Here is a 72089-nt window from a genome sequence, read left to right on the forward strand (position 1 = left end):
TACAGTTGGGAATAGGGTTGGGATTAGGGTTAGGGGTGTGTCAGGCTTAGGGGTGTGGTTAGGGTTACCATTGGGATTAGGGTTAGGGGTGTGTTTGGATTAGGGTTTCAGTTGTAATTGGGGGGTTTCCACTGTTTAGGCACATCAGGGGCTCTCCAAACGCGACATGGCGTCCGATCTCAATTCCAGCCAATTCTGCGTTGAAAAAGTAAAACAGTGCTCCTTCCCTTCCGAGCTCTCCCGTGCGCCCAAACAGGGGTTTACCCCAACATATGGGGTATCAGCGTACTCAGGACACATTGGACAACAACTTTTGGGGTCCAATTTCTCCTATTACCCTTGAGAAAATACAAAACTGGGGGCTAAAAAATAATTTTTGTGGAAAAAAAAGCTTTTTTATTTGCACGGCTCTGCGTTATAAACTGTAGTGAAACACTTGGGGGTTCAAAGCTCTCACAACACATCTAGATGAGTTTCTTAGGGGGTCTAGTTTCCAAAATGGTGTCACTTGTGGGGGGTTTCTACTGTTTAGGTACATTAGGGGCTCTGCAAATGCAATGTGACGCCTGCAGACCATTCCATCTAAGTCTGCATTCCAAATGGCGCTCCTTCCCTTCCGAGCCCTCCCATGCGCCCAAATGGTGGTTCCCCCCACATATGGGGTATCAGCGTACTCAAGACAAATTGGACAACAACTTTTGGGGTCCAATTTCTCTTGTTACCCTTGGGAAAATACAAAACTGTGGGCTAAAAAATAATTTTTTGGGGACATTTTTTATTTTTTATTTTCACGGCTCTGGGTTATAAACTGTAGTGAAACACTTGGGGGTTCAAAATTCTCACAACACAACTAGATAAGTTCCTTTGGGGGTCTAGTTTCCAATATTGGGTCAATTGTGGGGGGTTTCTACTGTTTAGGTACATTAGGGGCTCTGCAAACGCAATGTGACGCCTGCAGACCAATCCATCTAAGTCTGCATTCCAAATGATGCTCCTTCCCTTCCGAGCAATGCCATGCGCTCAAACGGTGGTCCCCCCCCACATATCGGGTATCAGCGTACTCAGCACAAATTGGACAACAATATTTAGGGTCCAATTTCTCCTGTTACCCTAGGAAAAATACAAAACTGGGGGCTAAAAAATAATTTTTGTGGAAAAAAAAAAATTTTTTATTTTCACGTCTCTGCATAATAAACTGTAGTGAAACACTTGGGGGTTCAAAGCTCTCACAACACATCTATATGAGTTCCTTAGGGGGTCTACTATCCAAAATGGTGTCACTTGGGGGTTTCTACTGTTTAGGTACATTAGGGGCTCTGCAAACGCAATGTGACGCCTGCAGACCATTCCATCTAAGTCTGCATTCCAAATAGCGCTCCATCCCTTCCGAGCCCTCCCATGCGCCCAAACGGTGGTTCCCCCCACATATGGGGTATCAGCGTACTAAGAACAAATTGGACAACAACTATTGGGGTGCAATTTTTCCTGTTACCCTCGGGAAAATACAAACCTGGGGGCTAAAAATAATTTTCGTTGGAAAAAATTTTTGTTTTATTTTTACGGCTCTGCATTATAAACTTCTGTGAAGCACTTGTTGGGTCAAAGTGATCACCACACCTTTAGATAAGTTCCTTAGGGGGTCTACTTTCCAAAATGGTGTCACGTGTGGGGGGTTTCAATGTTTAGGCATATCAGTGGCTCTCCAAACGCAACATGGCGTCCCATCTCAATTCCTGTCAATTTTGCATTGAAAAGTCAAACGGCGCTCCTTCCCTTCCGAGCTCTCCCATGCGCCCAAACAGTTGTTTACCCCCACATATGAGGTATCAGCGTACTCAGGACAAATTGTACAACAACTTTTAGGTCCAATTTCTTCTCTTACCCTTGGGAAAATAAAAAATTGGGGGCGAAAAGATAATTTTTGTGAAAAAATATGATTTTTTATTTTTACGGTTCTGCATTATAAACTTAGGTGAAGTACTTGGTGGGTCAAAGTGCTCACCACACCTCTAGATAAGTTCCTTAGGGGGTCTACTTTCCAAAATGGTGTCACTTGGGGGGGTTCAATGTTTAGGCACATCAGGGGCTCTCCAAACGCAACATGGCGTCCCATCTCAATTCCAGTCAATTTTGCATTGAAAAGTCAAATGGCGCTCCTTCGCTTCCGAGGTCTGTCATGCGCCCAAACAGTGCTTTACCCCCACATATTGGGTATCGGCGTACTCAGGACAAATTGTACAACATCTTTTGGGGTCCATTTTCTCCTGTTACCCTTGGTAAAATAAAACAAATTGGAGCTGAAGTAAATTTTTTGTGAAAAAAAGTTAAATGTTCATTTTTATTTAAACATTCCAAAAATTCCTGTGAAACACCTGAAGGGTTAATAAACTCCTTGAATGTGGTTTTGAGCACCTTGAGGGGTTCAGTTTTTAGAATGGTGTCACACTTGGATATTTTCTATCATATAGACCCCTCAAAATGACTTCAAATGAGATGTGGTCCCTAAAAAAAAAATGGTGTTGTAAAAATGAGAAATTGCTGGTCAACTTTTAACCCTTATAACTCCCTAATAAAAAAAAATTTTGGTTCCACAATTGTGCTGATGTAAAGTAGACATGTGGGAAATGTTACTTATTAAGTATTTTGTTTGACATATCTCTGTGATTTAAGGGCATAAAAATTCAAATTTGGAAAATTGCGAAATTTTCAAAATTTTTGCCAAATTTCCATTCTTTTCACAAATAAACGCAGGTAATAGCAAAGAAATTTTACCACTATCATGAAGTACAATATGTCACGAGAAAACAGTGTCAGAATCACCAGGATCCATTGAAGCATTCCAGAGTTATAACCTCATAAAGGGACAGTGGTCAGAATTTTAAAAATTGGCCTGGTCATGAACTTGCAAACCACCCTTGGAGGTGAAGGGGTTAAGTATATAATTCCACATGTGTTAATTCATAGCTTTGATGCCTTCAGTGTGCATGTACAATTTTCATAGTCATAAAAAAACAGAAAAATCTTTAAATGAGAAGGTGTGCCCAAACTTTTGGTCTGTACTGTGCGTCACACAAGTAAATGCAAACAATAAACAAATAATTATGCTACTCTATGTATAGCCTCAATGGCCTTTACTAAGCAGGCCACACGGCTCTTGTGTACTGACTATTGAAGCCTACACTAGGCCCTAACATGTGCACAAAACAGGAACAAACTCACGGTGATGTTGGGGACTCAGATCCAGTCCCGAGGGGCCCTGTTATGACCCCAATGGCAGAGGGTCTCAGAAGTTATTACCAAGTCTGCAAACACAAAAACCAGCTCATAGGGCAGTGGTAACTAGGCTGACCGTATACCTGATCCTAGCACCACAAATAGCAGCAGCCGGGGAACGTACCTACGTTGGTTCTAGACGTCTCGCGCCAGCCGGAGAACTAACTAACCCTAGAAGGGAAAAGATAGACCTTTCTTGCCTCCAGAGAAACTACCCCAAAAGTTGGATACAAGCCCCCAACAAATAATAACGGTGAGGTAAGAAGAAAAGACAAACGTAAGAATGAACTAGGTTTTTAGCAAAGAGAGGCCCACTGACTAATAGCAGAATATAGGAAGATGACTTATACGGTCAGCAAAAACCCTATCAAAATTTCCACGCTGAATATTCAAGAACCCCCGAACCGTCTAACGGCCCGGGGGGAGAATATCAGCCCCCTAGAGCTTCCAGCAAAATCAGGAATCACATTTAGTACAAGCTGGACAAAAATAAGAGCAATGCAAATAACCAAAAAAATAAGGAAGCAGGACTTAGCTTATTTTGCAAGAACCAGGACCAGCAGACAGGAGCAAACAGAAAGGAACTGATTACAACGATGCCAGGCACCAGACTGAAAATCCAGGAAGCTTAAATAGCAACACCCCTGGACTAACGAGCCAGGTGGGTACCAAGCTGAGGAAAGAAACTCAAAGTGTCATGTTGCTAGTGACCACAAGAGGGAGCCAAAAAATCCAATTCACAACAGGGCCCCCAACAGTCTAGTACGGTGGTGTGCACGGCTTTCTGCCAGCTCCATGAAACATGGTCTTCTCCTTGCTTCTGGGTCCTGGGTGTGCTCCTGGAAACTGTAAATCCCTTTCTCGGTATCTTCGTGGCTGCTCAAACTCACACAGGACAGCCACACTTGCTGCACCCGGAAAAGTCTGTCAAATTTCACAAGTCCACTCCGTTACAGGCTGTGGGTCCTCTCTTGCAGAAAACAGCACAAAGTTCTCTCTGCAGCAGCTTCATCTCACACACGCTGTTCAGGCTCCACCCCCACCTTCTGCACAGTCCAGCTCACTCACACAGTCTATTGCAGGGGAGAAGCAGAACATTCCATCACACCAGACAAGGGGGTGCAGTCTCTTAAAGTGACAGCGTGTTTCTTACTGCCAATCACAGCACCACCCTATTACACAAGGCTATCAGACAGAACTATGAAACTTTTGCCTGCAAAACTACGATTTTTCCACCACCAGGCATCAGCCTGACGTAGCAGACTGTATAAATGTTTTTTCGGTTTTTTGCATAATTAAAAAAAATAAATAAATAAGTGGAACAAGGCTAGCAGACAGAACTTTGATACTTACGATTTTTCAAACACAGATACACCAGGCTTCAGCCTGACATAACAGACTGTATACATTTTTTTTGGGGGGGGTTGGAGAATGTTTAAAATAACAAAGAAAGCATGGAACAAGGCTAGCAGACAGAACTATGAAACTTATGCCTGCGAAGCTACGATTTTTCAAACACAGATACACCAGGCTTCAGCCTGACATAAGAGACTGTATAAAATAATTTTTTTTTTGGTGAAGTTTTGATTAAAAAAAAAAAAAAAAGGAGACCAAGGCTCCTTTGATGCAAAAGGATACGTATGTCTGCGAAACTATGATTTTTCCACCACCGATACACCCAGCCACAGATAACAGACTGTCTAATTAATTTTTTTTTCTCTTGCATGTGAAATTTTGCAAAAAATTGAAAAGGAGTACAAAAACGCTAGCAGACAGACCTATGAAACTTATGCCTGCGAAGCTACGTTTTTTCCACCACAAATACAACAGGCCTCAGCCTGACATAACAGAATGTATATATTTTGAGGGGGGTTTTGGAGAATTTAAAAAAAAAAAAAAAAGTGGAACAAGGCTAACAGACAGAACTATGAAACTTATGCTTGCGAAACTACGATTTTTTCCACCACAGATACAACAGGCCTCAGCCTGACATAACAGACTGTATACATTTTTTTAGGGGGGGTTGGAGAATTTTAAAATAAAAAAAAAAAAGGTTGGACAAGGCTAGCAGAAAAAACTATGACACTTATGCCTGCGAAGCTACGATTTTTCCACCACCGATACACCAGGCCTCAGCCTGACATAACAGACTGTATTAAATTTTTTAGTTTTTTTGATAATTTAAAAAAAATAAATAAGTGGAACAAGGCTAGCAGACAGAACTATGGAACTTATGCCTGCGAAGCTATGATTTTTTAAACACAGATACACCAAGGCCTCATCCTGTGATAACAGACTATATAATTTTTTTTGGGGGGGTTGGAGAATTTTTAAAATAAAAAAAAGAGTGGGACAAGGCTAGCAGACAGAACTATGAAACTTATGCCTGCGAAGCTACGATTTTTCCACCACAGATACACAAGGCCTCAGCCTAACATATCAGACTGTATATATTTTTTTTTGTTTTTTTGATAATTTTAAAAAAATAAATAAATAAGTGGAACAAGGCTAGCAGACAGAACTATGAAACTTATGCCTGCGAAGCTACGATTTTTCCACCACCAATACACCAGCTGTCAGCCTCAGATAACGGACTGATGTAAATGTGGCCTTGATTTTTTGGGGCACAACTAAATTGTGTCAACAAGTTGGCTATGACACGAAAAAAATATATATATATATATTTTGGCGCACTCACATCTGGTGTCTGGGACTTAAAAAAATATATACTGTATATTAAATAAGCAGCAGCAGACAGTAATGGAGCTTTTGGAGGTATGCAGTGAGAGCTATGTACTCACATACAGGGCCTGCAGGCCTTGAACTGATGTGGATATGTGCACATAGACTCCCCTGCCTACCTAGCGCTGCAATCTCAGGACCCCTAAATTAGCCCTAAAAAGGACTGTTGGTTTCTCAGTTGTGGACTGAACAGTTGCAGACCTACACTAACTATTAATAGGACGATTCTGATCCTATCTCAGCAGCAGCTCTCCTTACACTCGCTAAGTACGGAGCAGAATGCGGCGCCAGATGGCTGCTGCATTACAGTGCATGGCTGACAATCCTTGCACTGTCATTGGTGCTCTAAAGAGCGCCAGAATTGCAGGGCGGAGACCCGAGCTCCTGCCGAATAATCCTGGAAATACTTGGTGCTCGCCGAGTACACCGAGCATAGTGATACTCGAGCGAGTACTGAGTACTGGCGAGCACGTTCGCTCATCACTATTTATCAGGATTTGTGGATTGAAAACTAGTAGACCCACACTAACTAATAAAAGTAAATCTGACCCTATCTCAGCAGTAGCTCTCCCTACACTAGCTGCGCCAGAATGGCACTGCGCCACTAGAATGCGCCAAGAAGGGCGGCGTCAGATCTCTTATAGACCTGATGCCGCTGTGCATCCAGCCAATCACTGTAATACCACAACAAAGATGGCTGCGGCATTACAGTGCATGACTGACAATCCCTGCACTGTCATTGGCGCTCTAAAGAGCGTCAGAATTGCAGGGTGGAGACCCAAGCTCCTGCCGAATAATCCCGTAAATACTCAGTGCTCGCCGAGTACACCGAGCATAGTGATAATCGACCGAGTACCAAGTAGTGGCGAGCACATTCGCTCATCAGTGATCACTAGGCTGTTATGACCCCAATGGCGAGGGTCTCAGAGATATCAGCAAGTCTGCGAAGTACAAAAATCCAGCTCATAGGGCAGTGGTAACTGGGTTGACCATATATCTACTCCTAACGCCAACCCTAGAAGTAGCCGGGGAACATGCCTACGTTGGTCGCTAGATGTCTCGCGCCAGCCGGAGAGCTAACTACCCCTAGAAGAGGAAAACAAAGACCTCTCTTGCCTCCAGAGAAAAGACCCCAAAAGTAGGATACAAGCCCCCCACAAATAATAACGGTGAGGTAAGAGGAAATGACAAACACAGAGATGAACTAGGTTTAGCAAAGAGAGGCCCACTTACTAATAGCAGAATATAGTAAGATAACTTATATGGTCAACAAAAACCCTATCAAAAAATCCACGCTGGAGATTCAAGAACCCCCGAACCGTCTAACGGCCCGGGGGGAGAACACCAGCCGCCCTAGAGCTTCCAGCAAGGTCAGGATACAGATTATATACAAGCTGGACAAAAATTGCAAACAAAAACAAATTGCAAAAAGCAAAAAAGCAGACTTAGCTTAATGAAGCAGGAACCAGGATCAGTAGACAAGAGCACTACAGATTAGCTCTGATATCAACGTTGCCAGGCATTGAACTGAAGGTCCAGGGAGCTTATATAGCAACACCCCTGACCTAACGACCCAGGTGAGCATAAAAGGAATGACTGACATATCCAGAGTCAAATCACTAGTAGCCACTAGAGGGAGCCAAAAAGTAAATTCACAACAGTACCCCCCCCCCTTAGTGAGGGGTCACCGAACCCTCACCAAGACCACCAGGGCGATCAGGATGAGCGGCGTGAAAGGCACGAACTAAATCTGCCGCATGCACATCAGAGGCGACCACCCAGGAATTATCCTCCTGACCATAGCCCTTCCACTTGACCAGATACTGAAGCCTCCGCCTGGAGAGACGAGAATCCAAGATCTTCTCCACCACGTACTCCAACTCGCCCTCAACCAACACCGGAGCAGGAGGCTCAGCAGAAGGGACCACAGGCACAACGTACCGCCGCAACAAGGACCTATGAAATACGTTGTGAATGGCAAACGACACCGGAAGATCCAGGCGAAAGGATACAGGATTAAGGATCTCCAATATCTTGTAAGGACCAATGAATCGAGGTTTAAATTTGGGAGAGGAGACCTTCATAGGAACAAATCGAGAAGACAGCCATACCAAATCCCCAACGCGAAGTCGGGGACCCACACCGCGGCGGCGGTTGGCAAAACGCTGAGCCTTCTCCTGTGACAACTTCAAGTTGTCCACCACATGATTCCAGATCCGCTGCAACCTATCCACCACAGAATCCACCCCAGGACAGTCAGAAGGCTCGACATGTCCCGAGGAAAAACGAGGGTGGAAACCAGAGTTGCAGAAAAATGGCGAAACCAAGGTGGCAGAACTAGCCCGATTATTAAGGGCAAATTCAGCCAACGGCAAGAAGGTCACCCAATCATCCTGATCAGAAGAGACAAAACACCTCAAATACGCCTCAAGAGTCTGATTAGTTCGTTCCGTTTGTCCGTTAGTCTGTGGATGAAAAGCGGACGAAAACGACAAATCTATGCCCATCCTACCACAAAAGGATCGCCAGAACCTGGAAACAAACTGGGATCCTCTATCCGACACAATATTCTCAGGAATGCCGTGCAAGCGAACCACGTTCTGGAAGAACACAGGAACCAGATCAGAAGAGGAAGGCAGTTTGGGCAAAGGAACCAGATGGACCATCTTGGAGAAACGATCACATATCACCCAGATGACAGACATGCCCTGAGACACCGGAAGATCCGAAATGAAATCCATAGAGATGTGTGTCCAAGGTCTCTTCGGGACAGGCAAGGGCAAGAGCAACCCGCTGGCACGAGAACAGCAAGGCTTAGCTCGAGCACAAGTACCACAGGACTGCACAAATGACCGCACATCTCTTGACAAGGAAGGCCACCAAAAGGACCTGGCCACCAGATCTCTGGTGCCAAAAATTCCCGGGTGCCCTGCCAACACTGAGGAATGAACCTCAGAAATGACTCTGCTGGTCCATTTAGCAGGCACAAACAATCTGTCAGGTGGACAAGAGTCAGGCCTACCAGCCTGAAATCTCTGCAACACACGTCGCAGATCTGGAGAAATAGCTGACAGGATAACTCCTTCCTTAAGAATACCCACAGGTTCAGCGACTCCAGGAGCATCAGGCACAAAGCTCCTAGACAGAGCATCGGCCTTCACATTCTTAGAACCTGGTAAATACGAAACCACAAAGTCAAAACGGGAGAAAAACAATGACCAGCGGGCCTGTCTAGGATTCAGGCGTTTAGCAGACTCGAGGTACATCAGATTTTTGTGATCAGTCAAGACCACCACACGATGCTTAGCACCCTCGAGCCAATGACGCCACTCCTCAAATGCCCACTTCATGGCCAACAACTCCCGATTGCCCACATCATAATTTCGTTCTGCCGGCGAAAACTTCCTAGAGAAAAAGGCACAAGGTCTCATAGTAGAGCAACCAGGGCCTCTCTGCGACAAAACGGCCCCTGCCCCAATCTCCGAAGCATCCACTTCAACCTGAAAGGGAAGTGAGACATCAGGCTGGCACAAAACAGGCGCTGAAGTAAACCGGCGCTTCAACTCCTGGAAAGCCTCCACGGCAGCAGGAGCCCAGTTAGCCACATCAGAGCCTTTCTTGGTCATATCCGTCAACGGTTTAACAACGCTAAAAAAATTAGCGATAAAACGACGGTAGAAGTTAGCAAAACCCAAGAACTTCTGAAGACTCTTAACTGACGAGGGTTGAGTCCAATCATGAATAGCTCGAACCTTGACTGGGTCCATCTCCACAGCAGAAGGGGAAAAAATGAACCCTAAAAAGGGAACCTTCTGTACACCAAAGAGACACTTTGAGCCTTTAACCCCTTCATGACCCAGCCTATTTTGGCCTTAATGACCTTGCCATTTTTTGAAATTCTGACCAGTGTCCCTTTATGAGGTAATAACTCAGGAACGCTTCAACGGATCCTTGCGGTTCTGAGACTGTTTTTTCGTGACATATTGGGCTTCATGTTAGTGGTAAATTTAGGTTGATAATTTCTGAGTTTATTTGTGAAAAAAACGGAAATTTGGCGAAAAATTTGAAAATTTAGCAATGTTCACATTTTGAATTTTTATTCTGTTAAACCAGAGAGTTATGTGACACAAAATAGTTAATAAATAACATTTCCCACATGTCTACTTTACATCAGCACAATTTTGGAAACAAATTTTTTTTTTGCTAGGAAGTTATAAGGGTTAAAATTTGACCAGTGATTTCTCATTTTTACAACAAAATTTACAAAACCATTTTTTTTAGGGACCACCTCACATTTGAAGTCAGTTTGAGGGTTCTATATGGCTGAAAATACCCAAAAGTGACACCATTCTAAAAACTGCACCCCTCAAGGTGCTAAACACCACATTCAAGAAGTTTATTAACCCTTCAGGTGTTTCACAGCAGCAGAAGCAACATGGAGGGGAAAAATTAACATTTAACTTTTTAGTCACAAAAATGATCTTTTCGCAACAATTTTTTTATTTTCCCAAGGGTAAAAGGAGAAACTGGACCACGAATGTTGTTGTCCAATTTGTCCTAAGTACGCTGATACCTCATATGTGGGGGTAAACCACTGTTTGGGCGCACGGCAGGGCTCGGAAGGGAAGGAGCGCCATTTTACTTTTTGAATGAAAAATTGGCTCCAATCTTTAGCGGACACCATGTCGCGTTTGGAGAGCCCCTGTGTGCCTAAACATTGGAGCTCCCCCACAAGTGACCCCATTTTGGAAACTAGACCCCCCAAGGAACTTATGTAGAAGCATAGTGAGCACTTTAAACCCCCAGGTGCTTCACAAATTAATCCGTAAAAATGAAAAAGTACTTTTTTTCACACAAAATTTCTTTTAGCCTCAATTTTTTCATTTTCACATGGGCAACAGGATAAAATGGATCCTAAAATTTGTTGGGCAATTTCTCCTGAGTACGCCGATACCTCATATGTGGGGGTAAACCACTGTTTGGGTGCACGGCAAGGCTCGGAAGGGAAGGCGCGCCATTTGACTTTTTGAATGGAAAATTAGCTCCAATCGTTAGTGGACACCATGTCGCGTTTGGAGAGCCCCTGTGTGCCTAAACATTGGAGCTCCCCTACAAGTGACCCCATTTTGGAAACTAGACCCCCCAAGGAACTAATCTAGATGCATAGTGAGCACTTAAAACCCCCAGGTGCTTCACAGAAGTTTATAACGCAGAGCCATGAAAATAAAAAATTATTTTTCTTTCCTCAAAAATGAATTTTAGCCCAGAGTTTTTTATTTTCCCAAGGATAATAGGAGAAATTGGACCCCAAATGTTGTTGTCCAGTTTGTCCTGAGTACGATGATACCCCATATGTGGGGGTAAACCACTGTTTGGGCGCACGGCAGGGCTCGGAAGGGAAGGCACGCCATTTGGCTTTTTGAATGGAAAATTAGCTTCAATCATTAGCGGACACCGTGTCGCGTTTGGAGAGCCCCTGTGTGCCTAAACATTGGAGCTCCCGCACAAGTGACCCCATTTTGGAAACTAGACCTCCCAAGGAACTAATCTAGATGTGTGGTGAGCACTTTGAACCCCCAAGTGCTTCACAGAAGTTTATAACGCAGAGCCATGAAAATAAAAATTATTTTTCTTTCCTCAAAAATGATTTTTTAACCCACAATTTTTTATTTTCCCAAGGGTAACAGGAGAAATTGGACCCCAAAAGTTGTTGTGCAGTTTCTCCTGAGTACGCTGATACCCCATATGTGGGGGTAAACCACTGTTTTGGCACACGTCGGGGATCGGAAGGGAAGTAGTGACGTTTTGAAATGCAGACTTTAATGGAATGCTCTGCGGGCGTCACGTTGCGTTTGCAGAGCCCCTGATGTGCCTAAACAGTAGAAACACCCCATAAGTGACCCCATTTTGGAAACTAGACCCCCCAAAGAACTTATCTAGATGTGTGGTGAGCACGTTCAACCCCCAAGTGCTTCACAGAAGTTTACAACGCAGAGCCGTGAAAATTAAAAATCATTTTTCTGTCCTCAAAAAAGATGTTTTAGCAAGCAATTTTTTTTTCACAAGGGTAGCAGGAGAAATTGGACCCCAATATTTGTTGCCCAGTTTGTTGTGAGTATGCTGGTACCCCATATGTGGGGGTAAACCACTGTTTGGGCGCACGTCAGGGCTTGGAAGGGAAGTAGTGACATTTGAAATGCAGACTTTGATGGAATGGTCTGCGGGCGTCACGTTGCATTTGCAGAGCCCCTGATGTGCCTAAACAGTAGAAACACCCCACAAGTGACCCCATTTTGGAAACTAGACCCCAAAAGGATCTTATCTAGATGTGTGGTGAGCACTTTCAACCCCCAAGTGCTTCACAGAAGTTTATAACGTAGAGCCGTGAAAATAAAAAATAATTGTTCTTTCCTCAAAAATTATGTTTTAGCAAGTAATTTTTTATTTTTGCAAGGGTAACAGGAGAAATTGGACCCCAATAGTTGTTGCCCAGTTTGTCCTGAGTACGCTGGTATCCCATATGTGGGGGTAAACCACTGTTTGGGCGCATGTCGGGGCTTGGAAGGGAGGGCGCACCATTTGACTTTTTGAACGCAAGATTGGCTGGAATCAATGGTGGCGCCATGTTGCGTTTGGAGACCCCTGATGTGCCTAAACAGTGGAAACCCCTCAATTCTAACTTCAACACTAACCCCAACACACCCCTAACCCTAATCCCAACTGTAGCCATAACCCTAATCACAACCCTAACCCCAACACACCCCTAACCACAACCCTAACCCCAACACACCCGTAACCCTAAATCCAACCCTAATCCTAACCCTAATCCCAACCCTACCCACAACTGTAACCCCAACACAACCCTAACCCTATCCTTAACCCTTAACCCACTTTCCGGCCGGCAGACAGTCAGAGCGGGAAACAGACGGCAAGGGACCTGAAGGACACCGAAATGTGAGTATGTACTGTTTGTTTGTTTTTTACTTTTACGCTGGTAACCACGGTAAACATCGAGTTACTAAGCGCGGCTCTGCGCGTAGTAACCCGATGTTTACCCTGGTTACAAGCGAACGCATCGCTGGATCGCTGTCACAACGATCCAGCGATGACAGCGGGAGATCCAGCGATGAAAGAAAGTTCCAAACGATCTGCTACGACGTACGATTCTCAGCAGGGTCCCTGATCGCTGCTGCGTGTCAGACACAGCGATATCGTATGGATATCGCTGGAACGTCACGGATCGTACCGTCGTAGCGATCAAAGTGCCACTGTGAGACGGTACCCTAACCCTAATTCCAACCCTAACCCTAAGGCTATGTGCCCACTTTGCGGATTCGTGTGAGATTTTTCCGCACCATTTTTGAAAAATCCGCAGGTAAAAGGCACTGCGTTTTACCTACGGATTTACAGCGGATTTCCAGTGTTTTTTTGTGCGGATTTCACCTGCGGATTCCTATTGAGGAACAGGTGTAAAACGCTGCGGAATCCGCACAAAATTGACATGCTGCGGAAAATACAACACAGCGTTTCCGCACGGTATTTTCCGCACCATGGGCACAACGGATTTGGTTTTCCATAGGTGTACATGGTACTGTAAACCTGATGGAAAACTGCTACGAATTCGCAGCGGCCAATCCGCTGCGGATCCGCGGCCAATCCGCTGCGGATCCGCGGCCAATCCGCTGCGGATCCGCGGCAATCCGCTGCGGATTCGCAGCCAAATCCACACTGTGTGCACATGCCCTAACCCTAACCCCACCCCTAATTCTAACCCTAATTCTAACCCTAGTTCTAACCCTAACCCTAGTAGAAAAAAAAAAAAAAAAAAAATATTTTATTTATTTTTATTATTGTCCCTATGGGGGTGATAAAGGGGGGTCATTTTACTATTTCTTTTAGTAACGGAGCACTGGGGAGGAGATCGGTGGGTGTGGGGGGGACAGATTAGGTTTTCCAGCCATGGCCGATGATATTGCAGCATCGGCCATGGCTGGATTGTAATATTTCACCGTTTTTTTGGGTGAAATATTACAAATCGCTCTGATTGGCAGTTTCACTTTCACAGCCAATCAGAGCGATCGTAGCCACGAGGGGGTGAAGCCACCCCCCCTGGGCTGAAGCACCACTCCCCCTGTTCCTGGAGATCGGGTGAAATTGGAGTTAACCCTTTCACCCGATCTGCAGGAGCGCGATCCCTCCATGACGCATACGCTGTGTCACAGGTCGGATTGGCACCGACTTTCATGACGCAGCGTATGCGTCAAAGGTCGGGAAGGGGTTAACAAACAAAGAATTTTCACGCAAAATCTTGAAAACCATCCTGACCTGCTCCACATGCGAGTCCCAATCATCAGAAAAAACCAGAATATCATCCAGATAAACGATCAAAAATTTATCCAGATACTTCCGGAAAATGTCATGCACAAAGGACTGAAAAACTGAAGGTGCATTAGAAAGCCCAAATGGCATCACCAAGTACTCAAAATGACCTTCGGGCGTATTGAATGCGGTTTTCCATTCATCTCCTTGCTTAATGCGCACAAGGTTGTACGCACCACGAAGGTCTATCTTGGTAAACCACTTGGCACCTTTAATCCGGGCAAACAAGTCTGACAACAACGGCAAAGGATACTGAAATTTGACAGTGATCTTATTTAAAAGCCGATAGTCAATACAAGGCCTCAAAGATCCGTCCTTTTTAGCCACAAAAAAGAATCCCGCACCAAGAGGGGAAGAAGAAGGACGGATATGCCCCTTCTCCAGAGAATCCTTAATATATGAGCGCATCGCGGTATGTTCAGGTACCGACAGATTAAACAGTCTTCCCTTAGGAAACTTACTGCCTGGAATCAAATCTATTGCACAGTCACATTCCCTATGAGGAGGCAATGCACTTGACCTAGACTCGCTGAAGACATCCTGATAATCAGACAAATACGCCGGAACTTCCGAAGGCGTAGAAGTAGCAATAGACACGGGCAGGGAATCTCCATGAATTCCATGACAGCCCCAACTTGACACTGACATTGCCTTCCAGTCCAAGACTGGATTATGGGTCAGCAACCATGGCAAACCCAAAACAACCAAATCATGCATCTTATGCAGAACAAGAAAACGTATCACCTCCCGATGTTCAGGAGTCATGCACATGGTAACCTGTGTCCAAAACTGCGGTTTATTTTCTGCCAATGGCGTAGCGTCAATACCCCTAAGAGGGATAGGATTTTCTAATGGCTCAAGAACAAAACCGCAGCGCTTGGCGAACGACAGATCCATAAGACTCAGGGCAGCACCCGAATCCACAAACGCCACGACAGGATACGATGACAGTGAGCAAATCAAAGTTACAGATAGAATGAACTTAGGTTGCAAATTACCAATGGCGACAGGACTAACAACCTTAGTAAGACGCTTAGAGCATGCTGAGATAACATGTGCAGAATCACCACAGTAGTAACACAAGCCATTCTGGCGTCTATGAATTTTCCGCTCATTTCTAGTCAGGATTCTATCACATTGCATTAAATCAGGTGCCTGTTCAGATAACACCATGAGGGAATTTGCGGTTTTGCGCTCCCGCAACCGCCGGTCAATTTGAATTGCCAGGGCCATGGAATCATTCAGACCTGTGGGAATGGGAAAACCCACCATCACATTCTTAATGGCTTCAGAAAGGCCTTTTCTAAAATTTGCAGCCAATGCACACTCGTTCCACTGGGTCAGCACGGACCATTTCCGAAATTTTTGGCAATACACCTCAGCCTCGTCCTGGCCCTGAGACATAGCCAGCAAGGCTTTTTCTGCCTGAATCTCAAGATTGGGTTCCTCATAAAGCAAACCGAGCGCCAGAAAAAACGCATCAATATCAGCCAATGCCGGATCTCCTGGCGCCAGCGAGAAAGCCCAATCCTGAGGGTCGCCCCGTAAAAAAGAAATAACAATTTTCACTTGCTGAGCGGAGTCTCCAGAGGAACAGGGTCTCAGGGACAAAAACAATTTACAATTATTCCTGAAATTTCTAAACTTAAATCGATCTCCGGAAAACAGTTCAGGAATCGGTATCTTAGGTTCTGACATAGGATTTCTGGTAACATAATCTTGTATGCCCTGCACACGAGCAGCAAGCTGGTCCACACTTGTAATCAAGGTCTGGACATTCATGTCTGCAGCAATCACAAGCCACTCAGAGGTAAAGGGGAAAAGAAAAAAAAATGAGAGAGAGAAAAAAAAAACTCAGAACTTTCTTTCTTATAATCCCACTTCTGCAATGCATTTAACATTTAATACTGGCCTGGCAAACTGTTATGACCCCAATGGCGAGGGTCTCAGAGATATCAGCAAGTCTGCGAAGTACAAAAATCCAGCTCATAGGGCAGTGGTAACTGGGTTGACCATATATCTACTCCTAACGCCAACCCTAGAAGTAGCCGGGGAACATGCCTACGTTGGTCGCTAGATGTCTCGCGCCAGCCGGAGAGCTAACTACCCCTAGAAGAGGAAAACAAAGACCTCTCTTGCCTCCAGAGAAAAGACCCCAAAAGTAGGATACAAGCCCCCCACAAATAATAACGGTGAGGTAAGAGGAAATGACAAACACAGAGATGAACTAGGTTTAGCAAAGAGAGGCCCACTTACTAATAGCAGAATATAGTAAGATAACTTATATGGTCAACAAAAACCCTATCAAAAAATCCACGCTGGAGATTCAAGAACCCCCGAACCGTCTAACGGCCCGGGGGGAGAACACCAGCCGTCCTAGAGCTTCCAGCAAGGTCAGGATACAGATTATATACAAGCTGGACAAAAATTGCAAACAAAAACAAATTGCAAAAAGCAAAAAAGCAGACTTCGCTTAATGAAGCAGGAACCAGGATCAGTAGACAAGAGCACTACAGATTAGCTCTGATATCAACGTTGCCAGGCATTGAACTGAAGGTCCAGGGAGCTTATATAGCAACACCCCTGACCTAACGACCCAGGTGAGCATAAAAGGAATGACTGACATATCCAGAGTCAAATCACTAGTAGCCACTAGAGGGAGCCAAAAAGTAAATTCACAACACTAGGCCCAATGTAAAGGAGTGGGTCTCCTAGAATTGAAATGCCCATACACTAAGTGCATGGGCTGACAAACATTTCCCCATGGGGGGGTACATTTTTTAAAAATTATTTACGGGGATCATAGACACCCTTGCCCAAAAATTGAATGGCTGTAGCAGCAAACAACACATTCACCATGGTGTTCTAGTGGTGGAAAATGATGAGATGTGGAGGAAGGCCTTATTAAAAACTAGGCCCAATGTTAAGGAGTGGGTCTCCTAGACTTGTAATGCCCATACACTAAGTGCATGGGCTGACAAACATTTCCCCATGGGGGTACATTTTAAAAAAAAATATTTATGTGGATCATAGACACCCTTGACAAAAATTGAATTGCTGTAACAGCATTCTACACGTTCACCATGGTGTTCTAGTGGTGAAGAATGATGAGATGTGGAGGAAGGCCTTATTAAAAACCAGGCCCAATGTTAAGGAGTGGGTCTCCTACACTTGTAATGCCCATACACTAAGTGCATGGGCTGACAAACATTTCTTCATGGTGGGTATACTTTTTAAAAATATTTTATGGGCATCAAAGACACCCTTGCCAAAAATTGCACTGGCTGTAGTGGCACGGAACACATGAACCCTGTTTATCTAGTGGCAGAGAATGATGACACGTTGAGGAAGGCCTCATTAAAAACTAGGCCCTATGTAAAGGAGCGGGTCTCCTAGCCTTGTAATATCCATACAATAAGTGTATGGGCTGACAAACATTTCCCCCTGGGGGAGTAAAATTTTTTTGGGTTTAAAATTCTTAACAGGCATCAGAAAAACACCCTTGCACAAAAAAATGAGTGACTTTTGTATCACGGAATACGTTCACCCTGGTGCTCGTATGGTTGAGGATGAGGATAAGAAGGAGGTTAACACCAAACAGACCAAATCAGGAAGCATATACCCATGTGTAGTTGTTAAGAGGTGCATTAGAATATACCTCCACAAAAAAGACAATGTATTTGAGGTTATGTTTCGCTGTTTTCACTCTGTGGTGTACAGAAGTCTTGCCCAATCCAGTCCTTGTTCGTTTTTATAAGGGTCAGCCTGTCAGCATTTTCAGTTGACAGGCGGATGAGCTTATCTGTTATAATTCCACCAGCGGCACTAAAAACCCGCTCTGACAGAAAGCTAGCAGCAGGGTAGGCCAGGACCTCCAAGGCGTAGAGAGCCAGTTCATGCCACGTGTCCAGCTTGGATACCCAATAATTAAAAGGCACAGAGGAATCCCGGAAGATGTTTGAACGATCAGCAAGGTCAAGTGTGGCACACTGGACGAGCGGTGGATACCGCGTCCATCCTATCTTCCACTTGTGCCGGATTTGGCCAATTCTCAATTGACTCTCTACTAGGAGTGGGGCTTAGCCCTTTTGTGACCCATAAGCTTAAAATGCTCTAAGAGAGGTACATTGATGAAGGTCTAATTTTGACCGAAACGTCTATTGTATGTACTCTCCTTTACTGATTAAATCTTTATTGCATCTCACTACGTGTGTGCCAAGTTATCTCTAATATTATATGGTTTGGGCACCTACTTGAGCACCACAACCAATAGTTGTGCCTATGGCTGTATTTATAAATTGTCCATCTCAAGGTCCGACTGGGTCCCGGCTTCCACTATGTTAACCCAGTGAGCCGTCAGTGAGATGTACTGTCCCTGCCCACAAGCACTTGTCCACGTCCGTGGTTAGCTGGACTTTCCAAGTAACAGCATTGTTGAGGGCACGGGTAATGTTGTGGGACACATGCTAGTGTAATGCCGGTACGGCACACCGGGAGAAATAGTGGCGACTGGGGACCGAGTACCTTGGGACGGCTGACGCCATCTTTCTACCTGAAAGTTCAGGACCTGGTTCTCCTTAAAGTCCTTCAGGTCCCTTTGAAACTGTAAATGTTTCCTTTCTTTAAAGAGTGCCTTAGGTCCTGAACTTTCAGGTAGAAAGACAGTCAGAGGCCTCCTCCTCCGACATCGACACATCTGATACGGAAAGGACAGAGTCAGCAGCTAATAGTACACAATTTTTTAGAGGTCATCAATCTAGGCAGAGATGGCAAGGTGGAAAGGGGAGATCGGGAAAAAGGGGGAGAGGGGCCCACAGAAGTAGAATGGGCACAATGACCCCTTTTTTGGCATCAAATACAGCTTCCAGTCTAGCATCCGGCACACACCTGCCAACGTCTGCCTCCTCTTCATCTTCCTCTTTTTTGGGGCAGGGTGTGAGAGCGGGCTATGATCTCAGAACCCGCTTCAACTAAGTAGGGGTCAGATTGTGAACCTGTCCTCGCACACGCTTACAAGGGATGAGCTTGGTGTACTCCAGAGAGGCCTCAACTTCGTTCCTACAAACCAATTTAATTGCTTTGAATGGGTTAAGGACCTTAACTTGTTCTGTAGGAAACTCAAATGGAAAAATTTTTTCCAACATAACAACCGTGAGGAATGTTATAGACTAGGTTTACAAGATGAAGATATGACTGGGTATGAGGCTCTTAGGGGACTATTACAAGAGAACAATAGTACCCCGGAGGAGGGAAAAGCTCCATTTACCTCCCTAAAGAACAAGAGTGTAAGGATGCCACCCCAGGGTGACATGAGCAGTGTTGACCTATTCTCCTTACTAGTCGAGAGGGACCTCAAAAAATTGAATAAAACTGATTGGCAATCAGAGGATAATCTGCTTGAAAATGAACGAAAAGCATTGGACGAGTTGAGGAAGAATGACCAGATTATTATAAAACCCTCGGATAAAGGGGGGAATCTGGTCATTCTGAATCATTCTGAATATCGGGCAATGTGTACCTCTATTTTGGAGGACAATACAACTTATGAGACTCTCTCTGGAAACCCATTGGGGACCTTTAAGAATGAATTGAGGGGGATTTTGGAGACTGCTCTAACCCAGGGTTTGGTCTCAAAAAATGAATTTGACTTTATGCTACCAGAATTTTCCATCACTGCAACATTCTATGTACTCCCCAAGGTCCATAAGGGTCTCCACCCCCTGAAGGGAAGACCAATCGTCTCGGGGGTGGATTCCCTTACACAGAATTGTGGACTCTATATAGATCAGATCCTTCGTCCATTCGTTATCTCTATTCCCTCATATCTAAGAGACACGTCAGACTTACTACTTAAACTTGAGGGTGTATGCCTGGGTCAAAATGCGTGGCTGGCTTCGATTGACATAGAAGCATTATATAGTAGTATTCCGCACCAAGCAGGGATACGGGGTGTAAAATACTTCCTACAGCAGAGATCGGTGACCTGCACCAGGCATAATGACTTTGTTTTGTCACTACTCGAGTACGTGTTGACACATAACGCGTTCACCTTTAACGGCAGACACTTCCACCAGCTCAGGGGCACTGCGATGGGGTGTCCCTGTGCCCCATCGTATGCTAATCTGTTCCTGGGCTGGTGGGAGGAGACGGTTGTGTTTGGAGGGGAGGAGGAGTGGTGGCACGAGTATATATCTATGTGGTATAGGTATATCGATGATGTGCTTGTAGTGTGGACGGGGCAAAAAGAGGAGTTCCATGAGTTCTTGCGAGTCCTTAATATCAATGAGGTGGGTCTTAGATTCACATCGGAAATCAATGAGGCTGAACTGGTATTCTTGGATATTAAAATCAAAAAAGAGGTGCATGGAGGTGTGTCTACCAGTATATACCGTAAACCTACAAGCACAAATGGCCTATTGCATTGGCACAGCCACCATCCGACTCCCCTTAAGAGAGGAATCCCTAAGGGACAATTTCTTAGGTTGAGGAGAAACTGCTCCAGATTTGACATGTTCAAAAGTCAGGCGGTGGATATGTCCAATAGGTTCCAAGAGAAGGGGTACCCTAGACATGTTATAGATACAGCATTCAACTGTGCCAGGATGACGGATCGACAGAGTCTGTTACAAAAACGTATTAATGATGATCCTGGGGACATTGTAAGGGTCATTGGGACATTTGATTCACGACATAAGGATATAAGACAGATCTTTACTAAGCATTGGGACGTCCTTAAATTTTACCCTGATTTGAAGGAGATGATTGGTGAACGCCCAAATATTACATTTAGGAAGGGCAGATCAATTAGGGACATGTTAGTACACAGTCAATACCAGAGACCCAGCGTTAGGGGCACATGGCTAGACAGGAGACCTTGTGGGTTCTTTAAATGCGGGGACTGTAGTCTCTGCAAATGGATGAAACCTGGCAAAAGATTCCAGAGCTCCGCCACAGGGAAAACCTTTTATCATAGAGAATTTTCAAATTGTAAGACTACCGGTGTAGTGTATGTGGCCTCCTGCGCTTGCCCAAAAGATTATGTGGGCAAGACAAAGAGGGAGTTCAGGAGGAGAGTAGGGGAGCATATGGGAGATATTAGGAATAACCGGGATACCCCACTGGCCAAACATATGCGTTCTTGTTGAGGAGAGCCATAAGATCAAATACTTAATTAACCTCAACACATAAGGTAATTGAGAGAAGCAACCCATAACATGTATTGTTTAACCTTACAAAAGTTTTCCTCAGACAAAGTGAGACACTAAAGATGGCCGCCATCTCCTGTATCAGAGCCGTGTGCTCTGGTATCCAAGAAGAACAATGAAGACACTAAAGATGGCCGCCATTTCCTGTATCAGCATGCCGTGTGCTCTGGTATCCAAGATGACGCCCACCCTGATGACCTCATGGATCCACCCACAGTGACGCCCACCCTGATGACCTCACGGACCAACCCACCCTGATGACCTCATGGATCCGCCCATGGACTTGCTCATGCCCAACCCACTAACCAATGGAATACATCCGATCACTCCCATTTTAGAGCTAACCGAGCCCCCTTACAGGAGATATATAACATTGTGTTTGACTAATAAAAACCTTCTTGGAGCTGAGCCACACATTGATCAAGGAGAGTTACAGCTGACTGTGTCTGGTGTATTTCTTTAGTGCACATGATCAATATCCATTAGGCCAGGAGTAGGCAACTAGAGAATTGAACATTTTATTAATTGTTCAACCCTAATATTTGGCGCCCAACGTGGGGCCAGCAGAGGAGAGCCCTGAACCCTGAGGACCGGCGACTGAAACGGCTGGATGCACTGAGTATCCCGAACCTGGAGACTGATCACTTCCTTAACAGAACACGGTAAGTCTGCTGATTTTTATAATCTGTAGTCTTTACCTTGTGTCCTTCGGGGTATCCTGTGCAGATTGCCTGACCGTGTCCGGTTTTCTTGGTATCTGTAAGACGGCAGAAAGGGTATCTCGGCTGCTGGTCATTTAATTGCAAGAACCGTCACATGTTTTTAGTTGCCTGCTGCCTGTTACATGTTGTGAAGAGGGGAGATGACTAGTAGTTAAGAGAAGCAAGTTTTTTTTTCTACAGAGGCAAGTGAGAAAACAGGAAGAGCAAGTTTGTTTTTTTTACAGAAGGAGATGACTGGTAGTTAAGAGAAGCATTGTGTTTGGAACAGGAAGAACAGGTTTTTAGGAAAGAAAAGAAGCAAGTGTTTACAGAAGGAAAAGCATGTGGTAGAACGGGATAAACAGGTTTTTAGAGAAGCAAGCAAGTGTAGAAAAAAAAAAAATAATAATAATAATAATAATAATAATTTTTGTCTGTGGTATACGGTTGTCGCCTGTGATAAGATTTTCAGTTCTGTATAAGAGAGACTAGGACCTGGAGTGAATTGACTCGGCCTAGGGGGGCCCGGTAAAGCTTGGAGCGAATTGGCTCAGTTCGGGCATAATAAATTGTGTAGCGGCTCATTGAAACTTGGAGCGAATTGGCTCAGTTCGTGCCAATTAAATTTATAGTTTTTCTTTTTTTTGCCCTGTGACATCGAGTGAGTTGACTCTGCACGGGGATCGGTAAGTTAGGGAGCAATTTGACAAAGTAGGGAATAATTGGTTTGTAAAGTACGGAGCACGGAAGTCAGACAGGGACCACGTGGCAAGAAGCAATAGGAACTGAGTACTGCAGACTCAGTTCCCTTTAGAATCTCAGGTTTGAGTCATCTCCCCCGTCTTATTGTTTGTTAGGTGTTTGTTATCTTGATAGATAGATATATATATATACTGTATATCTATAGAAAGATGGAGAAATTAATGCAGTTCTGCCGTATTGGCACTAAGCCAAATTCAGATGGCAAGTTAGACCCATGCACATTAGTAGCGACTCGTGAAGGGAAGAGTCATATTAAGCAATGTAAAAAGCTTATGAAGTTGTGTGGAATGCCAGAAGGGGGAAGGTTGCAGCCCCTGGACTGGAAGCTTGTCTTGAAAGAAAGAAAAGGTATCCTAGAAGATAATGGATTGTTGTCTACTGCTAGGGAATGGGAAAGAGTCTCTGAAAGTCTGTATAGAGAAAATTGGGTAGAGGAGGAAAGGAATACAAAGGGTGGAGTTTTGACTTATGTGTATTACAAAAATATATCCTGTGAGCGGCCACCACCGTATAATGGTGGCCCAGAGCCATGTGCTAAATGTAATAGCAGCCATTTTGTTGATGGCACATGTGTTAAATGTAATAGCAGCCAAAATGGTGGCCCACAACCATGTGCTAAATCTAAGAGCGGCCATTTTGTGGATGGCAAATGTAATTCTGACGGTGGCCATGTTGTGGATGGCAAATGTAATTCTGACGGCGGCCATGTTGTGGATGGCAAATGTAATTCTGACGGCGGCCATGTTGTGGATGGCAAATGTAATTCTGACGGCGGCCATTTTGTGGATGGCAAATGTAATTCTGACGGCGGCCATTTCGTGGATGGCAAATGTAAATCTAATGGCGGCCATTTTGTGGATGGCAAATGTAATTCTGACGGCGGCCATGATGTGGATGGCAAATGTGCTGCTCCTGGTGGTGAACATCTCAGACTAAGGCTACACACCACATCACCAAATCCTTGTTACCCAGTAATGACCACTAACGGCCAATACTATATTCCTTTGGGAAGTGAACAGGCTTTACCCATGTTTCCTATCTCAGTGGTTTCCAATGGGGCACCAACCCTTTCCCCTATCACTCCTGTTGTGAATCCAGCAGTCCTCCCACCTGGATCGTCCACGGCACCTACCCTTTCTACTGTCACTTCCACTGCCAATTTAGCCGCACACCCACATGAGATGCTCCAAGCAGTGGCCTCTCCTCCCAATGCTTCCACAACAGCACTCTCACGCAGCCTACATAAACTATGGACACTGGTGGGAGCGGATTTGGGTTTACATACTCCATATCACCCTCAGAGCAGTGGGAAAGTAGAAAGATTGAATGGCACCTTGAAAAATAAAATACTGAAAGCCAGTCAGGAGGTCAGACTTCCTTGGACAGACATTTTGCCCATTGCCTTATACTCAGTCAGAAACACTCCAAGGGGTCCCACTAAACTCACACCATACGAGATTCTTTTTGGGGGGCCTCCAAGGTTGGGTCAATATTTTCCACAACAGCTAGCCTTAGGAAGTGATACTCTGGTAAAATATGTCATTGCCCTTACTAAAGAACTGTCAGTAACACATGCACGAGTTTTATCATCCATTCCAGATCCAGATTCCAGTGAAGGTACCCATACTTTCCAACCTGGTGACTACGTGCTGGTTAAGAAGTTCGTCAGAAAGACTTCCCTGGAGTTGAGATTTGAGGGTCCCTACCAAGTGCTCCTGACTACTCCTACTTCGGTCAAACTTGAAGGAAGACCGACGTGGATACACGCCTCTCACTGCAAGAAGTTCGTGCCTCCATCAGAACCCTCTACATAATGTTGCATATCCTTTACTTTGTGTGTTGTGCCATTCTATACTCCTTTGTAGGAGCACAACAGGTCGCAATCACCCAAACTGGGGGGGTGATCACATTCTGGTACAATACTACTGCACACGTTGCTTCTTTTAAATTTGATTATTGTGATGTAGTACAGTGCGACACTAAGTGGGTTTCCTCACCTTCCACAATGAGTCAACCGGTACAGCTGAGATCAGGACAACAATATATATGTGTTACAGGTGATGGATGGGGACGAACTTGTAGTTCATGGAGGGCGGTCGGGTGGAACACTGGTGAAGATTGGGGGTATAGACCAAACACAGCCTCAAGAAAACAGGACTCACAGGGCAAATCCCTACTCACTAGGATGACACTCTCCCGTACAAAAGTCCTCAAGCCCTGTGATACCATTGGCCAATGCAACCCTTTAGTCCTCAACCTGGAGAACCCTCAACCTGGCGATAATGGCACCTATCTGCTGGGTACATATGTAAATGGTGTGTGTGCCAGTTGTGCCCATCTAGGTCAATTCATATTAGCAGATATAAAAGAAATGTCCCCAAAAGATAAAAATAAGCATTCAAACCCTCTTAACAAGATGACAGCCATTGCAAACCCCACATTTGAATATATTCTTGCCATTGAAACAGGATACACTGAGACCAACTTATGGTTGAAGTGGATGAAATATACAGCCAATCAATATAATAAATCTAATTGCTTTGTCTGTGCGGGAGCGAGACCCCACTTAGGATCTGTCCCTCTAGACTTACCCCCAGATGTGGAAAAATGTTTCCTGAGTCTGTTTACTAACAAATCCCTTGATGAAACAAATTGTGAAAATTGGAAAAAGAAGTATCCCATAGTCACAAAAACACCTAATCCAGGTGAAGGCATCACCATATACCCAGGAAAATACACCTGTTACACTAATACTGAAGGGAGCATATTTTGGGTAATTTCACAAAGGGATATTGCAGCAGATACAGTAATGCAAGCAGGGGGGACCTGATTAACCAAACCCAGTCTATTTCTGATGTTTTCTGGATATGTGGAGACATGAAGATCAGAACTCATTTAGAAGGAGAGTGGATAGGAGAATGTACACTAGCCAAAGCCATAATGCCCTTCTACATAGCAGCAGAAGGTGAGGAAGCCCTAACTTCAGAAAATCTCCACAGAACAAAACGGGAAACAAATTTAGAACCAAGAGGCAGTTTTGACCCCCACATTTATATCGATGCTATAGGAGTCCCAAGGGGGGTACCAGATGAATTTAAGGCCAGGGATCAAGTCAAAGCAGGTTTTGAATCATTTATCTTACCCCTAGTGACTATAAATAAAAATGTAGACTGGATCAATTACATCTATTATAATCAACAGAGATTTGTCAATTACACTAGAGAAGCTCTTCAAGGTTTGGCAGACCAACTAGGCCCTACATCAATAATGGCTTTTCAAAACAGAATGGCCCTTGACATGATATTGGCAGAAAAAGGAGGTGTTTGCAAAATGGTGAAATCTGCATGCTGTACCTATATTCCAGATAATACAGGTCCCACAGGAAGGGTTACAGTAGCCATAAAAAAGCTGAATTCCTTACAAAAAGAATTAAAGAAAAATTCAGGTGTAGAAGATCCCTGGGACCAATACTTTTCATGGATGAAGGGGTGGCAGAGATGGCTAGCTCAGATAGGCATAGTTATCCTCGTCGTCCTAATCATTGCAGCTATTATTGTTTGTTGTGTTCTTCCCTGTGTAAGGAAAATTATCGAGAAAGGAGTAAAAACATCAGTGCCCATTTTCCTAGCTCAGGAGGTGAGTTATTCTGCAGACATAGAACAGCTAGGCCCTCTACAGTCTTTTACAGTCCACAACTAGGCAGTCAGAGCAGCAGTATGCAAGTTTGTGCCTACTTCGCTCAGGGTTGCTGAGCGCCTCCTGGATCCATCTCTCACATTGTAAACTTCTTAGACAGGTAGGGACAGAGTAGGATCTGACCTGCTTGTCAAAGTCCAGCTACAAAGGGAGGTTTTCCACAAGGGAAAACTTGTCTCAAACTGGTGAAAACTCCAATTTCCTCCCCCGGGCAAGACGGTCAGATCTAGGATGTGTACAGCAGGGTTAGTCACATGTGTATTTTACTGTAAGTAACCATGGAGATGGGAGATTGGAGAGTAATAGATCCAGCAGGTAGGGAAGTCCCGAGGACACTGGTAACACGCTCCGATATACCTCCGCAGTATACCCATAATTGGTCACACATTCTCTGGTGTCTATAGCATCCATATTGTCATGAAGCTTCTGATGTCATAGTGACACTTAATACTGGTGGGTTAGGGAACCACGGTGGGATCAAGATAAAAGAAAAGGTTAATAAAGTATTTAGGGGGGACTGTTGAGGAGAGCCATAAGATCAAATACTTAATTAACCTCAACACATAAGGTAATTGAGAGAAGCAACCCATAACATGTATTGTTTAACCTTACATAAGTTTTCCTCAGACAAAGTGAGACACTAAAGATGGCCGCCATCTCCTGTATCAGAGCCGTGTGCTCTGGTATCCAAGATGAACAATGAAGACACTAAAGATGGCCGCCATTTCCTGTATCAGCATGCCGTGTGCTCTGGTATCCAAGATGACGCCCACCCTGATGACCTCATGGATCCACCCACAGTGACGCCCACCCTGATGACCTCACGGACCAACCCACCCTGATGACCTCATGGATCCGCCCATGGACTTGCTCATGCCCAACCCACTAACCAATGGAATACATCCGATCACTCCCATTTTAGAGCTAACCGAGCCCCCTTACAGGAGATATATAACATTGTGTTTGACTAATAAAAACCTTCTTGGAGCTGAGCCACACATTGATCAAGGAGAGTTACAGCTGACTGTGTCTGGTGTATTTCTTTAGTGCACATGATCAATATCCATTAGGCCAGGAGTAGGCAACTAGAGAATTGAACATTTTATTAATTGTTCAACCCTAATATTCTCACCATAGTGATGATATAACCGGAGTCAGGTTCACCGTCATGGAAGTTGTAAGAGTAAACCCCAGGGGGGGCAACGTTGATAAGTCAATCCTCCGTCGCAAATGTGAATGGATTTTCAGAATGGAGTCCCGGGAGCCTCTGGGGCTTAACGAGCAGCTGTCATATGCATGTTTCCTATAACCATATGGTAGATGATGGGAGGTCGTCCTTCCTCTCGGTTAGATTGAAAATTTTGATTACAGATTCCCCCACTACTGATCCATGCTTAATGAGTGATAGATTGCTTAGTTTTTAGGAATTATATATATTTATATAATTTATTGTAGATATCGATGTATCCTCTTTTGTGTTCTCCCTCTAATTGGCCGACTGGCATTATGTAAACAGATACACTGAGCGGGGTTTATTAAATAGAGCTTGTAGTGTCTGCTTCTTGATAGCCCTTGAACTGTGGGTGGACGGGATAATATGCTAGGCACGACGTACTATGTATATATATATATATATATATATATATATATATATATATATATATTCCCACCCTTTTAAGGGATACATAATATATAGTTCTTGGCCTAGTTAACTCTATGTTAATCTGCTTTAGTATGTCGTAAATTACCCGGTCCATGCAGGGACATAAGGAAGCAGGTGCCGTCCTTGGTGTGTGTGTTTTGTATCCATGCGGTTGCTAAGTAACCTGACATACACACATCGACGGCGTGCGCGACATGATTACCGAGACAGGAAGCAATCTCCGGCTGAACCGGAAGTATTCGCACGCCCGTGATGAATAGGTATTGAATGGACGGGATATTATGCGTTCCAGCCCACGCACGCGCTCTGGAGGCTGGCGCGCGATATGGCATGTAAGGAAGTGGAGGGGAGGAGCCCGGTTACGGCGCAACAAGCGGGAGACATAAAAGTAGGTGACTATCGGAGGGCACCGAGCCATTTTTTCTTGGGACACAAGTACATCAACATATCGAGCCTCCTGATGAGCCTAGGCAGGCGAAACGCGTTGAGGCGTTAACATATAAGGACAGACGGTGTAGGAAGCTTGGCATTATGCAGATGAGTATCAATGGTCTCTATGGATATGGTGGCTTTTAAATACCAATACTGTGTGTACCAATATCAAGTCTGATTTGAAGGCCTTGCAGCCTTTTTCTCCGGTCCCATAAATTATGATATGTGTGGCATCTGGACTGGGTAGACACAGCTACATGGTATCTATATACTGAGAGTATTGGCCTGCTGACTATAGGCAACCCTGGATTTGAATGGTATTGGTGTATGTTTATCAATTAGCCACCATTAATAGTCTCCAATTTCTGCTGATATATACCCATCAATACACCGGTCTGGTCCTGTTGTGCTCAGATTGTTTTTATATTTCTTTGGGTGCTAGCTCTCCCTAGTACAGCATTTGTTTGTATAGACTTAGTGGCCCCTTAGCCTTTGGGTAGTGGGGCTCACTAGTGGATTTAGGGTTTAGTAGGGCCCCTAGGGTCAGTCATCGTTGGAGCGGGGGCGCCAAAACGCTCCCCCCTAGGGTGTCAACCTCCGCTGGCAGGCAGGCAGTATCTAGGAGCTTGTTTAGGGATGGCTAGCTTATTCCCATAGATTTTAACTGGGTGATATACTTTTTGTTTTGTTTTGGTCACATTGTGTTGGCATAGTTGGCTTTCCTTTTAATAATAAAGATTGTTTTGGGTTAATTTGCATGATTTTTGCGGTTTGATAACCCTGTAATCCATTATAATCGTGAGATTCTGTGCTGGAACAAGGATGATGTAGACAGGCTTTATGATGGTGCTGGTTGACTGTGGGCAATAACAGGTGCAGAGCACGAGGCATCTTCACATGCACGGTGAACTGGGGATTGGCTTTTATGCAAAACAGTGGAAAAAGCAGTGGTGTCACCTGCAAGCAGTGTTCCTGGAGCATAGGGTTCGGCTCACAAAGTCTGGTGCTTTGCTGCCATTTGCCTAGTCATGCTGGTGGTTGGCAGGCTGGTAGTTTTGCTACCCCTGCTGATGCGGGCATGGCAGGTGCTGCAAATAGCCTGTTTGAGGTTATCGGCAGAGTCTTTAAAAAATAACCAGAATCGGGAAGATCTAACAGTTGGCATGGCAACTTTCCTCATGTTGGTGTTATGGGTAACGAATGCACGCCTTCTGTCTGTGGCCACCACACTGCTTCTTCCTGCCTGTTGGGGTGATATGCCTACTTCCTGATGTGTGCTGCTGTCCTCGCTCTGCATGTCCTACTGCCAGGTTGGGTCAGTTACTATGTCATACACCACCTCGTCTTCCACAGCTGCACCCTGCTCCTTCTAATGACTTTCTGGCAATTGTGTCTCATCATTGTCCACCTCTTGTAACACTTTCCCACCATCACCTTCGTGTGACCGTGGCTGCTCAAATCTTTGGGCATCACTACATGCGATCTCATCTGGCCCCACTTCAAGTTGACTGGCTGAGAGTCTGTAATCTTTAATGGGAAAACTGAACAGTTCTTTGGAGTGTCCAAGTGTGGGATTAGTTGTCTCAGGGCACTCGGCATGGTGGGTGGAAGGAGGATCAGGGTGAGTAATATCCGGTCCACACTCATAGCTACTCAGACTTGATTGTGTGGAAGACATGGTGGTGGTCGTGGCTATGTGACTGGAAGTAATATCCGCTATCCAACCATCAACCGTTTCACACTGCTCTGACTTCAATAGTGGTGTGCTGCGGTCCCCTAGAAACTGGGACAGGAAGGTTGAGTGAGAAGATGTGGGTCTTTGTTGTGGCCTGCTTTCAGCTTGGCCACGGCCTCATCCTCGGCATGCACCATCAGCATCACGTCCACTTCCCCGTCACTTGCCCCATGCATTGCCCATTTTAAATGGACTACTGAAATATTTGAAAAGTTCAATACAAATGGATTAGTTTGGAGAAAACCTATATGTTATCAGTTTGCCTGAAAAGAAAGTATTTGGAGATCACAGATACATGGAGTGTCTGACGGAGATAACAGACAGTTAAAATATGTTGTCTTTAAAAAAAAAAAAATTAAACCACTAAATAATGAGTAGATCAAGGCTAGCAGACAAAACAATGCAATATATGCCTGCAAAGCAAGGATTTAGACACCACAGATACACCAGGCGTCTGGCGGAGATAACACACTGTATAAAAAAATATATTTTTTAAAACACTAATTACTGAGTAGACCAAGGCTAGCAGACAAAACAATGCAACGTATGCCTGCAAAGCGAGGATTTTGACACCACAGATACAACAGGCGTCAGACGGGGATAACAGTCTGATCAAAATGTGGCCTTGATTTTTTGGGGCCCACAAAATTGTGTCAATAAGTAGGCTATGGCGTACAAATCACAGTGATAAATATAAGAACAGTAGCTAAATATTTTTGGGCCAGCTACAGAGTTTTGGGAAAATAGAAAAAATTGAAGTCCGGCTCAACAGGACTGGATTTTCCTTTTCTTTTTATTTTTCAAAAGAAATTATAGTACATACAAAAGAAAAATGTGCATGGTCAACATGACCCAGTCAACAGATTTTTGGGGCAGCAAAATGGTGTCCAAAAATGTTGTAAGACACTCCAAAAAATTACATAGTACCAAAAAAAGGTCAGATTTTTCTGCGCACTCACACCTGATGCCTTTAGAAAGAAATTTAAATTGTTAGATTTTCACACTCATGTATTGCAATGACCTGGCTGTAGCCTGCAGCGTGACCAAGCAAATAAATGTAGAAAAAAGGGGGCTATGGATTGCTTTCTAATAAAATGAGCAGGTATAGGTTGCAAGAAAAAAAAAATTGCCACGGATACCTGCAGCTACGTATATATATAAAATACACAGCAGCAGACAGGAATGGAGCTTTTTGAGGTATGCAGTGAGATCTATAAACTCACATACAGTGCCTGCAGACCTTGCACTGATGTGAATATGTGCACATAGACTCCCCTGCATACCAAGCGCTGCAATCTATGTACCCCCGAATTAGTCCTAAAAAGGACTGTTGGTTTATCAGGATTTGTGGATAGAAGACTATCAGACCCACACTAACTATTAAAAGAACAAATCTGACCCTATCTCAGCAGCAGTTGTCCTTACACTAGCTGAGTCCGGAGCAGAATGCGGCAAGCAGGGCGGCGCCAGGTCTCTTATAGACAAGATGACGCTGTGCGGCCAGCCAATTACTGTAATACCACAACAAAGATGGCTGCGGTACTACAGTGCATGGCAGATAATTCCTGCATGCTGATTGACACTCTTAAAAGCTCCAAAACTAAAAGGATGAGACCTGAGCTGAATAATCCCGGAAATACTCGGTGCTCGACGAGTCCACCGAGCATAGTGATACTTGGGCGAATACCGAGTAGTGGCGAGCACGTTTGCTCATCACTATTTAACAGTCCTTTTATCAGTGTCCTGCCAAGACTTTACTTCTCTCTGGGCTGCACCAGTTAACTGGCTAGTAAGGATGCTGACTTTTTCAGTCTCAGACAGGGGGTATGTAACACCCCAGGAAGCCAGTTGTTACAGTGGTATTGCCTTCCTCACGGGGAGGGTGATGCCATGCCTCTAAGGCTACTTTCACACTGATCCGTCGGTACGGGCCCGTAGCAATGCGTCGGGCCGACGTACTCTGCAAGACGTGGGCAGCGGATGCAGTTTTAGGAAGCATCTGCTGCCCATTCTGCAGTTCCGGGAGGAGGGGGCGGAGTTTCGGCAGCGCATGCGCGGTCGAAAATGGCAGACGCGATGCACAAAAAAGTTACACGGAACATTTTTTGTGCCGACGGTCCGCCAAATCACGACGCATCCGTCGCACGACGGATGCGACATGTGGCAATCCGTCGCAATGCGTTGCTAATGCAAGTCTATGGAGAAAAAACACATGTGAAAGTAGCCTAACATGTACATACAACACTGTTCTGACTCCAGGCTAGAAGGGGGAGTGCAAGAAACCGGAGGCCGGAAGTCCGAGGATGTGAGGGACACTGTATGCCCCACAGCAGAAACCGGTGGCCAGGAGATTCCAAGTCTCCTGGCCACAATTACACCCGAAGGCACAGCAGCAGATAGAGCCCAGAGTCACCATGAGAAGAAACACCTGTAAAAAGGCTCGAGTTGCCTGCCATGCGGGTAGTGTCCACCTGAAAGGACAGATTGAGAGAGGACCTTGTGTGAAGCCTCAGGCAGCAAGGGACAGACAACACAGTGCAGTAAGGAAGGTGTAATAATTATAGCGGATAACTCAGGAGACTCTTTGCGTGGAACAAGACAACTACAGGACGCAGTCTTATAAGTGGTAAAGTCTATATTATCACACGGTGATTCAAACAGGTGCAGAGAGAAACTCAAGTCCACAACACTTGGTGTAAATATTAAACGCAGCTTAGCAGTCTATAGGGAACTTCAGAGGAAAATGCAATCACGCAGAAAGTCTATGAAGCACAATGATACTTGAGGATACTTGACACGAATAAGTCCTTGTTTAGTCCAAACACAGATATGCTTATAAGGCAGTTCAAATAATATCTTAGCTCAACCAGGGAGGCCTGGGAAATAGTCTCAGGTTTTTGCAGAGCAGCAAGAACTTACATGTCCAGCAAATGCAGATGGAAGTAAACACGAGAAGCAGATGAAGGAGGATTACTGGAAACTGGTGTATGCAGCAGGAACTCAGAGCAGAGTAGCAGGATAACCACACAGGTTCACAGGAGCAGGTATATAGCCAGAGAGTCACCAGGGTCAAGAGCTGGATGCAAGGCAGAATACTCTAGCACAGACTGAAGGCTGGGGTGGAGTTTTATAGCAGGAAGACACAGTGCACATGAGACCAAAGACGCCATCTTGGAAAAGGGCAGTAATGCACGAAAGGTAATAAAAAATGTTCAGAGTCCTGACATTACGCCCTCCATAGAAGCAGCCTCAGGACGATCCTGGACCTGGTTTCTCAGGGAACCTCTGATGAAAACGAGAAATCTTCTGTTGGGCATTGATGTTTTCCACAGGTTCCCAAGAGTCTTCCTCAGGGGGATACCCCTGCCATCTTATCAGATGTTGAAGCCGATTCCTGCGAATCCTGGAATCAATAATTTCCTCCACCACAAATTGTTCTTGCCCATCAATCACCACAGGCTGCATAGGTGGCACAACACGTCCCTAGAAGGTATTAGGAGATACAGGCGTTAGTAATGATACATGAAAAACTGGATGTACCTTCATAGTCCTAGGCAGCTTCAGCCGGCAGGCCACAGAGCTCACAATACCACTGATCTTGAAAGGGCCAATGAATTTCTGTCCAAGTTTTTGTGAAGGAACGTTTAACTTTAGATTCTTAGTTGCTAACCACATGGAATCTCCTACCTTGAACATGGGTGCAGGTTTACGGAATCTATCAGCCGATCTCTTATAACGTTCTTGAGCTGTGGTCAGGGATTCCATCAGAACCTCCAGATTTTGCCTCATCGCAGTCAGCCTTTCCTCCGCTGCTGGAACCGGAGAATTAATTGGAGACCTAGGTAAGATACACGGATGATAACCAGATTGGCAAAGAAAGGTGTAAATTTAGTGGAGGCGCTCTGAGAATTGTTATATGAAAATTCGGCTAAGGGCAGCAACTCCAACCAATCATCCTGGAGATGGATGACTTAGCATCTTAGATATTGTTCCAGTGTCTGGTTGGTACGCTCAGTCTGACCATTTGTCTGGGGATGGTAAGCGGAAGAGAGACAGACATTAATATTGAGTGCAGAGCAAAACCCCTTCCAGAATCTTGAAGTGAACTGCACTCCACGGTCAGAGATGATCTCATCCGGGACCCCATGCAACTGAAAGACATTCTGTATAACCAAGTTCACTGTATCTTTAGCTGAGGGGAGGCCGGTGCATGGAACAAAATGAGCGGCTTTAGTCAGGCGATCAACTACCACCATGATTGTATTCATGCCCCCCGATGTAGGCAGCTCCACAATAAAGTCCATTGATATAGACCCCCAAGGGCGGGACGGAACAGGTAATGGTTGTAGAAGACCCGTAGGTGCCACATGAAGATTCTTGTAATGAGCACATACCTCGCAAGAGAGAACATACTCCTTGGTATCCTTCAGGCAAGTTGGACACCAGAAGAATCGGCTCAGGAACTCTTGTGTCTTCTGTACCCCGTGACCAGCCAACTTGGAGTCATGTACCAACTTGAGGATCTGCAGACGGACGACCTCAGGGACGTAGATACGTCGATCTCTGAACCACATGCCACCCTTAAAGACAAGATTAATATCCACAGGTGGGTTGGCCAGAAATACATCACCGTCATAAGCCTCCCTGCACTCCTTCCACAAGTCCTGGTCGTGGATAACTCCGATGAAATTGGCATCAGATAGAATGGCCTTGGACGAGGCTCCAGGTACGGAATCCGCAGCATGGATTCGGGATACAGCATCAGCCTTCCCATTACGAGAACCTGGACAGTACGAGACAACAAAGTTAAACTGATTTAAAAACAAGTTCCAACGAGCCTGACGAGGAGAAAGACTTCTAGCGGATATAAGGAACTCTAAATTGCGATGGTCAGTTAGCACTATGATCTGTTGTACAGCTCCTTGCAGATGATGCCTCCATTCTCTGAAAGCCGCAATAATAGCCAGCAATTCCTTGTCTCCCACGTCGTAATTCTTCTCTGCTGAGGTTAGTCTACGGGAAAAGAAAGCACAAGGATGTAGCAGACCCTTCTCTCCAGTTCTTTGGGAGAGAATAGCCCCCAAAGCATTATCAGAAGCGTCAACCTCCACAATGAAAGAAAGTGTTGGATCTGGGTGTATCAACAGCGGTGCTGAGGTGAAACAGATCTTAAGCTGATCAAAAGCTTCTTGAGCCTGTGATGACCAGTTAAAGGGCTTTTCTTTCTTTGTCAAGGAAGTAATGGGACGGACAATATCAGAAAAATTTTGAATAAAGTGTCTGTAGAAGTTTGCAAAGACAAAAAAACTTTGGACCTCCTTAACGTTCTTGGGTACCGGCCAGTCAAGGATAGCCTGAATCTTACCAGATTCCATGTTCAGTCCCTGGGGAGAGATGATATAACCTAAGAACTGTATCTCAGAACGATGGAACTCGCATTTCTCCGGCTTAATATACAGATGGTTCTCTTTCAGACGTCTTAAAACAGTTTTGACATGTTCTTCATGTTCCTGTAGAGAGTCAGAAAAGATTAGTATATCGTCCAAATAGATCACCACAAACTGGTCCAACAAATCTCTGAAAATGTCATTAGCAAGGTGTTGAAACGTTGCAGGGGCGTTACAAAGCCCAAAGGGCATCACAAGATATTCAAAGTGTCCATACCGGCATCTGAATGCTGTCTTCTACGCATCCCCTGGATGAATACGCACCAAATTATAAGCCCCACGAAGATCCAGTTTAGAGAACACCTTAGCATGATGGACTCTTTCCAGTAATTTGGGAATCAGAGGCAAAGGGTAACGGTTTCGTATGGTTACCTTGTTGAGTTCCCGATAGTCAACACAGGGTCTCAGGGTCCCATCCTTCTTTTTTACAAAAAATATAGGTGCCCCTGCTGGTGAGGAAGAAGGACGTATGAAGCCTTTGGCAAGATTTTCATCAATATACTCCTTTAAGGCTTGAAGCTCAGGTGCCGCCAAAGGGTATATGTTACCAAAAGGAATAGCTGCCCCAGGAAGCAGCTCAATGGGACAGTCATAATGCCTGTGTGGAGGAAGCTGATCTGCATTCTTCTTGTCACAGATGTCAGAGAACTCTTTATATGCTGAAGGTAAAGTAAATACCTGTACATGTGGTTCCGTAGCTGTGGACTCAGGGACAGCTTCTGTTAATGCTGAGTTGCTCCTTGTTGGAAAGGTAATCTCCTTGGTCTCCCAGTTGATAATTGGATTCTGAGAATGCAACCAAGGAATGCCTAAAATCACAGGAAAATGAGGAGAAGAAATTAGCAAGAAAGAAAGTTGCTCCTGATGATTAGGCTCCAACAAAATTTCAAGGGGTAAGGTCTCCTGATCCACAGGCCCAGAGATTAAAGGTGACCCATCCACTGTTTCCATGGTAATTGGAGAGGCTCTTTGCTGAATTTAAACACCATGTTCCTTGGCAAATGCGATATCCATGAAATTGCCACCTGCACCAGAGTCAATCATAGCTGCACTGGAAATCCACTGTCCCGAACACAGGATCTTAATAGGGAGAGAACAGTGAGAGTTCTTTTCCTTAAGCTCCTTGGGGGGTGAAGTCATAGAAAGTGAATGGAATACAGCGTTTAAAGGCAGGCTACATTCATAGATGTCAGATTCATCATCACAGTTGTCATACTCCCCTACTGCTGCTAGCACCTTGTTAGGCCACTTGGGACACTTGGGACAGTTGATTAAAAAGTGATCAGACTGACCGCAGTAGAAACATAGACTTTCACGAAGGCGATGCTCCCGGCGCTCATTAATCTGGCGCCTCTGAAGGGAATCAATTTGCATGGGCACCGCCTCCTCCTCCCGAGATGTTTTACCTGCAGGCTCTTTTGAAGGAAGGGAAAAGATAGAGATACGGTTAAAGGCAGGAAACTTCTCCTGCCTACGCTCAGTAAGGCGAATATCTATGCACACACAATGCTGTATAAACGTTTCTAGCTCTTGTGGTGACTCAGAGCGAGCTAATTCATCTTTTACAATACTAGACAGACCCCTTTTAAAAATAGGCAATTGTGCATAACTGTCCCAATTGGTATCTACCGCTAATCTCCTGAATTCAGTAGCATACTCAATAACAGAACATTTAGCCTGGCGTAAAGACAATAAAGCAGATTCAGCGGTTGCACGGCGATTAGGATCATCAAACATTAATGCCATAGCGGCCAAGAAATCATCCAAGTTATTTAACCGTGGATCACGAGACTCAATCATCGAATTCGCCCAGACGAGCGCTCGTGCAGTCAGCAGCATTATTACGCACAAAACTTTGGATCTATCATTAGGAAAACGGTCAGCATGCACATCAAAATATAGCACACATTGATTCACAAAGCCATGAAATTTGTCGCGATCACCATTAAATCTGAATGGGGGCAACTTAGGTGGGCTAGCTGGTGGCGGTTGCCCAGAGGGTAAAGTCGCTTGTGCAGCTATTTGCGTGCTTATGTCCTGAAAAGCCCGACCATACTGGGACTCTATGCCAGCAAGTTTGTTTTCTTGGGCTGCCATGCGGGTGCTTAAGTCCTGCAAAGTTTGTCCAAATACTTGTTGATTGTGTTCAATGATTCCAAACTTCTTTGCAGACCTTCCACATCTTTCTGCAGTGATCTAATTATGGAAAACACCTGCTCTAATCTGCTTTGTGCAGTCATTGTTCCAGCAGTCTCCTCGTTTGAGGCTAGAGTATCCTGTAATAATTATAGAGGATAACTCAGGAGACTCTTTGCGTGGAACAAGACAACTACAGGACACAGTCTTATAAGTGGTAAAGTCTATATTATCACACGGTGATTCAAACAGGTGCAGAGAGAAACTCAAATCCACAACACTTGGTGTAAATATTAAACGCAGCTTAGCAGTCTATAGGGAACTTCAGAGGAAAATGCAATCACGCAGAAAGTCTATGAAGCACAATGATACTTGAGGATACTTGACACGAATAAGTCCTTGTTTAGTCCAAACACAGATAGATATGCTTATAAGGCAGTTCAAATAATATCTTAGCTCAACCAGGGAGGCCTGGGTAATAGTCTCAGGTTTTTGTAGAGCAGCAACACCTTACATGTCCAGCAAATTCAGATGGAAGTAAACACGAGCAGCAGATGAAGGAGGATTACTGGAAACTGGTGTATGCAGCAGGAACTCAGAGCAGAGTAGCAGGATAACCACACAGGTTCACAGGAGCATGTATATAGCCAGGGAGTCACCAGGGTCAGGAGCTGAATGCAAGGCAGAATACTCTAGCACAGACTGAAGGCTGGGGTGGAGTTTTATAGCAGGAAGACACAGTGCACATGAGACCAAAGACGCCATCTTGGAAAAGGGCAGTAATGCACAAAAGGTAATAAAACATGTTCAGAGTCCTGACAGAAGGCTTCCAACCTCACCTGGCTAGGGGGATTCTGAATCACTTCCAGGCTGCTCAGATTCCAAAGATCACCTGTATCCTGTACCAAAACTTCATCAGTAAAAGGTAAAGAGACTGCAACCTTGTGTCCTCCAATTCTTTACGGCACTTCACCATCTATCATCCTTTCCAACTACACCGGGAGCCCTTGGGACTAAGCTCTAGCTGTGGGAAGCTATACCATCTAAGCTGCAATACCATCATCCCCAGTGGACCTCTTTAAGCAGAGTACCACAGGTGGTGTCACAAACATACTACATTAGACATTATTCCATTTCCATTAATCACTTTTTATTGGATGCCCAGGGCCACGGACCGGGTCACTGCCATTGTGACACATCCCTTTAAGAACCAACTCACTGTCCTAGCGGGCGCTCCACTTTGGCATCAAGAACAGGATGGACGACCCATTAAAATGGGTCTTATGCACCTAAGAGACTGTGCTTAGACCATTGAACTGTTAATTTACCGCCTTTACTGCAGCATGTGGTGTGCAGGAAGAGCAGGGCGTGTTGTCATGGGTGGAGCTTGGAGCAATGGCGCAAAAGCTATGACCACCCCTCACCAATACTACTATGTCAGAGAGATCTGTCCATCCGCTAGAGAGATCCGCCTCCTGGTCTGGGATTGCGGGAAGCGAAGAAGAAGGTAACGCCCACCGAAAAGAACGTGGGAACAACAGGAAGGTGCGGCCCAGAACCCTGCCGGCAAGATGGTGAGCGGAGGTCACCTGGAGGATAGGGAGGAAGTAGGAAGCTGCCCCAGCCAATGGGAGAAGAGATATGACCAGCCGTCAGCAATGAACCTGGAGGTTCTTGGAGCCGAGGAGGAGGAGCTATGCTGTCAGCTCCAGCGGTCCTGGTTCAGTGCAGCAGAGAAGGTATGGGAGTAGGAGAGGATCAAGTTTCCGGTATCCCAGCCCACTACAGAGGAGTCTAGCACCAGAAACACAGTGGTGGGAGGTAAAGAGACCGATCCTGCCTGATAGACAAGGATACCCTAATAGGACCCTTTGATGCTCCGACACCCCCACCACCCGGCCGAGTATCAAGACACCTTGATTGTGAGCGATCCTCGGGCATGATAGACACCTAAACAGCCCCGCTACAGCTGGTGAAAAGGGGTGGTATGCTCTGCACATCCACAAATTTACACCAAAAGGGACAGCACCAAGGTCAAGTGATCCAGAACCACAGCCCGCAGCAACACCCAGGTCACCTGCAATCAGTCCAGCTGCATTACCTGGAAAGGTAACCTCTGCACCTGCGACCACAAGGGAGCCAATTACAGTGTGTTCCAGGGCTACGCAGGTCACAGTGGAAATGCGCAGTAGACCCGCATAGTGGGAACAGATCAACTTTTTGTCTTACCTGATTTAACACCCCAGGTAACCGGTTGTTAAAGTGATGTTGCCTTCCTTTCGGGGATGGTGATGTCATGCCTGGAGGCAAGGAGGATTCACTTTAACAGGTAATACACCTACATACAACACATTCTGAATCCAGGCCAGAAGGGGGAGCTCTGAACCCGGATTCAGGGAAGCTTCTGCAGCGCCCCAGAGTCCTGGTCGTTGCAGTAATGTCGCTCTGCCACTAAGGGGAGTGATGTTACGTCTGATTGCACTAAAGGAGTTCACCTGACCAGGTATCACAGACACACACTACACTCCACACTCCGGCCACCGGGGGGGGTGGATCTATCTATTAGGCCACTCCTCACACTCTGGTAAAACTGGGGGTTGGACAGGAAGTTAGGGAGAAAGTAGCTAGGGAGAGCTCGAGAGAGGACCTGTCAGGGGTGGGATCCTGACAGCGGCCTAGGACAGACAGAACGTTACGGAGCCGTGCTTGAGTCCATAGTGGCAGACTCCTAAGAAAGGACACGAAAGCGGAGTATATTGTGGAGAAGTGAGAAGCGAGATCACAGTACAAAGGAGATAGAATCAGAAGGAGTCGTGCCCTTAAGATCGTGGCAACATCCTTCTGAGGCGCGTAGCCGGTGGCCGGAGCACCGAGGAAGTAAGGGACTCTACGTATTACTTCAAACAGCGGCAGGACAGTCAACTATAGGTTGGCTGTCTCATCTAAATCACCTAACGAAGACAAAGGAGGCAACTGTGGGAGAGGGGCGTCTCTAGGGTCCCAGAATAACTCCAGGCCTACCCCGTCATACGGGTGCGTCCTAGCCATATCATCTGGGGGATGGAGAGAGAAAGAACATCAGAAATAGACAGCAGTTGTGAGGACTATCCCGTGGTGCTCAGCAGGGAGGTACTACAACACACACAGGCGCTAGAAGGTAGGCTACTGATTTCCACCTGCAAAGGGAACTCTGGATGTGCCTTCGGACCGGCCGGTCTCAGCCAGCCCTGTTAGCAGTGCTCTGGAGTGTGGACCCTGAAGCCTTCAGTAAAGAAAGGTAAAAGAGACTGCAACCCTGTGTCCTCGTTATTCATCGCGCCTTGCACCACGCACCACCACCACACCTTTCATTGGATGCCCCTTAGCAGGGTCACGGACCGGGTCTAGCCACCGTGACAACCCCAGAACTGAGACAGAGAGGCCCAGTACCGAGTACCCCGCGGCCCTGCGTCTGGGGGCACTCCAACTTGGCGTCACGAACAGGATCTACTTAAGCCTGAAGAATCAGGTCATGTGTGCCTTGGAACTGTGTTGGATCGTGCTTGAACAGTGACTTATTGCAAAGACTGTGTACTGCTGTTTGCCGCCAAAATCCGCCATTGCCGCGCTGAGCGGAGCACGGAGGGAGGAGCCATAGTTTCATGGGCGGAGCCGGCTGAAAAGAGTGCAGAACGAGAAACCGCGGGGAGGTGCCGACTCCGGAAGAGGAACCTCGGCCCCGGCAGGTTAGCAGGGGGAAGGATCGGCCATGTCGGACCCCGGAGAGTCGGAGGCGGCGGTCGCTGCCGCAGATGCGGGGGCACCTCCAGGCCCTGTAGTAGACGCAGCCGCGGGCCTTGTACCACCGCCAGATGCCGCGGGGCTTGCTGCCCCCATCGACCAGCCGGACACTGCCGCAGCTACGACAGCCATAATGCCCTTTTCCATGCCGTACCTACCCGGAGCCGCTTGGCTCCCGTGATACTCTGGAGAGTCCCATACGTTAACTGACTTTAAAGAGGGGATTTGCAGCCTGCTCGAGTTTTATCCCTTGACAGAGCCTCAGAAAGTTCATATGATAACGAACCAACTCTTTGGAGCGGCCTTGAGAGAAGTGAAGTCCTGGCCCGCCGCAGATGAGAAGACCGCGCAACAGATCTTTGCAAAGCTTAAAGCCACCTTTGACACCCGCACCGCTACAGAAATTAAATTGACATTTTATGGATGCAAGCAAATGCCGCAGGATAGCTTACGGGACTATGCCCTTAATCTGCAGGAGGCACTGAGGGCCATTAAGCAGAGTGATCCAAGCGGTATGCAAGATGAAGATAAACTCCTAAAAGAGCGGTTCATTGAGGGGCTCCTGTGCAGTCACCAAAGGGCCCAGCTACACTTCCTAGCCATGCAGAATCCCGACCTGACTTTTCTGCAATTTAAAGATAAAGCCATCCAAGCACTACCAGAGCAACAGCCCAGCCATGCTGTACTCCCCAGGCGTCAAGCCCTCACGTACCACCAGGAGGTGGCGCCGGAAGCACCCGTCTCCGCCGAGGCCGATGCCCAGATCCTAGAAGACGACTCCCCTGCAGGACTACGCCTTCAGATGCAAGAGCTGACTAAGAGCGTTGCTGCCCTGGCCCGGACCGTCCACTCCCTCCAGGAGGCCCCCAAGGAGAAGATCCAGCTGGCTTCTGGGCCGGAAGATGTCCCCTGGCAGCGACAGAGGAGGACTCCGCCGACCAGAGGCAGGGACGACGATCGCTTCCATCGGGATGGACGACCTATCTGCCGCCGCTGCCACCAGGTGGGCCATCTTGCAAGGTACTGTCCTTTAAACGAGCAACCCCTGGGGCAAAGGGCCAACCCCCAGGAGTAGGATGGTCAGGCCCGCAGAATTGGAGAGCCAAGTACATCGGAGGGCGACCGGTCCTCCCCATTGTAATCGATGGTATCCCCATGAACGCTTTGCTGGACACGGGTTCCCAGGTGACGACTATGCCTTACATCCTTTATAGACGTTATTGGGAGGACACCGACATTATCCGTGTCCCTGATGATGATTTCTCCATAATAGCTAGTAATGGTCAGCCACTGCCACAAGTGGGGTATAAAGAGGTCACCATTAAGGTGGGGCGGGTAGAATTGGCGGCCCAGGGAATTGTTATTGTTGATATTGACCGATGTGAATGTAACCCCATGATGACCATTGGTACTAATGTCATAGAAAATTGTCTTGCAGAAGTTATTGTCTTGTTGCAGCAGGTCGCCGAAACAGCGGGTTACAGTGAACAACGTGCCTTGCAGAAAGAAATCAGAGCTCTAATGCAGAGACAGCAAGTGGAGTTGACTGGTGGTGAGATTGGCCGGGCCACAGTGAGTGATTTAAACCCCATTGCGATACCCCCCAGGAGTGAAATGTTGATATGGTGTCGGGCAGCCATAGGCCTTAGGGGCAAGGACTATCAGGCCCTGGTGGAACCCGTGTATTCCGATAATAGGCCTACCCTCCTGACAGCCAGAGGGGTGGTTGATGTCCGTAAGGGGAGGGTGCCAGTACGTGTTCTTAACTGTGGGGAGGAAGAAGTCCATCTAACCAAATACGTCACGCTTGCCAAGCTGTTTACTGTTAATAATAGTGTGAAACAGGCACCTGGGCCCTTGGTTCCGTCCAGCCCGGCAGAGGACAACGGCTCTGCAGGGCAAATGAAAGATTGGTGTCAGGAATTGCATGAGGGCACTGATTCTACCCCATCTCACCAGACCCAGGGGGCTTACAGGGTGGTTCATGAATATGAGTGGGTATTCAGCAAACACCCCATAGATTTCGGGCAGGTAAAAGGGATCCAGCATCATATCCCCACGGGAGATCACCCACCCATCAAAGAGAGGTATCGTCCTGTACCCCCAGCTCATTATCAGTGTGCCAAGGACATGTTACGAGAGATGAAGGAGGCTGGGGTAGTGAGAGACAGTTGTAGCCCCTGGGCAGCTCCATTAGTCCTCGTTAGGAAGAAAGATGGCACCATGAGGATGTGTGTGGACTATAGGCAACTAAATCGCATTACACACAAAGATGCATACCCCCTGCCCAGGATAGAGGAGTCCTTGGCTGCTCTAAAGTCTGCTAACTACTTCTCTACCTTGGATCTCACCAGTGGGTACTGGCAGGTTCCCATGGCAGAGGCGGACAAGGAGAAGACGGCCTTCACGACGCCGATGGGTCTCTGCGAGTTCAGCTACATGCCCTTTGGATTGTGTAACGCCCCGGGGACGTTTCAGAGGATGATGGAGTGCTGTCTGGGACATAAGAACATTGAAACCGTGCTGCTCTATCTGGACGATGTTATTGTCTTCTCTAAGACCTATGAAGACCATTTGAAGCACCTGGCCGAGGTGTTTGAAGCTCTGTCCAACTTTGGCTTAAAGGTGAAACCATCCAAATGCCACCTACTAAAACCCAAAGTGCAGTACCTGGTCCATGTGGTGAGTGCCGAAGGAGTGGATCCAGACCCCGACAAGGTCACGGTGATCAAGGACTGGCCGAAGCCCGGTAACCTCCATGAAGTCCGGCAATTCCTTGGATTGGTGGGCTACTACCGGAGGTTCATCAAGGACTTCACCAAGAAGGCCGCGCCGTTGCAAGACCTGTTGGTGGGCCAATCCAAGAAACCCAAGGGTAAGAATACCCCATTCGATTGGAACGACGGACTGGAAGAATTGTTCACCTGCTTAAAATCGGCGTTGACGGGGGAAGAGGTACTGGCCTACCCTGAATATGACCAACCGTTCGTATTGTATACGGATGCCAGCAACGTGGGGCTGGGAGCTGTGCTGTCCCAGGTCCAGAAAGGCAAGGAAAGGGTAATCGCTTATGCCAGCAGGAAACTTCGCCCCACGTAAAGGAACCCTGACAACTATAGTTCCTTCAAGCTGGAGTTCCTCGCCGTCATTTGGGCCGTGACGGAGAGGTTCAAGCACTACCTGGCCTCAGCAAAATTCACCATCTTCACAGATAATAATCCACTAATGCACTTGGACACAGCAAAACTCGGCGCCTTGGAGCAGCAATGGATGGCCCGATTATCCAATTACGATTTCACCATCAAATACTGGGCGGGGCACAAGAATGCGAATGCCGATGCATTGTCCCGAATGCCTCACTTGCCCGAGATGGAGGACGATGCAGAAGCATTTGAAAAGGTAGAGCTGCCCGCTTTCCATCGCCCCAAGGCCACCCAGTGTTCCCATCAGGTGGAGGGCAGGCGCAGGAAAAAGCAAGGCGCCCCATTGAATCCCCTACCCCACCATGGGTGGGCAGAGAACCAGGATGGCGACCCTGCGGTCCGTCGGGTGAAAGAGCTCCTGACGCATGCGGGTTTGCATCCCGGCCCGGAAGATCCACCGGCGGCATTACAGTTGTGGAAGGAGAGGGGCAGACTGTTTATTCACGATGGCAAGCTGTGCCGGAGGAGCATTGACCCACGCACCCACGAATTGGTATGGCAAATTGTGGTCCCAAGACAAGATGTGCCAATGGTCCTGGGAGTGTACCACGATGGGATAGGACACTTCGGATGGAGGAAGCTGGAGAGGCTGCTCCGAGAGAGGTTCTATTGGGTTGGTATAAAGAAGGCCATCGAGAAGTGGTGCCGAGAGTGTGGCCCATGCAGCCTACGCCGGAAGGATCGTGACAGCCAGCGGGCTCCCTTGCAGCCCATCATCACTAAACGACCGCTTGAGCTGGTCGCGCTGGATCACGTGAAGCTAACACCTAGCCGGTCAGGCTATACCTATGCTCTCACCATCGTGGACCACTACTCCAGATTCCTGGTAGTCGTGCCGGTCAAAGACCTAATGGCTAGAACAGCCGCTAAAACCTTCCAGCAGTACTTCTGCCGACCTCACGGGTACCTGGAGAAGGTACTGACCGATCAGGGGCCAGCATTTGAAGCGGAAGTATTCCAGGAGTTCTGCAATCTGTATGGATGTAAGAAGATCAGAACCACGCCATACCATCCACAAACCAACGGGATGTGTGAGAAGATGAACCAGGTGGTGATCGACTTACTGAAGACCTTACCTGTGGAGGAATGGAACTTGTGGCCCACAAAGTTACCCGACTTGGTGGATATGTACAACCACATCCCTGTGAATTCTACCAACTGCACCCCAGCGTACCTGATGCGGGGGAGGTCTAGCAAGTTACCTGTTGATCTGGATATGGGAGTCCTGACCCCCGAGGGTATCTCACCAGATGCGGACTGGGATACCGAGAGGCAGCAAAGGTACCGCAAAGTACAAGAATGTGTGGAAAGAAGTCTCACCCAAGCCCGACAAAAACAAGAGAGGGATTACAACCAGCATGCTCCTGCGACTCCCTTGTCACCCGGGTAGCAGGTACTCAAGCGAAAGCGGAGACTACACAAGCTTGATGATCAATGGGAAGCGGAACCATATACCATCCTGCCATCTGATTTCGACAATACCAAGGTCTGTCTCATCAGCAAGGATGGAGGGGAAACCTCAATGGCAATATCCAGAGACCACCTTAAGATATGCCCAGATAAGCTGAGAGATGGGGAAACAGACCTCGGGACGCCTCCGCCCATGGAAGAGGAGAAGATGATACACACTGTTCTTGGCGATTTCCCCCAGTCTTGGACTCAAATAAATCAGGCCATTGTGGTACCTGTCCTAACATTTCGTCAACTGACGCCGCCAGGACTAAATGAGGAGCCAGGTCCCCCCGACCCGCAACCGCACGGACCCTACTGGAGGATGCCATGCCAACCATTGAACTGGTCAGTCCTCCCTCTGCTATCGGTGAATCTGCCATGCCCATCGGTCATAGCAGCAGTCCTGAGAGCCCCAGCCTGCCAGTGCTACCCAGACTCACTAGAAGTGTAGCTAGGAGACAGTGCACTACACCAGCGGTAGCCAGCCTAGCGGGCCCTGTTAGGTCAATAGCCATTCCTGCACTGCGGAGGTCTACACATAGCACCAAGAATCAAACTCCACTTCGCTACAAAACTTGGAGATACTAACAATAGCTACTATTTGGTCGAAAATGTTTATGTAAGTTTCTTGTTACAGGTTTAAAAATGGACAATGGAGGGTCCCTGCTGTTTAAGGTTGCACCTACTGAACTGGGAGTCATGAACTGTGCATGACCAAACTTTTGCGACGTTCAAGCGTCCTCACCTCCCATAACGGGACGCACTGTTATATATTCACTTGTTCATAGCATTTACTTGTTTATAGTGCTTCAATGTGTGTTTTCTAATAACCTGTAATGTTGTTTTTCTTTTCCCAGTCCGGGAGTACTGGATTTAACCGGGGGGAGTACAGCACCCCAGAGTCCTGGTTGTTGCAGTAATGTCGCTCTGCCACTAAGGGGAGTGATGTTATGTCTGATTGCACTAAAGGAGTTCACCTGACCAGGTATCACAGACACACACTACACTCCACACTCTGGCCACCAGGGGGGGTGGTTCTATCTATTAGGCCACTCCTCACACTCTGGTAAAACTGGGGGTTGGACAGGAAGTTAGGGAGAAAGTAGCTAGGGAGAGCTCGAGAGAGGACCTGTCAGGGGTGGGATCCTGACAGCAGCCTAGGACAGACAGAACGTTACGGAGCCGTGCTTGAGTCCGTAGCGGCAGACTCCTAAGAAAGGACACGAAAGTGGAGTATATTGCGGAGAAGTGAGAAGCGAGATCACAGTACAAAGGAGATAGAATCAGAAGGAGTCGTGCCCTTAAGACCGTGGCAACATCCTTCTGAGGCGCATAGCCGGTGGCCGGAGCACCGAGGAAGTAAGGGACTCTACGTATTACTTCAAACAGTGGCAGGACAGTCAACTATAGGTTGGCTGTCTCACCTAAATCACCTAACGAAGACAAAGGAGCTATTTAAAGGCAATGGGCATGGCCCAGCTTCCAATCCCAGGATCAGGTAAATTAACCCCGGAACAGCTAGATAAAATCTAGCCGACGCCAATGAGCAAATAGTGGTCAAAAGCGGAATTACCGCTGTCTGTTGAATGACCCGGTCTCAACAGCGTCCGACATGACAGTACCCCGCCTTCTACGAGGGACCCCAGGGCCCTCACAGCTTATAGGACCCGGCTTGTCTGGATGGCGACGATGAAAAAACCTAACCAGCCGATCCGCATGAATGTCCGAGGCTGGTACCCAGGACCTCTCCTCAGGCCCATAACCACGCCAGTGTACCAAGTACTGTAAAGTGTGGCGCACTACACGAGAGTCAACCACCTTGGAGACTTCAAACTCCAAATTACCATCCACCAAGACTGGAGGTGGCATAGGCGCCGCATCCACAGAACCCACCACCTTCTTTAGAAGAGACCTGTGGAACACGTTGTGTATCTTATACACCATAGGGAGCTCCAATCTGTACGCTACTGGGTTAATGACGGCAGTGACCCTAAATGGACCAATAAACCGTGGACCCAATTTAAGGGATGGTATTTTGAGTCTTATGTTTTTTGTGGATAACCACACCCAGTCATCCACACTCAGGTCCGGACCTGGCACACGCCTACTGTCAGCCACATGTTTGTACCTAGCACCCACACTCAACAGGCGCTGTTTAACTCTCCTCCAGACTGATGACAATTGTGCTCCTAACTGGTCCTCCTCCGGAACGCCGGAAGAGCCCCTCTGACTCAAAGTACAAAATTGAGGATGTAGCCCGTAAACACAAAAAAACGGAGACTCCCCAGACGACTCCTGGCGGTGATTATTGATGGCAAACTCAGCCAACGGAAGAAAGGTAGACCATTCCTCCTGGTTATCAGAGACAAAGCAGCGTAAGTACTGTTCCAAATTTTGGTTCATACGCTCCGTCTGACCATTTGACTGAGGATGAAATGCCGAAGAATGAGACAACTTGATCCCCAGCCGTGAGCAAAATGCTTTCCAAAATTTTGCCACAAACTGAGGTCCCCTATCAGACACAATGTCAGACGGAACCCCATGAAGTCTGACCACCTCCTGCACAAATACCTGAGCCAGAGTCTTAGCGTTAGGCAACGAAGGCAAAGACACAAAGTGCGACATTTTAGAAAACCAATCGACAATCACCAAGATGACTGTATTCCCAGCTGATGAGGGCAAATCAGTGATGAAATCCATGGAGATCTCCATCCATGGCTTACTACGTACCTCAAGAGGAAGTAGTGTGCCAACAGGAAGGGAGCGGGGCGTCTTAGCCCTAGCGCACGTGGTACAAGCTGACACGTATGAGACCACGTCCTGTCGGATCTTGGGCCACCAAAACCGACGTGACACCAACTCCAAGGTACCTCTAACCCCTGGGTGGCCAGCCAGGACAGCATCATGATGCTCCGCCAAAACCTTTAAGCGGAGATGAAGCGGTACAAAAGATTTGTTGATGGGAAGCTCAGATGGTACCTCCTCCTGAGCCTCGGCAATCTCAGCCTCAACCTCGGTAGTGAGAGCCGAAACCACAACACCCTTTTGGAGGATGGGTACTGGATCCTCCCGAGGTTCTCCCCCCGGAAAACACCTGGACAGAGCATCCGCCTTAATGTTTTTAGACCCCGGTCTATAAGTGACAACTGCCTGGGGGACAGACGCTTGGCTGACTCCAAATACAGCAGATTCTTATGATCGGTAATAACAGTTACCTGATGTACCGACCCCTCCAAAAAGTGTCGCCATTCCTCAAAGGCCAACTTAATTGCCAACAACTCCCTGTTGCCGATATCGTAGTTACGTTCGGCAGACGACAGTTTCTTGGAGAAATAGGCGCACGGACGCAAACCACTCAAAGATGAGCCTTGAGATAGTACCGCCCCCACACCAACCTCAGACGCATCGACCTCCACAACAAAGGGTTTTGATACGTCTGGCTGCACAAGAATGGGGGCTGAAACAAAACTGTTCTTAAGAAATTCAAATGTGCGCACAGCAGCCTCAGGCCAAACGGAGAAATTGGTACCCTTTTTAGTCATGTAAGTTAGCAGTTTAGCAATGATGGAAAAATCATTGATAAATTTCCTATAGTAGTTAGAAAACCCAAGGAACCGCTGAAGTGCTTTCAGGTTATCAGGACGTTCCCAATGCAGCACCGCTTGCACCTTAGCGGCATCCATTTTAAAACCAGAAGCGGACACAATATAACCCAAGAAAGGCAACTCTTGAACAGAAAATACACATTTCTCAAGTTTAGCATACAGCTTATTCTCTCTGAGAAGCTGTAACACCTGCCTGACATGATCTAAATGAGCATCACGGTCGCAAGAATATATGAGAATGTCATCTAGGTACACGATAACGAATTTCCCCAAAACATGCGAGAGCACATCATTGATGAAATGTTGGAACACTGCAGGTGCGTTAGTCAACCCAAATGGCATCACCAAATTTTCAAAATGACCCTCAGGGGTAATAAAAGCCGTCTTCCAATCATCACCTTGACGGACTCTTATGAGGCTGTACGCCCCCCTGAGGTCAAGCTTGGTAAACCACTTAGCACCTGCCACCTGGTTGAACAAATCTGGTATCAGTGGCATAGGGTATGGATCACGAACCGTAATCTGGTTCAACTCCCTGAAATCCAAACACGGGCGTAATCCGCCATCTTTCTTCTTCACGAAGAAGAACCCTGCTGCCACCGGCGAGGATGACGGCCTGATGTGCCCTTTGCTCAAGCTTTCAGCAATGTAATCTTTTAACGCTTGTCTCTCCGGACCGGAGATGTTAAACATCCTTGCTTTAGGCAATTTGGCCCCTGGTTTAAACCTGATAGAACAGTCATAGGGACGATGTGGCGGCAACTCTGAACAACCCTTCTCAGAGAACACATCCACAAAATCCAGAAGTGACTCAGAAACGCTTGAAGTCACCGCAACCACACATGTGGCCAGGCAATTCTCCTGGCAGAACTCGCTCCACTGAATTATGTCCCGAGTTTTCCAGTCAATTACCGGGTTGTGCATAGACAACCAAGGAAAACCCAAAACCACCTGAGCAGGAAGATTCCTGAGCACCTTACATGTAACCCGCTCGGAATGTAGAACTCCAATGTGGAGTTTCACCTCAGCCACAAATTCAGTAATCTCCCCCTGAGAGAGAGGAGCAGCATTGATGGTGACCACGCGGATAGGATGAGACAGTTTTTCAATCCTAAAACCTGCTGTGCGTGCAAACTCCTCATCAATGAGATTTGTGGCTGAACCACTATCCACAAAAACAGTAATTGGCAGCTCACTGCCAGCGATAAAAACCTTAGCAGGGAGCATGCATTGATAAACCACCATGGAGGATATACATAAGCTCAGATTGGTCTCCTCCACACCCTCTGAGCTTAGAAGTTTTCCGCCGTTGCGTTTTTCTTAGACAGCAGGGGACAGATGTTAACAAAATGACCAGTTTTACCACAGTAAAAACAGGCTCCCTGCTTCCTGAGCTCAGGGACTCGGTGCTTAACATGTGACACCCCTGCGATTTGCATAGGCTCCGTGGGCTCACCTGCAGCAACCACACGTGAACCTAAACCCTCTCCCATAGGCGGTGTCTCATGCTCCCCCTGACGCAAATGGCGATCAATGCGGACAACCAGACTCATAGCGGAATCTAGAGAAGTAGGAGTCTTGTACATCAGAAGGGCTTTTTTAACCCTTCCAGAAATCCCATGTATAAACTGACTCCGCAATGCTGGATCATTCCATTGTGTATCGATCGCCCAGCGACGAAATTCAGAACAGTAATCCTCTGCAACTCGCTCCCCCTGGCGAATAGTGCGTATCTTAGATTCTGCTAGAGCCATTCTGTCAGGTTCATCGTAGATTTCCCCAAGAGAGGAAAAAAAACTCTCCACAGAGTCAAATGCAGCAGAATCAGATGGCAAAGAAAGCGCCCATGCTTGGAGATCCCCGCTTAACAATGACAACACCAGACCCACACGCTGAGCCTCGTTACCCGAGGAGATCGGGCGCATACGGAAATATAGTTTGCAAGCTTCACGAAAAGAAACAAATTTACTGCGTTCCCCAGCAAATTTTTCAGGCAAAGGAAATTTAGGCTCAGCAACTCTTCCTGTTGCTCCAGCTTGCACATTAGATACTGCTAGTCCCTGTTGCTGTACTGCCCCCCTCAACTCAGAGACCTGTAGGGACAGCGCCTCCAACTGGCAGGTTATGGAAGTCATGGGATCCATGACAAACACAAAAAAAAGAAACCCGTTTTTTTTTGTTGTTGTTGGGCCCATTATAATGTCACGGGGAGACTAGGTGAGCGAGAGCTAATAACCCGGGCCCCTGCAATTTCCCTCAGACTAGGGAAATCCTGACTGACCCTCTACCTGGAGTTTACACTGATGGTGTGCATATCCAGGCCTCGACCCTCGCCCTGTCTCCTGTTTCAAACCTAGGCTGAAAACCTCTGCCCACCAACCAGTGAAGATGTAATTCACCAATACCCACAGTTAGCACAGACAAAGATAAAGGAAAATATACACCACGCCGCAGACACTCAGGAATACACTATAAATGTGCAGGGCAAAATAAATACAAATATAGGAAGGAGTAAATAAGACAAAGGAAAATGCACCACCAGCAACGACTCTCCAGCAACCAGCTCTCCACTCCAGACCGAGATAACAACGCACAAGACAGAAGCTATAATCGGCGACGCCCAATGATCAGGAGAGCTATTTAAAGGCAATGGGCATGGCCCAGCTTCCAATCCGAGGATCAGGTAAATTAACCCCGGAACAGCTAGATAAAATCTAGCCGACGCCAATGAGCAAATAGTGGTCAAAAGCGGAATTACCGCTGTCTGTCGAACGACCTGGCCTGAACACCGTCCGACATGACAACTATCCCGTGGTGCTCAGCAGGGAGGTACTACAACACACACAGGCGCTAGAAGGTAGGCTACTGATTTCCACCTGCAAAGGGAACTCTGGATGTGCCTTCGGACCGGCCGGTCTCAGCCAGCCCTGTTAGCAGTGCTCTGGAGTGTGGACCCCGAACCCTTCAGTAAAGAAAGGTAAGAGACTGCAACCCCGTGTCCTCATTATTCATCGCGCCTTGCACCATGCACCACCACCACACCTTTCATTGGATGCCCCTTAGCAGGGTCACGGACCGGGTCTAGCCACCGTGACAACCCCAGAACTGAGACAGAGAGGCCCGGTACCGAGTACCCCGCGGCCCTGCGTCTGGGGGCGCTCCACTTCCCCAGATATAAATATTCTGGTCTGGAGGAGGAGTTAGGCAGTTAGTCTGAGGAGTTGAAGGAAAAAGGAGTGTGAGGAGAGAGTTGGGCTGTGCAGCCACGTGTGGTGCTGCAGCTTCAGGACAGAAAAGAAGCGGAAATGTTGCATTGATGTCAATTCTCGGAGTGGAGAAGCAAAGGAGAAGTCAGGAGCTGGAGGGGAACTGTGACCGGGCACCCTCCAAGCTAAAGCACAGGAACCGGGCACCAGGGAGCCCGAGGCTGTGTCGTACCTCATGTCCCACAGCAGAACTGGAGGACAGAAGACTTTAAGTGGTCTGTCTGCACCCACACACGAAGGTGCAGCAGTACATAGAGCCTGGGTCGTGATAGAGACCCTGTAAAAAGGCTAGCATTGCCCACCATACGGGGTATTGTCCTAGGACAGGAGAGAGAGGACCTAATAAGGGAGCCACAGGCAGCAAGAACCTCGCCTAAGAGCACGAGAAGGAAGGCTTACAAACCTCACCTGGGAGAGGGATTCATTATTGCCTCCAGGCCGACCGGACCACATCAACACCTGTTGCTGGTACCCTGGACTGTGGCTGTCTACAATCAGTAAACCAGGTAAAGAGACTGCAACCCTGTGTCCTCCGTTTATTTCCGGCACCACACCATCCTTGCCAAACACACCAGGAGCCATGGGGACCCAGATTCCCCTGTGGGAAGCAATAACATCTTTGCTGCAGTACAATCACCCCCAAAGGACCCCTTTTTAGAGACTTCAACTCCACAAACTGAGATTCTTTATTCACGTAAACATTTCGAAGGACATACACAGTCAGCGATGTGGGTCATGTGAATTTGTATTGTTGACTGTGGTGTATGTCCTCTGAATTGCTTATGTGAATAAAGAATCACAGTTCGTGGAGCTGAAGTCTCTTCATTTTGCATATACAAGGATGGTGGAGCATACACTGTACATGGGATGGGGAAGCATATACCATAAGGAAGGAGAGCATATACCACAAGGATGGGGGACATATACCAGGATGTGGGGAATATACAATAATGAGGGACATATAGCAGGATGGAGGGAGCATATTCTTTTATATCTGCAGTCTGATACCCCTGCTGCTGTCTGTGGCGGCTCTCCCCTGCCCTCACTTGCTCTCTGAATGAGTTGTTTTTTCTAAATTAAAACCTCAGCATTGAGGGTTATTGCTCTGTTGGCACTCTGCCATAAATAAGTGGGTTTTGGGTTGCAGTTTACATGCTTTAAATCTCTTCAGCCCCATCCCCAGTGCAAGAGGTTTGGCATTTCACAAATAATGAATCAGTCAAAAACATATGGACTTTCTAAACAAAAAAAACAAGTATGTGGACAAATGTACTCTAGTCCCCTCCTGCTGTGATTTTATGTCTGAAATCTTTGCGTTTTCAATACGACTAAAAAAATAAATAAGGAACATACATACAAATATAACAGGGATCAATCATTAAAGGGAATAAACAGGACTTAAATACCGATGACCATCCTACCCACATACAGCACACTGTAAGACAAATAGGTTCACTCTACTGTGATTGTGAGCAGGTAGCTGCATGCAGTGAGTTAACAGGTTTATTAACACGGGGATTACTCCACGCAGGGAGGTGATGGTTAAACAGGAATATGGCAGGGGGAATAGGCCCAGTATATGGGCTGGATAAAGTAATAATGGCAATAGATAAAGCAACTGTTCATGAGAGATTAAAACTTATCAGTCCGATGGCTTCTTAGCTGCAGAGTCCTAAAGCTCTATGATGGCGCCTTTGCAACCGGTGCGTGATGATCCCGGGGTAGTCCTGAAGAAGTTGCAGACCCGGCTCCTAACGGAGGGCGACAAGTCCTCGCTGTCTCGAACAGCATCCTGGGTCTGGATTTGCCGTGAGGAGTGAAGGATAGTCTCTGATGCTGCCTGAGCGTGGTTCAGTTTGGCAGAAAGCTACGGGTGAGGTAGGACACATTTCTATGCAAGTCACCCTGTAGGTCTTGCAGTCAATATACTTGACAGTCGGGGGTCTATAGCGTGGGCCTGCGCTGTCAGGTTGCTCAAAGGATCGTGCACCAACCTTTACCTGCTGTGCACGCTGCCTTCCCGCCAAGTCTCCTGCTCTCTTCCCGCGCACAGCCCCTTTTATCTCAGACACGCTCCCTGTTGAACAGTGCAAAGGTTGGTCCGGGTCAGAAAGCTTTCCCCCGGACAACAATGGTGACAGCCCCGACAGTTCAGGAATCGGCGCAAGAAAGGTATCTCCGATCCGGTCCATCTTCTTCCATGATGTCGAATAGGTGCTCAGAAGTAAGACATAGTCTTCAAATAAGTAGAAAAAAAACTTTGGTACCCTGGTTGGAAGTGAAGAAAGTAGCGTTATTCAGTTAAACCGATCCATATGAACCCACACTAAGCCAAAAAGGGTCTTTCTCAAGGTATATCTGTGCAGGAAGTGGTTGGAGGGTCCCAAGCTGTGCAGATTTTTTTTTGTTAGTACTAATACTAACAAAAAAATGGTATCTTGAAATAAGGCTTGGGCAGCCCTTTCAGAATGTTACTTTTATTTTAGCGCCTCTGGTTTTCTTGCTGTAAGCACTGGATAATTCACAACTGTGCCCCTGCTGGTCAAGCAAATGGAAATCAAAAATTAATATGCACTGCTGCACACACCCATAGCCCTGCCCACCCCTATGTGCATTCATTTTGGACTTACTATGCACTGCTGCCCATGCCCATAAGCCTGTCCACCTCACTTGTCTCTGGCGGTTGTCGCCTCATCTGACATCTGACAGCCTGACCCCGCAGTGCTCTGATGGCAGTAACGATTACTGGTGGTAATGTTACCACAAATCAGAACTGCCTTACCGGTATTTCCCACGCTGTCACACAGATGACAGTGTGGGAAACACCATAGGAAGTCCATAAAAACTCAGCAAATCTGCAAACATTTTTATACCTGTGAGTTTGCTGCAGGTTTGACTGACTCAATAGGTGAAAAATGCTAAAAATCCACACAAAGAATTGACATAGTGCAGAAAAAAAATGCACTGCAAATACTCAAAGGAAAATTGCTGATCATGTGCACAGCACTTCAGGTTTTTCATTGAATTAGGTGGCGTAAGGGTTCAATAGCATTTTTGGTCCACTTCCCCATGGGAAAATGCATCGCCCCCTATATAACTCAGGGTATGTGCAGACAATCAGTAAGTGGCAGCGCTCTGGGTGCAGCGCATGTTTTCCGTGTCCAAAGAGCTGCCATCTATTGAACGCAGGTGAATCCTCATGTGTTCACTGAAGTGTACGCATTCATCAAATCCAATACATAGCGTCTCCACAAGAGAAATTGACATGCTGTGGTCTGGAGAGACGAGCCACATGTCCGTCTTCACGAGTGAGCCGCAGACGTCTGTGGATGCATAGTGAGCATGGGATTTCTAGAACTCCCATCGACTAAGCTGTAGCATCTGGACACTGTGGGTTGGACACTGCAGAAGTATGGAGCGTCCAACTTGCAGTGTTTACTGATCGTCTGCACATACCCTCAATCATGTTATCTGCATTTCAGTATTGACAGACTCTCAAATCAACTCAGGACTAGAGATGAGCGAATATTTCAATGTTCGGTTTGGATGACAATCGCCAAATTTTCAATATTTGCCGGTTAATGCGTCGAATATTCACCGAACACAGCTGAATGCGAATTCAAGTCAATGGGAGGCAAAAACACATGCACAACACCTTCAAACTGCCCAAAAAGCTGCCAAAACACATCAAGTGAGGGACAGACACAAGGAAAATGGCCTCAATTCACCCAGAGTACAAATTGTAGCATGGCACGGCAGCAATCAACCATGAATGAGGTATCAGGGTCTGGGCCAGCATTTACAGCTTTGAATTGACTGTCAAAGTAAGAAGAGGTGGGTGAGGGATTGGTGTAGGCCTGTTATGCTGGGAGCCCTGATACTACATGCAACAGCTCAACTTGCTTTCATGCTCAGCCACACTCAAGTGGCACAAATGTCAGTTTCATAGACTACCATTGTCAGAGAAATCTAAGTATAGTAGTAACACAGATAGTTGACTCCAAGGAAGTAGAGTCTTGGCGGTCTCGGAGGCCTATTGCTACAGGCAACCCACATGAAGGATACCCAACCAGGACTCTCCACATTTCCAAAAATTATTGGCAGAAACCACCTCTTAATAAGCACGACAGTCACTAAACTACATAACTGCCGCATCATTGTTTCCCAAGGAGTTGTCTCGTGCTCAAATGTCCGAGTCATGATGACATCTTATAGTATGATGGCAGTAGTAACAAGCCTTGTGTGGGAGAAGTTATAGCCCATCCTCTGCAGTCTGCACTGTCCACAGGTGAACTGTGCAGAGTTCTCATGGCCTCACAAAACCCATTCATACAATGAAGACATGAAACACTTTTAATGTGGATAAAAAATGGCCGTGTAGTTTATTTAGGGTTACATAAGTTAAATAAATACCAATAAATAACTCATCAATTAAAACCAAACTTCCATACTTGTCCAGTAAACCAATCAACCCATACATGGGTGATTTTCCCACCAGGCCAAGGCTCAACGAGACATGCCCCCCCCCCCCCACAACCACACAGCCATTTTTCTATAATCGACTGTAAGTCGAGGTTAAAAATGTCCAAACCAATATCTGATAAATGGACTAGATCAGACCTATAAAGGCCTGGTAAAAAGCCTTCCAATTCAGAATGCCTAAAAGAGAACCCCGAAATCAAAGGGAAAAACTTCTCCATAGATCTGTTCACTCTTTTCCGAATTTTCTCAAGGAAAGAAAAACGATTATTATGCCATAAGAGTCTGGGGATAATCTCGGAAAAAAACAAAGAAGAGTAAGGCAACATCTGCCTAATACCAATAATATCCGATCTCATAGCTGATAAAAGATCAAGGGTCCTGATTTTTCCGAGATCGTTGCCAGAGATATGAAAAATTATTAAATTGGGAGAAGGGTATTTAAATAGCCATTTCTTAACCTGAGCAACCAAACAAAACCATTTCAAACCTCGAACTCCAAGCCACCAAACCTGAATATTGGAAGGATTAAAAGATAAGTTTTCTGTGTAAATTCGCTGGCTAGCCCTCTTCTGGGCCCAAAAGACAAAAGAATGTCCGACTATCCAGATAACTAGCGGACCTAAAAGAAAATCAATAATTAATAATCATAAAGATAATGTCTAATATACAATTTGAACCTCTTGGAGTTCCATCTACCCAATTCTTTTATTCCAGACTCAGAGAGCCCGGCCCTAGAGGCCTCTGTAGCCGCTCCAATTCGAAACGAATGGGAAGTAATTTTCAGATGTTTCAAATCTAAAAAGCTCAAACATTTCTTCAGGATAAAGTTAAATTGGAATACTGTGACCGGTGATAAGTCCCTGTGAATGAATAATGGGCCTATTTTACAGGTCTAGTTTTAATCCAAATTAACAGCTTATTCACAGGGCAAATGGTTGGATCAGAGATTGCGTTAATCTTCAAACTTGAACCCCTACCTAGCTGATCCGTCTTTGATTTCCTAATGAAAAGGATTAAAAAGGCTTCGTGAATTTACACATCAGATATCATAAGTCCTGAAGGTTTAGATTTTTTAAGAGACACCACTTCGCCAATGCGAAGTGCACCGAAAAATGACAAAGAGAAAATAGCGCTAAATAATAAGGCTTCCTCAGAATTCAAACAAACATGGATGAGACTAGAGCATAAATCTCTGAGCAGCGATAGAGATATGGGTCTTCTAGCATCGGGCATAAATTTAGACTTCCTGAAGCCTTTTAAAAGCTGTTTCCCCGGAAAAAGATTGGTTAAAGGCGTTTTGCCAGAAAGCTTAAGGAAAAAAGAAACTCCTGCGAGGCTTTTTGCCAATGCAGAGTATGACAAGCCCCTCTGGGCCATGTCCGCAGCAAATTTCAGTGCTGCTATTGGATCAGAAACTAATGGATCAAAATAATGTAAGTCGCAAAAATTATTCCAATTACGCCATGCGGCTGAATAGTCAGCCCATGATCTCTCGGATAATGAATGTTTAATAAAATGCGGTATTAGATTGTAATCACGTCCCAAATTGAAGGGGGTAAGAGAGTCGCTTCTGAGTCCGCACTGGGAACCTGGAGAAAAAAATGTGACCACTGGCGATTAAGTAAAGAATCCGTTACACCTAGCAGTTTGCTCTGTCCTAACTTAGCCTTGAGCCATATATTAAATTTTAGGCATAGAAAAACCAATTGTCTCAAGATTTTGGCTACGACAGTATTTTTAGAAGATAAAGTATTAATCGCAAAAACTACCGCTTGGTTAGAGGAAAGAAATAAAATTCTAGAGTTCTGCATTAGAGATCCCCAGGTAAAAATTCCCGCAAAAATGGAAAAAATTTCTAGGACTGTAAAATTTGAAACAAACCGATCCGACATCCAATTTGTTGGCCAATGGAAGGAGGTCCAATGAGAAACAAAAAAGATGCTACCGCCGAGATGTTTATCAAACGAAAAAAGAAACGGAAAAGAATCAGCCGACACGAAAGATGACTGCCACAAGGATGTGCCGTTATGCTCTGATAAAAAGGAAAGCCATATTTTGGCATCCTCCTTCAGATCAGAACGGATCCTAATGTGAGAATGAGGTGAAGATACACCCTTGGTGGCATCATATAGACTTCTACAAAAAGCCCGACCAATCGGAATCACCCGAACTGCAAAATTCAATAATCCTAACAAGGATTGAAGTTCTTTAAGGGTAACCTTATCTTTTGTTATAAAATTCAATAAAGCAGTGCGAAGCTTAAAAAATTTTTTCAGCCGGAAGTCTAGATTCCATTTTCTGGGAATCGAGAGTGATTCCCAAGAACTCAATGGATCTAGAAGGACCAACTGTCTTTTCATGGGCGATAGGGACACCGAAGTAATCACACATAAGAATAAATTTATTAAGGGCGTCCTCGCATGTGGAGGAGCCAAAAGGCCCAATAAACAAAAAATCGTCTAGATAGTGCAGGATACCTGCATCTTTACACTCAGTTTGTAAAACCCAATGCAGGAAAGAGGAAAAACTTTCAAAATAAAAGCAGGACAAAGAAAAACTCATGGGCAAGCACTTATCATAAAAGAAACAGCTATCAAAACAAAAACCTAGTGAATTAAAACCGGATGGGTGGACGGGGAGGAGTCTAAAAGCAGACTTGATGTCCGACTTGGACATTAAGGCATTGGAGCCGAATTTCTTAAGGATCTCTAATGCAGAATCAAATGAAGAGTAAGATACTAAAACTAAGGACTTGTCCACTTCATCATTCAGGGATGAACCCAGTGGGTGGGATAAGTGATGAATTAATCGGAAAGAGCCCTCGTCCTTTTTTGGAACTATACCCAAAGGAGATATACGAAAGTTAAGAAACGGAGGTGTTTCAAAAGGGCCCGCAACTCTGCCTAGTTGAATTTCATTAATAATTTTTTCCCTAGCTACCTCTGGATTGGCCTTTAAGGAAGGTAAATTAGGAGCGACTAAACAGCCCACCCCTTAAAATTGAGGCACAAAAAATCCTTCGGAAAATCCATAAAACAACAATTCACTGATCTCCTGATCTGGAAATCTGCTTAACCATGGGGACATGTTTGCCAGATTCACTGGAGTCTGTGCTTTTTGTAGCATGCTCTTTAGCAGAGGACTGCTGAGCTGCTTGTTTTTTGAAGCATTTTGCCATTGGGTGTGAGTTACCACAGAATGAACATTCGTGGCGGAATCTACAATTGTTGTTCCACTTGCAAAAGGAATCATTGAAAGCGAAACAAACGCCACGTTTTAAACTGCTAGAGGGGATCTGTTTAGGATTACTGTGTCTCTGTGGAAGCATAAGGTTAATCCACAACCCGATATCCTTCACTCCCCAATGGAGCTCAGGGTGGACTGATAATTTATGCCTGAAAGCCTCATCGTAATTCAGCCAAGCGAACCCGCCGAAATTACGATAAGCTTCCAGTATGATATCTAAATGTTGAAATAATTTGCTGCAGAGATGAGGGGATTTTTCCCCTAAAACTGCAGCAAAAATGGAAAATTCTTGCACCCAATTGTTGAATGATTTAGAATTGGTGCGTTTAAATTCGTCTGAGTCAGTTTTATCATCCCTTTTATCTGGCTTACCAGGCTGATCTTTTCTAGGCAGTAATGAGAAAATATCCACATAGTGATTATTCCAAATAAGCTCTTTCACAGAAGAGCTTAAGTGGAATCCCAAAGGAGACAACTCGCATGTGAGAGCTTCCTTAAAAGTATTAATAGGAAGAGTGCTAGCTGGTAAAGTGTCAGATAATGCAGCACTTCGTATATCTGAAGTGCTCACATGAGATGGGATAGCATCCCTCAAAGTCTCAGCTAACACCTTCCTAACAATACTTGTCAGATGTGAGTGAGGGACAGACATGGGTACATTGACAGTCTCACCCCTCGCTGAAAGATGGTCGGTCCTGGGATGTCTGCTGCAGCTGGAGCTCAAGCCCTCCGAGTTAGGCAAGCTCACATGGGAAGCTGCTGCGACTGGCGAATCTTCCTCCTCTTCAGACTGCGAGGTGACAGGTTCCTCCCGGATGCTGGCGTGGGCCGGGAGTGTGGGAGCCGCAGCCGCTGCGGGAGCCACTGACACCGCAGCGCTTTTACGGCCGCGGTGAGTTGCGGGCCTCCCGTCCGGAACAGTTGAGGAGGACGGAGCTCCGGCCTGGTGCTGGCTGTGGAAGTCTCGCGCAGGACTGCGAGACTTCCTAGTGGGGCGTCGCCGCGACTTTCCTTTCACTTCCTGTCCTGTGCGGCTGGAGGCAGGCGGCGACGCTGAAGGGGAGTAAGGGATCCTCTGTCTCCTGCGCCGCACTGAAGCAGGAGATGCCAGCGGGACCGGGGAGGCTTGACACGGCGGCTGGAAGGAGGCTTCTGGAGGAAGAGGGACCGCATCAGCTGCCGCCGAAAGAGGTTCTATAGCGAAGCAGCGCTGAAGCCAGTCCACACCACCCTCGGCGCCGGCTCTGGTCAGGAGCTGCTGCAAGAGATTCTCCATCTTCCGGGTACCTCTTCTTCTTTTCTTCTTAATCCGGCAGAATGACAAAAGCCCCAGAAACCAGGGTTTATATAATCAAAAATATGGGCGCCAAAACCCCCAACATCCAATAAAAAACAGCTAAAATAGGTGCCAGGCAGATTAGAAAAACTGGGTAAAACCAGTTTCCAAACTCCCTACCTGACTGACCTGAACTTTAGATGACCTTTCCTAAGGAAAGCCATATAGCTAAAATAGGGTTTATGATGCCATGAGACCCCCGCTGTATTCATTCTTGGTTTACGCGGGGGGGCTAACATTATTAGATGAGGGGGGAAGATGTACACACGACGGCTGATTGGTGAAGAGTCTGCGGGAACGCAACTGATTGTTTCCCTCGGTGGTAGAAAGGTGCTAGAATCTGATAGATACTGTACAATATATATAGTCTTACTATGGCTGTCCCAGGGTATTGTGCCCATGATTTTTACTGTGATATGTGAGCGGCAATTAGCGGAATAGTGACGCATTATACAGCTCTGGCAAAAATTAAGAGACCAGGGCAAAATGTTCAGTTTGTCTGATTTTTCTCTTTATAGGTATATTTTTGGGTAAAATGTAAATTGTTCATTTATTCTATAAGCTTCTGACAATATGTCTCCGAATTTCGAAGCAATACATTTTGTATTTTTTCTGACAAAGAAAAATGGTAAAAAAAAACAAAAGAAAGTGCTTTCAGACCTCAAATAACGCAAAGAAAACAAGTTCATAGTCATTTAGAAACAACAATACAACAATACTAATGTTTTAAGTCAGGAAGAGTTCAGAAATCAATATTTTGCGGACTAACCATAATTTTTAATCACAGCTTTCATGCGTCTTGGCATGCTTTCCACCAATCTTTCACACTGCTTCTGTCGCAAAAATGTAAGCAGTTCTTATATAATAATAATCTTTATTTTTTTATATAGTGCTGACATATTCCGCAGAGCTTCACAGTTTGCAAACATTAAATGTTAGCAGTTCTTCTTTGATGGCTTGTGACTATCCATCATCCTCTTGATTACATTCCAGAGGTTTTCAATGGGGTTCAAGTCTGGAGATTGGGCTGCCCATGACAGGGTTTTGATGTGGTGGTCTCTTAATTTTTGCCAGAGCTGTAAATAGGACACATGGTAAACAATATTACCTCAGAAAATAATCTGTTCTAAAAGTAGCAGTGTCAAAAATACAGTAGTTACCTATAGCCACCTGTCAGATGTTAGTGGGGTCTTAAGTATACAGGTTGCTTTGAGATACAGCACGGCATTTTATCAGTTCCAGTTGCAATAAAAAATACCGTATATACTCGAGTATAAGCCGAGATTTTCAGCCCAAATTTTTGGGCTGAAAGTGCCCCTCTCGGCTTATACTCGAGTCACGGTCGGCGGGTGAGGGGGAGAGGGCGCTGAGGCATACTTACCTGCTTCCGGGGCTCCTGGCGCTCCCCCTGCCCGTCCCATGGTCTCCGGGTGCCGCAGCTCTTCCTCTGTCAGCGGTCACTTGGGACCGCTCATTAGAGAAATGAATAGACGGCTCCGCCCCTATGGGAGTGGATCCCATAGGGGCGGAGCAGCCTATTCATTTCTCTAATCAGCGGTGCCGGTGACCGCTGACAGAGGAAGAGGCTGCGGCACCGAAGACCAGCTGTCCGGGGGAAGGAGCGGGACGCCGGGAGCAGGTAAGTATGTCATATTTACCTGTCCAGGTTCCACACGCCGGGCGCCGCTCTGTCTTCCCGGCGTCTCTCTCTCCGCACTGACTGCAGGTCAGAGGGCGCGATGACGCATATAGTGTGCGCGCCGCCCTCTGCCTGATCAGTCAGTGCAGAGAGACGCCGGGACGGGACGCCGAGGAGCTGCAAGCAAGAGAGGTGAGTATGTCTTTTATTATTTTTATTGCAGCAGCAGCAGCAGCACAGCTTTCTATGGCACAGCTATGGGGCAGTAAGGAACGGTGCAGAGCACTATATGGCACAGCTATGGGGCAATTATGAACGGTGCAGAGCGCTATATGGCACAGCTATGGGGCAGTAAGGAACGGTGCAGAGCACTATATGGCACAGCTATGGGGCAATTATGAACGGTGCAGAGCGCTATATGGCACAGCTATGGGGCAGTAAGGAACGGTGCAGAGCACTATATGGCACAGCTATGGGGCAATTATGAACGGTGCAGAGCACTATGGCACAGCTATGGGGCAGTAAGGAACGGTGCAGAGCACTATATGGCACATCTATGGGGCAGTAAGGAACGGTGCAGAGCACTATATGGCACAGCTATGGGGCAATAAGGAATGGTGCAGAGCACTATATGGCACAGCTATGGGGCAATTATGAACGGTGCAGAGCACTATATGGCACAGCTATGGGGCAGTAAGGAACGGTGCAGAGCACTATATGGCACAGCTATGGGGCAATTATGAACGGTGCAGAGCACTATGGCACAGCTATGGGGCAGTAAGGAACGGTGCAGAGCACTATATGGCACATCTATGGGGCAGTAAGGAACGGTGCAGAGCACTATATGGCACATCTATGGGGCAGTAAGGAACGGTGCAGAGCACTATATGGACAGCTATGGGGCAATAAGGAACGGTGCAAAGCACTATATGGCACAGCTATGGGGCAATTATGAACGGTGCAGAGCACTATATGGCACAGCTATGGGGCAATAATGAACGGTGCAGAGCACTATATGGCACAGCTATGGGGCAATAATGAACGGTGCAGAGCACTATATGGCACAGTTTTCTATGGTACAGCTATGGGGCAATAATGAACGGTGCAGAGCACTATATGGCACAGCTTTCTATGGTACAGCTGTGGAGCAATAATGAACGGTGCAGAACACTATATGCACAGCTATGGGGCCATAATGAACGGTATGGAGCATCTATTTTTATTTTTGAAATTCACCGGTAGCTGTTGCATTTTCCACCCTAGGCTTATACTCGAGTCAATAAGTTTTCCCAGTTTTTTGTGGCAAAATTAGGGGGGTCGGCTTATACTCGGGTCGGCTTATACTCGAGTATATACGGTATATTTGTCACGGATTCGCCACAAGCACAATTGTTAGGGTATGTTCACACTATCTTTTTCTGGTTGTCCAAAAAAATTTACGCAAAAGGGACAAAATGTGGTCATAAAGATGATCCGTAGTGATGAGCTACTAGTGAAATATTCGGATTCGGGAAAATCAGCACAAATAATTTCTAATATTCATGTATTTGTACTGAATAACGAATCCAATGCAAGTCAATGTGAAAGCCGAATATTTTTCTGCTGGACCCAACAAACAAGTCTGGGGGCCTGAGAAAAAAAGCTGAAATGGATGGGAAAGAACTAAAACTAAATGGGAACACCATGGAGAAGATGCCTGCATGCCTTTCTGACTCATAAGGTATCTGGGAATAATGTTGTCAGACTATTGCGCTGGTTTAACGGATTAATAAAAAGACCTACCAAACCAAACCTAAATTTTTTTTTAAAGGGAAAAATGCTAAGGAACATTTTTTCCCTTATAATTACATGTATATGACACAAAATAAAAAAATTATACCTCGCCGTTAGCATATGTTCACACGGAGCATTTTGGCTTTAGATTTTCTTTTACGTTTGTGAGGGCTCTCACTCCTACATTTTGGAGGTCCCTCCCTCATTCAAAATTGTTAGCTAGATAGCAGAATATATATTCCCCATCACTTTACAATGCCAGCTAAAACATGCCCATTTGAATTTTGGGCTTCGCCCACCACCACGTCCACTGCCATGTCATTATGCAGCCCTCGCTTGACATTTTCAAAGGGCTAGCAGGTGCCGTGAAACCTAAGTTTGGGAAGGGCCCTCAGGTGGCCCTGTATCATACATTTGGGAGAGCTCTCACTCCTACATTATGGAGGTCCCTCCCTCATTCACAATTGTTAGCTAGATAGTGGAATACATATTCCCCATCACTTTACAATTCCAGATAAAACATGCCCATTTGAATTTTCAGCTTCGTTCGCGACCACGTCCACCGCCATGTCGTTATTCGGCCCCCGCCATGTCATTATGCAGCCCCCGCTTCACATTTTCAGAGGGCCAGCAGGTGCCGTGAAACCTGAGCTTTGTGAGCTCCATAGTTAATTTTGGCCACCGGATCCCAATGGAGCCACTGTCATAGCGGGTGAAGGAGTTGGGGGAGCTGTATCCTCAGTGTCAGTAAATTGGATTCTACCAGACACCAAAAGCATTACAATTGAATTCTGAATACAGTGTATGCAAGCGAGGGCCTGCATTGTGGTCAGTCTTTCAGGCCTGAAACCCATGCCAGGAACATGTACAAGCCTCATTTTCCTTTGAAGCAGCCTCCTCAAGGGAAAGAGACTGGAGTGCCATTGACCAATCTACACAAGCCTACGCACTTCTTTTGGAAACTACCCAACCAGGCAGAATTTATCTTTTGCATGGTTTTGAAGAACAATGGAGTAATTACAGGATATGTCCCTGAGAGTGACGAGGTCTGTGGAGTGTATTACTCATGTGACAGGCAGTGCTACAGAGCTCAGGTAAAGGCCTTAGCGTGGCAATGACCATGTTCCAATATGTGTAAGGCAGCGGCCTGACCAGGTCTGTGGAGTGTATTATCCCAGTCTCTTCGACCTGATTAAAATGTACAGAAAAGTGCCAATAACCCACCACCATATTTTTTACCAAAATTTATAAAATTTAAGGGAAGCGACAGTTTAATAAAGAGACACAAGTCTCATTTAGGAGTCTGGAAAAGTCAGCAATGGTTTTTGTCCAGCACTGAAAAATGTAAAGTGCTAATGAATATGTATGCCCTATCTAACTAACAATTTGGGAAGAGACATATATGCTGACAAGGGACTACTGAACACTGTGCTGGGACAACTAACTGGACGTGGTTGCTGACTGTTGTGTCTGTGCAACTGCAGGTTGTGGGCAAGAGGCCTCAGCACCTTCTTCCTGGACAGCAGATTGGGAAGGAAATAACACAGGGGAAGGGCCAGTGGTTTCACCCTCAGACACAGATTTTGTACCCAGGCGTTCCGCCCACCTACTGGGGTGCTGCATATGTCAGCAGTATAGGGCGTATGCTAACAGAGGTATTATGTTGAATTAACCTTTATAAATGGATGTGGGGGTAAGATTTTCGAACTAGCAACATATATAGAGCATGTTTCATTACTCATATTATTATTCTGTGTAAGGCTGAAACCTGAAGAAGTGTGTGGAGCATATTAATGCATTGATGTTCCACAATGTCCAAATAAAGACCCAAAAATCAACAGGCTCCCAGATACAAACTAAAATTACCCAAGGGGTCTGTATCATAGACACTGCAAGAGACCATGATAGTGACCTCACAATAAATTTTGTAGTTATTATAATTGCTAGAGATAGGGAGTCCAAGTTTCACCATTGCACTATGTACAAAGGTTTCCAAAAATTACCCAAGGGGCCTGTAGCATACACATCGAAAGAGACCATCATGGGGACCTCACAGTACATTTTGCAGTTATTATAATTGCTAGACTTAGGGGGTACAGGATTCACCATTCCACAATATACAAAGGTTTACAAATTAAAAAACAAGTGGCTGAGTGGTACTGACACCCACCCCTTTTAAAGCAATGGAAACTGGGTGATTACCTGACCAGAACGAGCATTCATGCTTATACCTGCAATTCTGCGACCATTTGCAACTTCAAACAAAATCTTTAGAACAGATATCATGTTAATGAACATTAAACCCTGTACCAAATGGTGAGGGGGGCTATAATAGCACCCATATTACATGAAAACACAGAAAAAGCACAAAAAGTCCCAAATAAAATGTATTAAAGTTTATTCAAAAGCATGTAGTACATATAAAAATAGCAATAGAGAAAAAGTATTTTAGACAATATGAATAGTTGATTATACAGAAAAAAAAAACAGAATCCACTTGTATTTTAGTGGACAGGAAGAGAATCATACAGCAACAAATTAAATCAAAGTGCAAGTGCTAATACAAATAGAGTCCCCATGTGTATGCATACCTCACAAAGGAAAATGGTACAAAATGTCTCAATTCAATAAAATTATATTGTGCCATTAAGTGATATTAGTGGATAATACTAAGGTATAGGGACATAAAGTGACAGATCCACACCGGAGAGATGCATACCATAAATACAAAAATTAGGTGCATATCACTTTAAGGGGACAAACAGTAACATGTATTGTGCTGCAAAATCCCTCTTACCCATAGTCCCCACTTTAGGACTCTGTGCCTGCAGCCCCAACGTGCGTTTCGGGTGGGCTTCCTCGGTGGGCTGTATCTCACTGTGCGCTGTTGTGTCTTAAATAGAGGTACCAATCAAGTGTTTGATCCATAGGCACATGTGTGGTGCGCCGCATCCCGGTGACCGCATCACATCCGGCCTCAACCTGGCGATCCCCTGTAACGTCATTACCCAAGACAAATAAATAAGGCAGCACACTGTAGCGCTAAAACATGCAAACATGTAACATGAAAGTTGAACTGCATTACTGCACTAGAAATATGAAAATATGAGAGCGTTTAGCGCATAAATTGGCCAATTTATGTGTACCTGGTAGCCACATTATGGCATCTCTCGTATACCAGGTCCTACACTTTCCTTTCCTCGCTGAGAATAAATATCTTCATCTGAATGGGTACCTGTGAAACCTCTTCTTAGGCTGGTTTCACACTTGCGTTTTTGTCTGCATGCGTTTTTTTAAAAAACGCATGTGTGAAAAACGCATGTAAACGCGGTAAAACGCATGCGTTTTTTAGACGCATGCGTTTTTATAGAAAAACACAAGAAAACACAAGAAAACACAAGAAAAAACAAGAAAACCCTAACCCTACCCCTAACCCTAACCCTAAACGTGACTGAAATACGTGGCACTGAAATACGTGCAACTGAAATACGTGGTACTTAAATACGTGGCACTCAAATACGTGGCACGTGGCACTTAAATACGTGGCATGTGGCACTTAAATATGTGCCACGTGGCACTTAAATACGTGGCATGTGTCACTTAAATACGTGGCACGTGGCACTTAAATACGTGGCACGTGGCACTTAAATATGTGCCACGTGGCACTTAAATACGTGGCACGTGGCACGTGACACTTTAATACGTGGCACGTGGCACGTGGCACTTAAATATGTGGCACGTGGCACTTAAATACGTGGCACGTGGCATACGTGGCACTGAAATACGTGATACGTGGCACTTAAATATGTGGCACGTGGCACTTAAATACGTGGCACGTGGCATACGTGGCACTGAAATACGTGGCACGTGGCACTTAAATACGTGGCACGTGGCACTTAAATACGTGGCACGTGGCACTTAAATATGTGCCACGTGGCACTTAAATACGTGGCACGTGGCATACGTGGCACTGAAATACGTGATACGTGGCACTTAATTACGTGGCAATATGACTGTCAGAAAATGTTCATTAAACGGTTAGGGGTGAGGTTAGGGGTAGAGTTAGGGTTAGGGTTTGGATCCCTTTATCACCTTGATGGTGGTGGGTGGCTTTTCAGTGTGTTTTCTGGTTTTTTTCTATAAAAACGCATGCGTTTTTAGCGCAAACAAACGCATGTGCTTAAAAACGCATGCGTTTACATAGACAGCAATGCATTTTTTTGCCGCGAAAAAACGCATGCGTTTTTTCGCGGCAAAAAAACGCGCAAGAAAATACTGCAGGTAGCATTTTTGAAAATGAACGCATGCAGACAAAAAACGCATGCGTTTGAAAACGCGACCAAACGCATGTGCAAAAAAACGCATGCGTTTTCAATGTTAAATATAGGGAAAAAAAACGCATGCGTTTTTTGTGCAAAAACGCTGCAGACAAAAACGCAAGTGTGAAACCAGCCTAAGACTAAATTTCTCTCTCTCTGTGGAGGGGTAATGGACCTGCTGCGATTAAAACACCTGTGGCTAAGAGGCGGAGTGCTCGGTCAGAAGGCTAGTGAATACAAATTTAAAAAAACTGACTGTCACATCCAAACATAGATCAAGTGTGAACAGGTGCTGAACCTAGAGTCATCAACTCGTACACACTCAAATAAATAAGGCAGCACACTGTAGCGCTAAAACATGCAAACATGAAAGTTGAACTGCATTACTGCACTAGAAATATGAAAAAATGAGAGCGTTTAGCACATAAATTGGCCAATTTATGTTTACCTGGTAGCCACATTAGGGCATCTCTCGTATACCAGGTCCTACACTTTCCTTTCCTCGCTGAGAATAAACGTCTTCATCTGAATGGGTACCCGTGAAACCTCTTCTTAGACTAAATTTCTCTCTCAGATTCAGAAAAATTCCCACGCTCGAGTTCATATGAGTTTATGCCAGCAAGGGGTGCAGCACTGCAAGTCTAGGTAGCTACGATCCCCTGCTTCCCATTCATTCCCCAGTTTTTACCGGCAGGGGTGGCTGCATTAGCAGGCTTCTGCTTGTAAAATTATTTAACCCCTTCTGATGGATTTACATCGTGGGACTTGACTGTCTTGGGGCAGATGTTTTTAGCCCTTGGGGGGGCCAATAACCATGGTCCCTCTCTAGGCCATTAATATCTGCCCTCACTGTCACTGGCTTTACCACTCTGATGGAGAAAATTGTGCGGGAGCCCACGCCAGTTTTTTCCGCGATTTAACCCTTTATTTTAACAGCTAGAGCCCCCAAATTTTGCACACAGACACTTCTAACATTAGTAGTGAGGAATATGTAAAAAAAAAAAGAGATATGAAATGTTTTACTGTATGTAAACCATGTCTCATATCCTGTCGGGTTTGGGAAGGAGATAGCAGAAGTCGGCAAATGAATTACTGGCTATTCTGCTATCTAGCGCTATGTGAAATATAAATATATGTATATATATATATATACACTCACTGGCCACTTTATTAGGTACACCTGTCCAACTTCTTGTTAACACTTAATTTCTAATCAGCCAATCACATGGCGGCAACTCAGTGCATTTAGGCATGTAGACATGGTCAAGACAATCTCCTGCAGTTCAAACCGAGCATCAGTATGGGGAAGAAAGGTGATTTGAGTGCCTTTGAACATGGCATGGTTGTTGGTGCCAGAAGGGCTGGTCTGAGTATTTCAGAAACTGCTGATCTACTGGGATTTTCACGCACAACCATCTCTAGGGTTTACAGAGAATGGTCCGAAAAAGAAAAAAAATCCAGTGAGCGGCAGTTCTGTGGGCGGAAATGCCTTGTTGATGCCAGAGGTCAGAGGAGAATGGGCAGACTGGTTCGAGCTGATAGAAAGGCAACAGTGACTCAAATCGCCACCCGTTACAACCAAGGTAGGCCTAAGAGCATCTCTGAACGCACAGTGCGTCGAACTTTGAGGCAGATGGGCTACAGCAGCAGAAGACCACACCTGGTACCACTCCTTTCAGCTAAGAACAGGAAACTGAGGCTACAATTTGTACAAGCTCATCGAAATTGGACAGTAGAAGATTGGAAAAACGTTGCTTGGTCTGATGAGTCTCGATTTCTGCTGCGACATTCGGATGGTAGGGTCAGAATTTGGCGTA

Source organism: Ranitomeya variabilis, chromosome 3, assembly GCF_051348905.1.
Source record: "Ranitomeya variabilis isolate aRanVar5 chromosome 3, aRanVar5.hap1, whole genome shotgun sequence".
Lineage (NCBI taxonomy): Eukaryota > Metazoa > Chordata > Amphibia > Anura > Dendrobatidae > Ranitomeya > Ranitomeya variabilis.